Raw genomic sequence first — 72,089 nt, 5'->3', positions numbered from 1 at the left:
ATATAAGTGATGATACATGGCAACCTTGTCTGGTTCCAGTTGTAAGTGGGAATGTTTTCAATTTTTCCTCATTCAGTATGATGTTGGCTGTGGGCTTGTCATATATGGTTTATATCATTTTTTAGGTAAGTCTGATCTATGCCTATTTTGTTAAGCCTTCTTATCATAAAATGATGCTTAATTTTGTCAAATGCTTTTTATGTGTTTATTAAGAGGATCATATCATCTTTGTTTTTGCTTGTATGTATGTGGTGAATTACAGTTGTAGATTTGCATATGTTGTACCATCCCTGCATCTCTGGAATGGAGCCCACTTTTTCATGATGGATTATTTTTTTGATAAAGAAGTGAATTCTTTTGGCTAGGATTTTGATGAGAATTTTTGCATCTATATTCATAAGGGATATTGGTCTATAGTTTTCTTTTCTTGTTGCGTCTTTTTCTGGTTTCAGTATCAGGGTGGTGTTGGCTTTATAAAACATGTTGGGGAAGATTCCTTTCTTCTTAATGTTGTGGAATAATTTCTGCAGCATAGGAATCAGTTCTTTGTACGTCTGGTAAAATTTGTGTGTGAAACCATCTGGTTCAGGACTTTTCTTTTGAGGAAGGCTTTTTGTTGCTGTTTCAATTTTGGTATTTGATATCTGTCTGTTCATGATTTCTGTTTCTTCCCGATTGAGCCTAGGAAGGCTGTGTGTTTCTGAGAATTTGTCTATTTCCTCCACATTTTCCAGTGTATGATCTAGAGGTTTTTATTGTATTTATAGATGATATTTTGTATTTGTGTGGCATCAGTCATAATTTCTCTTTTTTCATTCCTGATGGAGCTTATTAGAGTCCTTTCTTTTCTGCTTCTCATTAATCTATGCAGAAATGTGTCAGCTTTGTTCTTTTTAAAGGACCATCTTTTGGTTTTATCAATCTTCTCTATAGTTCTTTTGTTATCAATTTCATTTAGTTCTGCCATGATATTATTTCTTTTCTTCTGCTGGGTTTGGGGTCAGTTTACTGATCCCTTTCCATTTATTTGTGAGGATTCATTGAATTGTTTATTTGTGATCTTTCTGTATTTTGGATGTAGACATGTATGGATATAAATTTTCCTCTCAAGACTCCTTTCAGTTTCTTTAGCGATTTTTTTTCCAAGTCTTGGATTTTTTTGTGGTTTCTTTATGTTGGTTATGCATTTTTTCTTGCATATCATTGAGTTTTCTTACAATCAATTTAGTTGATGTCCTTTGCTAGAGAGCTGGTGTTTCTCCTTTGTGTGTGTGGTGTTTGTTTGATTCTTCATATTCCAAAGTTCTTTCACTGATTCCTTCCCATCTGGATCAGCTGTTGCTTCTTACCTTTAGACTTTATTTAGTCTCTGAGCCAGTAGGTGGTGGTTGTGGATGAGATTCAACCACACCCTTTATGGTGAGTCAGTAAATGCGGTGAAAGCATGTGTGCAGAGTGACCTGCCTGTCAGTTTGTGGTACTTGCAGGGAGGAGCAGGGTGCGCTGTTATTTTGGGGTCCAATAACTATCTTTTATTTCTCTGAAGAGGCACTCTAGTACCTAGATGTTGGGTGGGACCCTGGGACTTCCAAGTATGTCCTTACTCTCAACCTCAGTGGTGGTAGGTGGGAGAGTGAGTCTGGGTGTAGCTGGGTTGATGAACCTGCCCTCATGCTCCACAGGTGCTGGTCACAGGAGTCAAAAATCTGTTCTCTGATTCTAGGCAAAGCTGCCAGGGAATGGCAGAAATGGTCCCACTCTGCCAAAAAGTCTGCGTGTGGCCGTGTGGCTGTCTGAGACCTGCACTCTGTCACTCTTTTCCACCCTCCCCTATTCCATTTTCCCCCAGGCCTCTGCCAGTAGGCAGGACCTCAAGCCAGTTGGTGTCCCCTGGTCATGAGGCACACCCAGATGTTCCCTGCCCAGGATCACAGCCTGGGCTGGGTGGACAGCTTTTCTATGGTAGGAGCATTGTGCCTGAAGTACACTGATCTGCCCCTGAAGGCACACACATCTCAGTAAGCTATTCACAAATATCCCTTCTTTGCCTGGGGTATGCAATCATGAGGTCTGGGTGTACGTGATCTCATCTGCAGGCCTGTCCCATGGGCCCTGTAGACCAATCCGTGACACTGCCAGGGAGAGGAGTGCTGATCTGAAGTCACCTATGAGGTGTCCGAGGTGGATCGATGTCTCTGTTTCTTGGGATATGCCCCACTCTCCTGGAGTCCAGGCAAGTGGTACCTGAGAGGGATGGAAGGTAGGAACTCACAGTCTGAATACTCCACAGTCCATTGTAGGGACCCAAAAGGAAAGGTCACATTTCCTGTAGATGCCTGAGATTGATGGCTAAATTGTCCCTCTTGGCAGCTGAAAGTGGTTAAGGGGAAGGGGAGAGGGAACCAATAGGGAGCCTGCCTATTGGCTCAGGTCTATGGGCTGGGAGGTTCCCCAAGTGAGCTAGGAGCCTGGTGCTCTGTCCACAAGAGGCTCATGACTCACTGGCAGTGGTTATCTCTGGGCTGATGTTGGCAGGTCTCTCCAACTGCTCAGGCGCCCACCAGCAGCCCAAGATGCAAGGGAGGTGAAATTTAATTGCTCCGTCTGTCCTTGTTGCGGGTATATAAGCCTCTTGGGCAGCCTTTCTCCTTCCAGTTCTCCCCAACAATTTCTTCCCATGGAGTCTCCTGTAGTTTCAGGCAATCTTCCCTTCGTCCCTTATCTCATCTGTTTGTGTGCTTGTTTGCTTTTGTTCACTTTCTTCCAAAATTTGTCTTTCTAGCAGAGAAACTCTGGCTGGCATGTTATCTCATTCGGTTTCTTGACCCTCTGTCATCTTAAATTTCATTAGACTTTTTACATGTCCTAACAGAAGGCACCATATGTAATTCAAAATATATATTTTGCTGCTTTGACTTGAGAGTTCTGTATTTGTCTGGTAATTTTAATTGCTATATATAATGTTCATGTTTTCAACTTTGTTATCGATCTTTTCTCTGATTCTTGTATTGATTATTGATGGTGGGGCCTTAAACACCAACTATGTTTCTCTGTTATCTTGCTTCACTTCTGCTAGTATTTGTTTAATGTATTTGAAATCCCTGATATTATATATACATGTAATTTATATATTATACAACATCTATTCTATCACATATATATCATGTTATAATTTTTTTTTTTGAAACAAAGTCTCGCTTTGATGCCCAGGGTAGAGTGAGTGTCATGGCATCAGCCTTGGTCACAGCAACCTCAAACTCCTGTGCTCAAGCAATCCTTCTGCCTCAGCCTCCTGAGTAGCTGGAACTCCAGGCATGCACCACCATGCCCGACTAATTTTTTTCTATATATATTAGTTGGCCAATTAATTTCTTTTTATTTATAGTAGAGATGGCGTCTCGCTCTTGCTGAGGCTGGTTTCAAACTCCTGACCTCAAGCAATCCACCCGCCTTGGCATCCCAGATTGCTAGGATTACAGGCCTGAGCCAATGTGCCTGGCCAAATGTTAATACACATTTTATGGACATATTTTTTGTGTTGTAGATTTCTGATAAACGGACACAGTTTATCATTGTGTAATATGAATCTTATATTCTCATGACAGTTTTGACCTAAACCATGTTTTATCTAATGTACTATTGACTATGTATACTGTACCCAATTATAGTTACTATTTGCATGAAATATATTTTTCATATATTTATTTTCAGCCTGTTTGAATCCTTACAGCTAAAATGAATTCTTTGTAGACAAAATGTTGTAGAAACACATGTATTCTTAATCCATTGCGCCATATTATCTTCTTTGCATTAAAGAGTTTAATCCATTTATATTAAAAGTAATTACTGATAGAAATGAAGTTACTCTGACTTTGATTCTTCTGGCTATGTTATCACTCATTTCTTCTCTTACTGCCTTAATATATCCTGTATTGATTTTGTAGTTACTTGGTTTCATTCCTTTTTAATTTTCTTTAGTTTATCTTCTACAGATACTTTCTTTCTGAACACTTTCAGAAATGGAGAGGACAAAAACATCTTAAAGTTATAACAATAACATAAGTAAGAAGGTTCTCTAGTATCATTTCAATGCATAATCCTTAATATTTACTTATCAAAGATTTTTCTGTATGATTATAATGGGTTTTATGAAATATTATTGCCCTATCTGTATGCTAATGTTTCAAAATCTGTGCTCTTCATGGATGTCCAATCATCTTTGAAAATTACAGTTATCTAGAATTCTTGTTCAGTCATATACTATGTTTATTCAGAATTTTATAGATTAATTTTTAAATTTTAATTTATTTTATAGTTCCTTCAATTTTTTTCTATATCATTTTTTAACATAACCCACTTCACATCAGACAATTGTGTTTTCAGTTTTTGTCTGTATATTACTTTTTTGCATGATAATATTCTACTCTGTATACTTTTTAAACATTGTGGAGCAAAAGTAAAACATCAATCAGCCATATGTTTTTTGTGAATATAATTTTGTTTGTGTTTCTTTGCTTATATAAATATTCCTCCTATTTTCTTTATAAGTAGTACATTTTTTTCTTGATGGTAAATGGTTATTTTATTCTGTCGAGGAGAATAGCCATGAAAATTATCTTAAATTCAGTGTATATTGATAAAGGTGTATTATATTTGTGTGAATCATTTGTGTGATTTGAAAGTGATTCTTGAAAAGCTTTTAAACAATTTTTGGTATAATTTGTTGTAAAGCACTTGAAATTTATAATCTTAAATATTTTGATTGTATAGTTTACTTACAGTGAGTATATTAACAATTTTATGGAACATATATCCTTTACAAACACTATTCTATTTTTTCTTTGTAAAAATTAACCCACTTTAAATATTTTTTATAGGTAGATACATAAAGTGTCATTGTCAGGTGGGTAGCTTATTTCATTTAGTATAAAGACATGGGTTATCTTTATTATAAAGTTAGAAGATTTTCTCCTTTTTAAAATTAAATAATTCTCCATGATTTTTATATACAAAATTATATTTATCCATTCAGGCTTATCCATTTAGGTTTTATCAGGCAGATTTGGGTTGTATTTCCATATTGGCTTTTATGAATAATGCTGCAATAAATATGTATGTGCAAATAACTCTCCATTTGACCATGTTCGTGAGGGTTTTATGTCTGTTCTACATTTTGGTTCATTGTTCTAGTTGTCTGACTTTATGCCAGTCGCAAACTGCTTTGATTTCTTTACCTTTGTAACATGTCTTCAAATCATAAAATGGGATGCCTCCAACATTATTTTTTTTTTCAAGATTGTTGTGTTCTTCATGGTACTTTGGCATTCCATATGATTTTTTAACTACTTTTTCTAAAAAATGTTACCTTGAGAATTTTAAAAAGATGGCATTGAAATTATAGGTCACTTTGGGCAGTAGGGACATCTTAAAAATAGTAAGAGCATTTCAAACTTTGAAGAGCATTCTCAAGACTACACCATTTAGGTTCCATTTACTTATGGATATTCTGTCATTCCATCTGTACTTGATTTCTAGTTTTATTTCATTTTAGTCACAGATAAACGTCTGTAATAGTTTAATTTTTAAAAAATATGTAGAGAAATACATTGTGGCCTAACATTTATTCTATCCAGGAGAAGGATTTTTGAGCCATTCATAAGATTTTGTATTCTGTTGTTGCATGGAGTGCTATCTATATGTCTATTAGGCATAATTATTTTATAGTGCTTTCAAATTCTCTGTTTCTTCATTTAATATTGTGTCTTGAATTATTATTCACTACCAAAAGTAGGGGATTGCCGGATCCCATCATTATGACATAGCTATGTATTTCTAGCTTTAATTCTGTCGATGTTTGCTTCACATGTTTGGCAACCTTTATTTTATACACACACACAAATATATGGAAATGTTAAAATAAATCATAGGTTTCCAGTGAATGAAACTTTTTATTATTATTTAGTATCATTCTTTTTCTTTTGTGACAGTTTTGATGTAAACTGTATGAAATAAGTCAAGTTTCGACACAAAATATATTGTGCCCAATTTTGATCCCCGCCACCTTCTTGTTCAATCAACATTTGCATGGAATGTCGTTTTCTGTCTTGCCACTTTTATTCTGCATTTTCTCAGTTGATGGAAGGTGAATCTCTTGTAGACAGTATTTATTTGAATGTTTTTATTAGTATTTTCTTAAATCCGTATCTTTATTCAATATGTCTTTTGATTGTGAAGTTTACTCCATGAAGATTCACATAATTTTCTGAAAGGGAAGGAGTTACTCTTGCTATTTTATCAATCATATTTTTATTGTAGCTGTCTTGCTCCTTTTTCTCTTTCTTTTCTTCTTTCTGTCTCATTGTTTTGTGTAGTAACGTACTTTGACTCCTTTATAATTGTTTTAGTGTATCACAATAGGTATTTTCATTATGGTTATCATGATGACAGCACAGTGCTTCTTATAGTTACAGCAATATATTTTGAAATGTTAACAACTGATTTTAGTGGCATACCAAAATTTTTCCTGATTACATCTGCCATCAACTTTGTTATTGATGTCACCAGTTATATCTTGTTATATTGTATACGCATTAACAGATGTGTAGTGTTATTTTTCTGATTTTGTCTTCAAATTCTAGATGATGAGTAAAAATGTTTTATCCACCGTCATTATGATACTAGAGAATTTTACTTAGATATACTTCCATGTCTTCCCATAGAGTTATTTGGTTTCATATAACTGTGTTGTTGTTTTCTAGCATCATTTTATTTTTAATGCAAGGGGCTCCCTTTGGAATTTCTTGTGGGTAATAAACCTTTTCTGTATGTAATTATGTTGTGAAATATTTAATTTTCTTGATTGTCCTTCTAGGACAGTTTTGAAGGATATAGTTCGCTTTGAAGTTTTCATTTTTTTAGCAATTTGACTATATCACCCAACTGTTTCCTGGCATGCAAGTTTTCTGTTGATAAATATACTAGTAATCTGTAAGAAGCATATTTATATAAATAACATGTATTTTCTCCTGCTGCCTTCAAGATTCCTTTGTTGTGTGTGGCATTCAGAACTTTGCATATATCTGTCCCTTCTGGGTCCTTTGGTGTTTTTCCTAACTGAAGTATGTTGAGCTTGTCAATATGTTTATGTATTTATTCTTTGCTTTGAGAATTTCTCAATCATTTGTTATTGTATGCATCAGCTGAGTAGTGTATGTCTTCTTCTTTGTTTTGTTGTTATTATCATTTTCCTGATTTCATTTAGTGGTCAGTATTGTTCTGATTTCACACATTAAGCAGCCTTCAGATGGTTATTTTTAATTTTTTCAGGTAATTTATAATCTCCAATACTTCATAGTTGATTTCTTATTATTTTGTTTCTTTGATTGGGATATGTTAGCCTGACATTTTTTACATATTGTATTCTTGGTTGAGATATTAGAATTAACAAAATCAGCTTTCAAAAACTTCATTAAGTGACTTTGTCCTGGGGACTCTGCTATCAATTCACTATACTGGAGATTGAAGAAGCCTCAAAAATCTGTTCTGAAGATGTTTCTTTTGTGACAATTTTTGTTTTTTTTCCATTGAAAGTAACTTTCCCAGATTTCTTTGTATGAGCCTGTGATCATATCCAATAACTCTTCTACATCTGTAGTACTGAAATCTCCCTCCTGCTGTAATAATCTTTTACCTTTGGTTTCAGCACACTCTGTCTTTCAAATAATAGAATGATTCTTTTCAGAACTCTGTGTTATGTGAAACAGAAACCAGTCTTTAGAAGGGATCCTAAGAGCTAGAAATATAGCCAACATTTTTGTTCTCTTTTGAGAGAGAAGCTGAGGTTTGGGAATATACTTCTATGTGTACCATGCTGTACTAAGAAGGAGGAATGGCCATGGAGGGTAAATATAACAAATTTTCTTTTTCTTTCCTATTGCTTTTGGTTCGACCTCACCTACTGTTCTGTGAACTCTTCTCTGGTTGTTAGAATTCCCACAAAGGCAATTTGGTAAGTATAATTTTTTATATTTATTTATCTAAAAGAGGATTCGAGCCTGTGTATTGTATCATGCCATCTTGCTAAAGTGCTTCATGTAATTTTACATATTAAGTTTGTAATATTTATTTATCTGATTATTAAAAAAATACACAAGGGGGATAATTTGTTACTTTCAATATTTCTTTCAGCTGTGGCTTCCCATTCTACCCAACACTATTTGCCAGAGCAGCATGTAAAATATTTATTCCCAAAAGTGATACCAAGAAGATATGGAAGCTGTGCCCTTGAGAATGTACAATTAAAGAAAGACTGGGAAACTGTGGGTGAGTGTAAGGAGCAGAAAGAATGCTATAATGAGCATAACCAATGTTTAATGACTACACATCGCAAACTCTTCCAGTGTAATGAATGTTTGAAAGTCTTCAGGAAATCTTCAAATCTAAATAGACATAAGTTGAGACATAGTGTAGAGAAATTTTTGAAATGTAAAGAATGTGGGAAAGCCTCTAACCAATGCTCACACATTTCTGAAAATAAAATAATTTCTAATACAAAGGAAAATTATAAATTGAAAGAATGTGGCAAAGTCTTTAATCAGTGCTTATACATTACTAAACATAAGAGAACTCATCCTGGAGAGAAAAAATACACATGTGAGGAATGTGGCAAAGTTTTTAAGTGGTCCTCACACTTTACTGTACACAAGAGAATTCATACTGGAGAGAAACCGTACAAATGTGAGGAATGTGGCAAAGCTTTTATCTGTTGCTCAAAACTTAAAGGACATAAGAGAATACATAATGGAGAGAAACCATTCAAATGTGAAGAATGTGGCAAAGCATTTAACTGGTCTTCACAACTTAAAAGTCATAACATAATTCATACTGGAGAGAAACCCTACAAATGTGAAGAATGTGGCAAAGTTTTTTACTGGGTATCACACTTTACTGCACATAAGAGAATTCATACTGGCAAAAAACTGTACAAATGTGAAGAATGTGGCAAAACGTTTAACCGGTCCTCATACTTTACTGTACATAAGAGAATTCATACTGGGGAGAAACCGTACAAATGTGAAGAATGTGGCAAAGCATTTACCTATTGCTCACGACTTAAAGCACATAAGAAAATGCATACTGGAGAGAAACCCTACAAATGTGAAGAATGTTGCAAAGCTTTTAGCAGTTGCTCAAAACTTAAAAGACATAAGAGAACACATACTGGAGAGAAACCATACAAATGTGAAGAATGTGGCAAAGCTTTTAGCTGTTGCTCAAAACTTAAAAGACATATGAGAATACATACTGGAGAGAAACCGTTCAAATGTGAAGAATGTGGCAAAGCATTTAAGAGGTCTTCACAACTTAAAGGTCATAACATAATTCATACGGGAGAGAAACCCTACGAATGTGAAGATTGTGGGAAAGCCTTTTACTGGTTGTCACACTTTACTGTACATAAGAGAGTTCATACTGGAGAGAAACCGTACAAATGTGAAGAATGTGGCAAAGCATTTACCTATTCCTCACGACTTAAAGCACATAAGAAAATGCATACTGGAGAGAAACCATACAAATTTGAAGAATGTGGCAAAGCCTTTAACTGGTCCTCACACTTTATTGTATACAAGAGTATACATAATGGAGAGTAACCGTTCAAATGTTAAGAATGTGGCAAAGCATTGAACTGTTTCTCACACTTTATTGCACATAAGAGAATTCATACTGGAGAGAAAATGTACAAATCTGAAGAATGTGGCAAAACCTTTAAACAGTCCTCAAGCCTCATTACACATAGGAGAATTCATACTGGAAAGAAATCATTCAAGTGTCAAGAATGTGGCAAAACACTTAACTGGTCTTCTCAACTTAAAAGTCATAAGATATTTCATACTGGAGAGAAGCCCTACAAATTTTAAGAATATGGCAAAACTTTTAGCTGTTTCTCACAACTTAAAACACATAAAAGAATTTATACTGGAGAGAAACCATACAAAATAAAGAATGTGACAAAGCCTTTTACCTTTGTTCACATCTTAAAATATGTAAGAGAATTCATATTGAAGAGTAACTGTAGAAATGGTAAGAATTTGTAAAAGCCTTTAACGAGTACTCACACCGTTCCATACTGAAGTTAAGTCCTACAGATAAGAACAATGTGGTAAAGCATTTAATCAGTGTTCATATCCTACTAAGCAAAAAGAATTTACACTAGACAGAAACCATGCAAATGTAAATACTGTAGTAAACTTTTGTCTTATGCTCAAAACGGTCTATACATGAGGGAATTCAACCAGTGAAAAAGCTTACAAATGGGAACAATATGGCTAGGTCTGTATCTAGTACTCATACTTTTTTGTATATAAGATAATTCTTATTGGAGAGAAACCCTATACATGTGAAGAATGTGGAAAAATCTTTAACCACTGTTCAAACCTTTATAAGCATACCAGACGGAAACAATATAAAAGTGAAAAATGTGGCAAATACTTTGCATAGTGCTTCTACTTTAGTGTATGTGAGAGAATTCATGCACAAACAAAATCCTACGGATGTAAATAAAGTAGGGTAGCCTTTAATAACTGATTACATATTACTCAACACCAGAGATTCATACTGGGTAACTGATAGAAATGTAGCGAGTGTCCAAACACCTTTCAGAACATAAAAATCTGAGAGTGTGCCAGAGAATTTATACTAAAAAACATTACAAATACAAATAGAGGCACAATACCTTTATCACAGATTGTATTGTGCATAAGTTAATGTATAGTAGGGGGAATCCTCCATTGATTGCTCAAACTTTATTTTAATTAAGAAAATTTTGGTTGGAGAGATACTCTATGAATTTAATGAATTCTGAAAAACCTTTGTTCACTAACACAGCTTTGAAAACATCAGAGGTTATATGAAAAGATACTTTACATATTATATAATTTGAAAAAACTAATTAAAAAGTCATGTCTAGGCTGGGCATGGTGGCTCACGCCTGTAATCCTAGCACTCCGGGAGGCCGAGGCAGGTGGATTGCTCGAGGTCAGGAGTTCGAAACCAGGCCGAGCAAGAGCAAGACCCTGTCTCTACTATAAATAGAAAGGAATTAATTGGCAAACTAATATATATAGAAAAAATGAGCCGGGCATGGTGGTGCATGTCTGTAGTCCCAGCTACTTGGGAGGCTGAGGCAGGAGGATCACTTGAGCCCAGGAGATTGAGGTTGCTGTGAGATGGGCTGATGCCATGGCATTCACTCTAGCCTGGGCAACAAAGTGAGACTCTGTCTCAAAAAAAAAAATAGTCATGTCTAATAACACCAGAAGACTCACAGTAGAAATAACTAAGATGCTAATACTTTCAGAGATTAATGTAGGATTTTGCTTATAGAGAGTGCAAACTTAAATAGTTTAATAATTTATGTGTATGTTTAAAAACAGCAGGAGATTGGGGTTTTTTAGAGTTATAATTACATTTAGAGTATACTTTTTGCATTAAAATTTTATGGTTTTTTTTGAAAATCAAATATCAAGGTAATTCAATTTAAAATTGTTGGACGCTTTGTCATGACTCCTAGAATGAATGTGGTGTGATCATTCTTAAGAATAATGTGGTCATTCTTAAGAAAGAATGTGGTGAATCGTTGCTGCATCAAAGATATGTATGGTCTTTCTAAATTAGGTGGGCATCATTCATGTGCTCTTACAATGAACATTAAAGACACTAAAATGTAAGATGCTTGAATAAAATGAAGAAACTCTTTCTGATTAACTTGTAAGTGCATGGCCATTGATATTGGCAGTAGTTGTACATAATAATATTCTTTATTACAGTTACAGACATTTGAGATATTAGAATTAAATTATTTTTTCAGTTGCATACTTTGGTAATAAAATACATTAGATGTTGAAGCGAGATTTTAAAGACAATATGTGAACTTAATTTTTTAAATAAATTGTGTTTAATGTGTTGAGCATTGTACATTGAATAAAGTGTTATACTGCCACTAACACTACGCTGTCCCACCTTATTCAAAGTTGTAGATAACAGATGGTAACAATATACTATTGGGTATCATCATGTAATAACATTTTTAGTGACCTTTATTCCAATAGGCTTTAAACTTCAAATTTTTTTTTTTTTTTTTTTTTTTTTGAGACAGAGTCTCACTTTTGTTGTCCAGGCTAGAGTGAGTGCCGTGGCGTCAGCCTAGCTCACAGCAACCTCAAACTCCTGGGTTCAAGCGATCCTCCTGCCTCAGCCTCCCAAGTAGCTGGGACTACAGGCATGTGCCACCATGCCCGGCTAATTTTTTGTATATATATTTTTAGTTGGTCAATTAATTTCTTTCTATTTTTAGTACAGACGGGGTCTCGCTCAGGATGGTTTCGAACTCCCAACCTCGAGCAATCCGCCCGCCTCGGCCTCCCAGAGTGCTAGGATTACAGGCGTGAGCCACCGCGCCCGGCCTACTTCAAATATTTTGAAAAATATTTCCATAGGTTATACTTTTATTCTTTGTGTCGCTAAAATGCCATAGAAGTGCATATATTTCTGAATCCTGAATGACAATTTACAAGATTTCATAACACATTTTCCTTTGAACATGTGACCTCTCTGGCCTGTAAAACATAAACATACTTTTCTTTTTTATTTCCAATGAGTCAAATATAGAATTATATCACTCTAAAGATAAATTTTAGTTGTAAGAGGTTTATGGAGAAAGTAACTGTGTTTATGTTACTGTCTATCTATTTTGAGGAGAAAAAAGATGCATTGAAAAAAACAGATAATTCCAAAAGAGTTGATAATCTGCTAGTAATGTAGAAATCTCAAAAATTCTGAAAATAAGTGCATATTCTCCTTTTTGTATTGAATTCCACTCTCTAAATCCTTATGGCTCCTGATTCAGAAAATTCCATACTTTTAATTGTCATTGACTCATGCTAGACCTAAGACATAATTTTTTCATTTAAAAATTCATGAAGTATTCTTTATATGGCATGCTCAGATATTAGAAGAATAAATTTTGAGATATGGTGCTTACAAAATAATTTGAAGAGATGATCAATTCCATAGTGGGTACATTATGTAAAATTGTGTAAATTTTTACATTCCATTTTTCCTCTCAATTGGAGAATCCTCTATGAGCTAATTTTTGTATAGTTATTTATTTCCCTTAGTGTATAGGAATGGACATAACTGAATTGGTAGACTTTGTCAGGGCAATCGGTTTCAGTAAACCTGGGGAAGCTTCATAAGTAATGGTTTGTTTTGATATATAAAGTGGACAAACACAAGACAGCTCTTGGAATGTAAAGGAGTTTTCATAATTAGCAGTAAGTATTCCCAGAGGAATAATAGAGTATTTTATGGCTCCATGTTGGGGGCTGATTCTGCTGTTACACCTTATACTAATCATTCACTATAGTCTGTAATGTACGTGTGTTGTCTGACGCAGCAGTAGTCAGCATTTTCTTGAGACACGGTTGCTGCCTTGTGACTTGATAAGAGGCCTGAGTTGTTGCACATAAGCATATACTCCCAACTCCCACACGGAGGGCCCCCATGGTGGTAGTCTGGAGGCCATGAGAACAAGAACAAGAAGAACTCTCCCAAGAACTGGCCCCCCGATTGATTGTGGGTAGTCAATGAAGGCTAAGACTCCCCATGGAGGGGGTTGACCTAAAACAGGCACAACCGTGGGGACCAGTGAGGAGCCACTACCTGGGATTGAGACCAAGAAGCACTTCAATGGCTGCATTGTTTCATGTTGCCTATCTTGGCCTTGGCTTTTGAGCTCTCTCCGGCACCTGGATTTTAGTAACCGTTTTGAGGTCTGACACCATGTGAAATTGTTCGCTTTTGAAACAGCTCCGGAACTTACTGATATCGCTGTTTGGCTCAGATGCTCACATACAAGGAAGTAACCTTGGGTCTGGAGGGTATAAAAATAAAGCAACTGGTGCATTGGTCACTCGAGTCATTGTCATGTCCATGAGTGTCTGTGTCATTATTTTGTGTTCTGTGTCATCCCCCGTCCTGTAATCTGGCCACATCAAGTGGTGCATTGAGCAGGGTCTTGAACCCTGGAGGATCTTGAATCCTGTACTAGTACTGCATCATTTCAAGCGGTGGGACCAAGAGGATTACCCCTTCTGCTAATGGTAAGTGGCATCTGAAAGGGGACTCTTGGGAATAAGAGAAGGGTCTTGAACCCCATACTGAGCAGGGTCTGGAACCCTGGGGCGTCTTGAACCCAGAACTGAGCCAGGGTCATAAACCCTGGGGGATCTTGAACCCTTGGGGGGTCTTGAACGCTGTATAAAGGACCCTAAAGCAGTTATTTGCTTTAGTGCAAAAACATTGCTATTGGTTTCAATTTCAATTGCAAGTTCAGCTAAATTTACATAGCTGGCAGCAAGTTGTTAAAGCCTTGTGTGTAGTTCATCAGCAGATATTATTTATTTAAAAATTTAGTCAGTTTGTAATACTATTACTCAGGTTCTCTCTCTCTCTCTCTCTCTCTCTCTCTCTCTCTCTCTCTCTCTCTCTCTCTTTCTTCTTCTTCTTCTTCTTCTTCTTCTTCTTCTTCTTCTTCTTCTTCTTCTTCTTCTTCTTCTTCTTCTTCTTCTTCTTCTTCTTCTTCTTCTTCTTCTTCTATGGTCGGACACAGAGAGGGATGATTATAATGAGGAAAATAATAAAAAAACCCCTCTAAGATCTTGACCTCTTTCCCCAAATAAAGATGATGGGGAAGAGTCCTCAGGAGAGGAAAGAGTTAGCCCCTCTTCTGATGTTTCTGCCCCACTCAAGTTACAAGAGCTCATTCAATCTGAAAGGCAAGAGTTAATCCCTTCCTTTACAAAGAGTAAGATGGCTGCAGTGGCAGAGCTGTTTTCTTTTTCTGTCCCAGCCTGCCAGTGCTGCTGGCGATTCTCTGTCTAACAGGAGTGCAGCTACCTAGCTGCTTGACATCCCAGCATGTTGTTGTCTTTACTGCTGCCTGAGACTTGCTCATGATTTTCTTACTATACTCTGGGTGATCCTCTAGGTACTCCAGGGCCAATGGAGGAGGAGCTTACAGGCTCAAAACAATATAAAACCTTAAAGCCTAAGCGAGAGCTAGAGGTGCATCCCTAGCCAACCAAAATAGCTCAACTTGGAAGAGTGTTAGACTAAAGACCTAAAGTTCCCTGGTTTGATCCTGGGGATGCTGCTCTAATACAAACTAAGTCTATTTTAATCCATGCTTGGAGGCACATTGAAACTTCTGGCACTTTGGTACCAGCCTTTTCGAAAACTATGCAAGGGCCTACTGAGCAATATACTGATTTTTTTCTCTCTCCTTAAAGAGGCGGTTCAGAGCAGCATTAGTTCAACAGAGGCTGCTACTATTATACAATCTTTGGCTGTGAAAAATGCTAATCCTGTCAGAAAATTTTGTGCCTGCTAGAGGCCTGTGGTGCTACTCTTGATGAATATGGCAAAGCCTGTGCCAGTGTGGGGGGCATTGCCTACCACGTCACTAAGAGACTTTTAGAAGCACACTATGATCAACTCTTCTCTTCTGACAGTAACTTTGCTAAATTTCAGCCAATAATATCATGCATTGTGATGCTTTATTCAATGCTATACCTCAAACTTTTATTTTTCTCAGAATCCAGGATTGCACAGGATACTTGTATATATGGAAAACAAGCAAGTTTAGATTTTTGGACAGGGAAGTATGTACAAAAACCTATTTTAACAATCCAATGCTCCCATCAAGCAAATGATCATATGTACGATTTGTTCTACCTTATTTCATCTCACTGTTTTTAATGTGCTTCTATAATACAGGTTAATATTAAAAATAATTATTTATGACTTTGTGCAATGTTAAATTTTTTAAAGCTATCAACTTCTTAAAATTCATTCTAAGTTGCATATTATAATGGTCTCAAATGTTATTTTACCTGCCCAACAAATATTTCTTTTCAAGATGATTTCATAAATCATTTGACCTACCTAATTGCTAAATAATATATGGGCGAACTCTTACTGACAGTACTTGTTTTAAAAGTCATACTTATTCAAGGCAATCAAAACATTTTTTTCCACTAAGGTATTTTCTTTCAGGTAGTTTGATAAAGCAGTAAAACTTAATCTATTTTAAGTAATATATGTAAGACTTAAAAATAAATGTTTTATTATTTCTTTTTTGTTGTTGTTGTTTTTTTGTTTTTTTTTTTTTTTTTTTTTTTTTTCTGAGACAGAGTCTCACTTTGTTGCCCAGGCTAGAGTGAGTGCCATGGCATTAGCCTGGCTCACAGCAACCTCAAACTCCAGGGCTCAGAGATCCTACTGCCTCAGCCTCCCGAGTAGCTGGGACTACAGGCATGCACCACCATGCCCGGCTATTTTTTTTTTTGTATATATATTTTTAGTTGGTCAATTAATTTATTTCTATTTTTGGTAGAGACAGGGTCTCGCTCAGGCTGGTTTCGAACTCCTGACCTTGAGCAATCCGCCCGCCTCGGCCTCCCAAAGTGCTAGGATTACAGGCGTGAGCCACCACGCCCGGCCTTATTATTGCTTATATAAAGTGTTAAATTAATTGATACCAGATACCACTTGTAATCTTAAAAAGTGAGAGAGCAAATGGATTATAACAATATAGGAGTATTATATATACACACAAATGTAATATAAATATAGTTTGTGTATATAACTTATATACACATGCACCATACAAATGTATAACATACGTATGTGTGCAATACTATTTGCATATAATTACAATGTATACATATATGTTAATCTATATAAACAAATGTTTATGTATCATATATAATATGATGTATACTATGACTAATTATAATCTATAGTATCCACTATATGCTATATAATATGTATATAAATATATGATCATACATCATATATAAATGTAAAATATAAACAAATGATATATATAATAACATAAAATTGTGTACATTGTGTGATGCATAATTAAAAACACTCAATAACTTTTAAAAGCTCCTTAGAGATATAAATTGGCTGCAACCATCATTAGGCATACCTACTTATGCTTTCCAACATTTATTTGCTACATAAGAGGGAAGCTCAGCTCTCATCAGCCCTCACTCCCCTACCCCAGAAGCGGAGCAAGAGTTACAGCTTGTGGAGAAAGGACTTAGCTCTGGATTTATTACCTTTCTTCGGCCTTCCTGTCCAATTATTCTCTACTTTTTTCATGCATATCATTCTCCTACAGGTTGCCTGGGCCAAGATGCTAGCATCCTTAAATGGCTGTTTTTAGCAAATAATTAAAATAAAAAAACTTAAACTTGCTCATTTAATCACCAGGGGTGATGACGAAGTTGTCAGTTGTCTGGACTAGATCCTGATAAAATAGTTACAAATTTGAGTTCCAAAGATATTCAAACTAACCTAGAGCTTGCTTCTTCCTGGAAAGTAGCTTGTGCTGATTATATTAAAACATTTGATGACCTTTTTATGCTATTGGTTTGGTTCTCCAAGATTTTCTCAAAAATCTTAAAATTGTTAGTGACTCTCAATATGCTCTTTATGTTACCTCCCAATTACCTACTGCCTCATTACCACTTAATCCTTCTACAACCTTGTAGCAGTTGTTTTTACACCTCTCGACTCTTCTTATCAAATGGCATTTTCCTATTTATCTGGTACATATTCGCTCGCATTCCGGACTGCCAGTCCCTTATCACGAGGCAATGCTAACATTGATTCTTTACTTATGGCTTCAATTACAAAAACAAAAAAGGGAGTCAAGGAATCTCCTCATCGACATTTACTCTGTGATCTCTATACCCTTAAATTTTAAAATTTTTGGCAGGACTTGCATGCCTCAGCAGTAGAGCCTCATTTTGCTTTTTCATCTCCTTTGCAAAAAGCCTGGGATACTGCACACGTTGCTGCCTCTACTGGTGGATGGATTAAAAGAACAATTTTACAATGGGGTTGGAGATATGCTTATGTCTCCACAGAGCACGGTTGTGAGTGGGTTTCTGTGCACTGTCTCTGGCGACGGTATCCCCGGCCAGACACCGCTTGAGAAGAGAATGCTGTGCCAAACAGACCAAGAAGCAGGCGGTAACACTAGCAGTCTGGTTGATCCGTAACCTTTTTCTTCTTTTGCTTATTTTTTGCTCCTCTGCTGTTGGACAGACTGATTCTGCTAATGCTGAGTATGTATATTGGGTTTATGTCCCTTATCCTCCCCTTTTTAAGGCAGTGTCTCAGGGAGAGCCTAAAGTCCTCGTCTGTACTAATAATTCAAAATGGATGCCACCTCCATTTCAATATCAGTAACCACATCCTAAGGACAAAGGGAGGGTAGTTTTCAATTATTCTACTTATGATCAAGGTTATCCTATATGTTTTGGAGTGAGAAAACACTGCTTGGCACCTTCTGTGCAAGCATGGGATTTGCAATATAATTTCTCCTCATTTGCTACCCGCACTATATTATTATCCATAAAATATTTTAAGGGGGTAATGTCTAATTTGACTAAAAGACAAAAAAAAACAAAAACATATTTAAAAACTCTCTGCCTCAGGTGGAGACCTTAACTTTTAGATTAAAAATATGTCCTCAAGTCATAATGAAAAAGCTAAAGTAAATCTTCACCACTGCCCTCTAGGTCCTTATTAGAGTGTGTTTCTTTATTTACCTTTTGCTAATGGAAACTATTTATTAAAATCAGTCTACAGAAAAGTTGACTTGCCCCGGTAATTGTGCCCTATTTACTTGTGTAAATTTTACTTCATGGGCTACTTTTAACAAATCTTTACATAGTTTATACATCCTCAAGGCTCATACAGAGATATGGTTGCCTGTTAGCCTTTCATGGCCTTGGTGAGACTCTGTTTTGGTTACTAATTTATTAAATAAAATAACTTCCTTGGCTCTTAAAAAGAGTCATTGGTCTGATAGTCATGGCAGTAGCAGGCTTAACAGCTATTGCTTCCTCAGCCGCTATTGCTGGAGTAGCTTTACATCATTCTGTACAAACTGCTGATATTGTTCAAAAATGGCATACAGATTCTCATAAATTATGGCAACATCAGCAGGAGATTGACTTCTGCCTAGAAGGCAAAGTCATTCAGCTAAAAAGCACTGCAATGATTGGGAGACCAAATTCAGGTGCTGACTACTCAGTCTTTTTTTACATTGTGACTGAAATTCCTCTCGGTTCTGTGTAACTTCCATTCCTTTTAATAGTAGATGACACTGGATGTCATTAAGAAAATTGTTGATTGGAAGTCTAAATATTACTAAAGATATCCAAAGGTTAGAGTGAGAAATCACTTCAACATTTCAAAAAAGATTACCTGATTTTAACAATGATGAATATTTCTCTGGTTTGGCTAATGGACTATCCCAAGTTTATCCCCTTGCTTCACTTAAAACTATGCTTGGTAGTATTGGTGGGAATCTGGTTGTATTTCTGCTGCTGTTGTGTCTCTTATTCTTAATTCATAGGTGCTGGAAGACCAAGCAGAAGACACAGCGCAAAAAGGCAGCGAGATGTCATGGCTGTTTTTCAACATGTTTGTCGTTTTTAATTAAAAAAGGGGGAGATGTTGGGGGCTGATTCTGCTCTTACGCCTTATACTAATCATTCACTATGGTCTGTAATGTACGTGTGCTGTCTGATGCAGCAGTAGTCAGCATTTTCTTCAGACACGGTTGCTGCCTTGTGACTTGATAAGAGGCCTGAGTTGTTGCACATAAGCAAATGCTCCCAACTCCCACATGGAGGGCCCCCATGGTGGGAGTCTGGAGGCCATGAGAACAAAAACGAGAAGAACTCTCCCAAGAACTGGCCCCCGATTGATGGTGGGTAGTCATTGAAGGGTAAGACTCCTCATGGAGGGGGGCGGCCTAAAACAGGCACAACCGTGGGGGCCAGGAGGAAGCTGCCACCTGGGATTGAGACCAAGAAGCACTTCAGATGGCTGCATTGTTTTATGTTGCCTATCTCAGCCTTGGCTTTTGAGCTCTGTCCGGCACTTGAATTTTAGTAACCATTTTGAGGTCTGAGACCGTGGGATATTGTTCCCTTTTGAAACACCTCCAGAATTGTCTGATATTGCTGCTATGCTCAGATGCTCACATACAAGGAACTAACCATGTGTCTGGAGGGTATAAAAACGAAGCGACCGGTGCATTGGTCACTTGAGTGATTGTCATGTCCATGAGTGTCTGTGTCGTTATTTTGTGTTCTGTGTCATCCCTTGTCCTGTAATTGGGCCACATCGGCTCCACATAAAAGATAAAAAATAATCACGTGTAGAAATGGCACTGATTCTTCATGTGCGAAGAGGACACCTTTTCCCAGGCTACACAATGGACCCTGTTTCAACTTTCAAAGAGGAATTCTGTATTTTTAATTTCCTAATTATATCCAGGTCCTTGGTGTCTCTTTATGTTCATCTCCAGCTACAAGTGCATCTCAGCCCTTCTCCTTCTCTTCTTTTCCTGTGTTATGCCTAACAGCTTTCTCACTGTCCTCTCCACCCCATGTAATTTTGCATAGCACATTGTAGGTTGCAATGGAAAGTTTGAATTTTTTTAATGTGGTGAAAAATTATTTTTAACTGGAGAGTTTGAAAGCATTTACGAGGGCTGTCTGGAAAGTATGCAGCCATGTAATATGAAATACGTGAGAAGAAATGGCTTGATACTTTTGAGACAGCCCACATATAAGTTATAAAAGAAACATTCTGATCATTTTCTTGAGATAAGAATGATGTAGTGTCCATTGACTAGAGGGTTAAAACAGACTGTTAATATTGTCTGCCTTTGTGAAGGAAAAATGTTAGAGTACGAACAGCATTAGTAGTGGGCCTTAACCTATTGTAAATAATGTAAAGACACAGATCAGAATATGGAAAGTTCTTAAGATTCAATGTCTCTTTGAAATAAAATCTTCAGGAGAGTCAATAGTAAATTTGGAATTTAGTGTTTTAATGGAATTATTATATCAGAACTTATGTTTCTATGCAGAATATTCTATATTTGAGTGTATATATTAAATGTTTGACAGTAATTGACATATGTGTATATAAAATTTGGAGTGATCTTTTCCAGATTGATATTGCAATCTTGGGGAATTTCTCACTCACATTATTGCTTTATTTTAATGGGAACAGTTTACCATCCACAGTTTTTCTTCTTATTTCCTTAACTGTAGCCAAATTCTGTTTATTCTCTCTAGAAAAATCTCAGGGATTATGGCAGGTTTTGGATTGAAACATTCCTTAAGTGATTTTACATACAAAATTCATTTTAATGTTAACAGAGTGGCCAAACTTGTAGAAAGAAATTAATCTGCCAACTAAAAATATATACAAACAAAAATTAGCCAGGCAAGGTGGCCGTGCCTGTAGTCCCACCTACTCGGGAGGCTGAGGCAGGAGGATCACTTAATCCCAGGAGTTTTGAGTTGCTATGAGCTAGGCTGATGCCACAGCACTCTACTCCAGGCAACACAATGAGACACTGTCTAAAAAAAAAAAAAAAAACAACTAGATGCAGAAAAAGCATTTGAGAAAATTCAACATCCTTTTATGATAAGAACACTTAACACCTTTTGTACGACTCATGAGTTTTCTCATGTTTTGCATGCCATCTGTTGAAGACCACTCATGAGTTTTCTCATGTTTCACGTGCCATCTGTTATAGACCTTAGATGTCAATACACTGTCTTGTCTGTTAAAGAGAGTAGAGGTGTACTGCCAAATTTGCAAATGAAAACATCAAGAATGAAGAAAGGTGACATGATATTTTCCAGAAAAGGCAATATTCTTCTCCTAGAATGGAAAGACAAGCAATTTTCCAAATGATATCAACAATCCATGACACTTCTGTCTTGATAACTGGAAAAAAAAATAGAAAAATGGGAGAAAATATTGTAAAAACCTACCTGCATCAAGGAATACAATGCCCACATGAAAGGCGTTGACTGTGTGGATCAATTCCTTTCATGTTGTTCCATTCTAAGGAAAATGATGAAATGGACAAAAAAAAAGTAGTACTGTACCTTATAAACTGTGGATTTTTCAATTCATTTAGAGTGTACAACGTCCTCAATCCACAAACAAAAATGAAGCATAAACAGTTTCTGCTATTGGTGGTGAGAGACTGGATAATGGATGACAACAATGAAGGCTCTCCAGAACCAGAGACAAATCTGTCCAGCCCTTCCCCTGGGGGTGCAAGGAGAGCACCTCGTAAAGATCCAAAGGGTTGTCAGGTGATATGAAGCTGCATGAACCTACGTGTATTCCTGCAAGTGGAAAGAAAAAATTTCCTACGAGAGTCTGCAGACTTTGTGCCACCCGCGGAAAAATGAGTGAATCTAGATATTTATGTAAATTCTGTTTGGTCTCTCTTCACAGAGGAAAATGTTTTATGCAGTACCGTACATTATAAAAATACTAGGAATGTTACTTGTTTAATTAGTTGTTTAATTGTTTTTGTAAATAAGAATATTATAATTATTGAAAAACAACACTTAAAGTGCATTATGATCTATACTTACAATGATTTAAAAAATGTGCAGCTTGCACGAAAACGTGCGGTCCCTGGCCTAAGTCTTAGAGATCTCTATGCGGTATGAAATGTGTTTAAGAAAATAGGCATAGACCAGACTTACCCCAAAATTTTACAAGGTATATATGACAAATCCACAGCCAGCATCATACTGAATGGGGAAAAATTGAAAGCATTCCTACTAAGTACTGGAACCAGACAAGGTTGCCCTCTATCACTGCTTCTATTCACCATAGTGCTGGTAGCCCTAGCCAGAGACAAGACAAGAGAAGCATCAGACAAGAAAAGCAAATTATGGATATCCAAATGTGAGCAGAAGAGGTCAAACTATCTCTCTTTGATGATGATATGATCTTATATCTGGAAAACCCCAAAGATTCTGCCATGAGACTGCTGGAGTGGATAAAGAATTTGAGCAAAGTCTCAGGTTACAAAGCCAATGTACAGAAATCAGTAACATTGCTATACACCAACAACAGTCAAACTGAGAACCACATCAAAGACTCAAAACCCTTCATGATAGCAACAAAGAAAATAAAGTACCTAGGAATATATGTAACTAAGAAGGTAAAAGTCCTCTACAGGGAGAACTACAAAACACTGAGGAAGGGAATATCAGAGGATGTAAACAGGTGGAAAACCATACCAAGCTCGTGGGTTGGCAGAATAAACATTGTTAAAATGTCTGTACTACCCAAAGTGATCTACAGATTCAATGAAATCCCTATTAAAATACCAACATCATTTTTCACAAACCTAGAAAACATAATTCTATGCTTCATATGGAAAAAGAGAAGACCCTGTATAGCAAAACCAATCTTAAGTAAAAAGAACAAATTGAGAGGCATCAATTTGCCAGACTTCAAGCTATATCACAAGACTATACTAACTAAAACAACATGGAACTGGCATGAGAACAGAGACATAGATCGATGGAGCAAACTGAGAACCCAGGTATAAAACCATCCTCATATGGCCATCTACACTTTGACAAAGCAGACAAAAACATACACTGGGGGAAAGAATCTTTATGCAATAAATGGTGCTGGGAAAACTAGATGGCAACATGTAGAAGACTGAAACAGGATCTGCACCTTTCACTTCTCACAAAAGTGAACTGATGGTGCATAACAGATTTAAACCTAAGGTGCGTAGTAATTATAAGAATTCTAGAAGAAAATGTTGGAAAAACTGTTATAGACCTTGGTCTGGGCAAAGACTTTATGAAGAAGACCCCCAAAGCAATCACAGCAACAAGAAACATAAAGAAATGGGACAGGATCAAATTAAAGAAGCTTCTACACAGCCATGGAAACTACCACAAGAGAAAACAGACAAGCTACAGAATGGGAGAAAGATATTGACATGCTATACATCCAATAAAGGGCTGATAACTATAATCTATATAACTCAGGAAAATCAGCAAGAAAAAAATCAAAGAACCCTATGAAAAAGTGGGCAAAGAACATGAACAGAAACTTTTCAATAGAAGAGAAACTAATGGCCAGGAAACATATGAAGAAATGCTCAACATCTCTAATTATCAGGGAAATGCAAAGAAAAACCACAATGAGATATCACTTCTCTCCAGTGAGAATGGCCTTTATCAAAAGTCCTCAAACAATCAATGTTGGCTTCGTTGGGGAGAGACAGAAGCACCCATACACTGCCGATGGGACTGCAAACTAATACAACCTCTGTGGAAAGCATTATGAAGATACCTCAAAGAGATACAAGTAGTACTACAATTTAATCCAGCAATTCCATTACTGGGCTTCTTCTCAAAGGAAAAAAAATATTCCATAAAAAAAGACACCTTCACTTGAATGTTTATAGCGGCACAATTCAAAAAGGCAAAGATGAGGGATCAACTCAAGTGCCCACTGAGTGGCCATGGAGACAGGCCCAGAGCCCTTTGCGCTCACTGTGATCTCTGAAGCCCTTCTGTCACTCTGTTCCACCTGGCTCAGCCACAGTTCATGACCAGTGCTGCCCACTTAGGAACCCACACAGTGACCTGAGGAAAGCATCCCAGATATTCAGTGAGAGCCACACTCATCCATAAACCTGGCATCAGGCCCAGCCTCTGGAGACCCAACTGTAAGTGCCTGCCCTAAAGATCAAAGTCATGAAGGAAATCCAGTCTGCCCATGAATAAGACAGGATTCACAACTACCCAAGCTTCTGCTAACAGGCCCATACTAAAGGCAGTCCTCACTACATACCCATCAGCACACTTGTGACCCAGCTACAACCCCTTTTATCTCAAAATCCAGAGAAATTCCCATCCTCCTGGGAACCCAAGAAGGGAACATCTTTACCTACTTAAACTAGCTTATTAAAACTGGAAGAAGTGTTTGCTCCTTTAAATACACAACACCAATGAAAACGTATATTATGACCATATTCAATGCTTCCATTTAACATAGTATTGGAAATCCTAGGCAGAACTGTTAGGCAAGAAAATTTTTTAAAATGTATCCAAAAAGAAAAGAAAATTTAAAAAGTAGAATACATGATGTCATATAAAAGAGAACCATAAATAGTAGGCCAAAAACCTGTTAAATTAAAACACACACTCAGTAAATCTGCAGAGTATTAAATGAACATTAAAATATCAGTGTTTCCCTACACTAACAACAAACTATCAAATAGAATAAGGAATAAAATGACCTGATTTATATTAGCACAAAACAATGACTTTTTTAGCAATAAATTTAACAAAGGAGTTAAAATAGGTTTACATTGAAAAAGATATTGATGAGAAAAATTGAAGATGTCACAAATGTAAAAATATCCTGTGTTAGGGTTTAGGCTTAGTTTAGGGTTTAGAGTTAGGGTAGGCATTAGGGTTGAGTGTTAGGGTTAGGGATTATTGTTTAGGTTCAGTTTAGAGGATAGGGTTGAGTGTTAGGTTTAGAGGTTATTGTTTAGGTTAGGGTAGGGGTTAGTGTTTAGGGTTAGGGGTTAGGGTTAAAGGTTACTGGTTAAGGTTTAGGGTTCGCATAGGTATTAGTGGTTAGTGTTAGGGTTTAGTGCTTAGGGTTACAGTTTAGGGCTATGTGTTCGGGTTACATAAGTGTTACGGTTTAGGTTTAGGGTTAGAGATAGTGTTTATGATATGTGTTAGTGGATGGGGATGGGAGCTGTGGCAACCTCATAGGCTGGGTTGGCCTTCCAACCCTCCCCTATATCAGCTCAATCCTCCTCTACATCACCCCAACTCTCCAAGGCATGCTACAGAAAAGTGGCAAAAGCCTACAGCACCTGGTATTCCCAGGTGGTCTCCCATCCGAGTACTAACCGGCCTTACCCTGCTTAGCTTTCAAGATCAGATCAGATTGGTCACATCCAGGGTGGTATGGTGGTAGATGGTGGTGAGTATTGTTGGATGCCTCAAGAAACCTTGTTGCTAGGCATCCCTGCCAACCCAGTGGCCCATAACCCCCCCTGCCTCCTAGCACTAACCCTGGGTCTCAGTAGTGTCTGCTTGTTCATGTTTGTGACATTACGGCATGAGCAGCAGACTTTGGAACTCAGGCTGATGGCCAGGGCATAGCAGGCAGCAGCTGAGGATGTCAGTTCTGCCTTGAAGCATGAGGTCTGACCTGCCAAGTCTCAAATGGGCAAAGTACTGGCTTCCTGTCTCACCACCAGAGTGCTGCCAGCAGATAGCAATTATAGAAATGGGTATAATTATCTTTATTCAGACAGTCAAGCTGAAAGACAAGACTCTTATTGCCAGGGGGTTGAAGTCCCAGACTTTGATGCATCCCTTCCTGCTCATTTCCTGTGTCTTGTGGGGTTGCTGATGTTCACTGTGGTTGAGGGTGTTGATCTGGTGAGCATGCTGGGAGATTCCACTCCAAAGAGGGACAGAGGGAACTGGCTGCATCTCACCCCTTGTATTAAAGTGGAAGGAATATGTAGGTTTCCACGCAGCAATTCCTGCCAGGTTTGGCAGTACAGTGTAAGCACGCAACAAAAGAGTATACTATAAAGTGAGTTTGAAAAATCAAAATACAATCAGTAACAAATTGAATGGGAAATGTGGAGCCTATATAAACAAAATACAAGAGCATTCTTGAAATATATGAACAAAGACTTAAACACATAGAGAGTTCTATCTTGTTCTTGTAGGGATACAAAATGAATACTATAAAGAGGTCCTTTGTCCTTTGTGCCTTCAACATGGCATTGGATCTCATAATAGATTCTGTCAGCTTTTTAAAACCTAGCAATGATTTTGCAAAAGGCACATGGAAGAACAAGCTTATAAGTATAGCCAAAATTCCAGTGGGAAGCACACAATGAGGTTTTCTTCTCCCATAAGAAGTTAAAACACTTGAAAATAAATGTTCTGTACTTAAAGCAGTGTAGTGTTGATGAAAGTAGACAGATCAGGACAGCAGAAAACCCCCACACCTACCAAAGTGCATCAGAAACATTAAGCAGTAAAATAATACCACCTTTACCAAATCTGAAATGTTAAAATGTTTGTCATTGTACAGTTTCCAATTTTGAATATGATATACGTTATTCATAAATGAAGATAACGTTTATTTTTCCTTTTTTCTGAGACAGAGTCTCACTTTGTGGCCTGGGCTAGAGTGCTGTGGCATCAGCCTCACTCGCAGCAGCCTCCAACATCTGGGCTCAAGGGATCCTCCTGCCTCAGCTTCCTGAGTAGCTGGGAGTACAGGCATTCACCTCTATGCCTGGCTAATTTTTTTGTATGTATTTTTATTTGTCCGACTAATTTCTTTCTATTTTTTTAGTAGAAACAGGGTCTCACTCTTGCTCAGCCTTCCCTTAAACTCCTGTCCTTGAGCAATCCTCCTGCTTCAGCTTCCCAGGGTGCTGGGATGACATGTGTGAGTCACCGCGTCCAACATGGATATAACCTACCACGTTTCCCCAAAAATCAGACAGGATCTTTTATTTTTTTTCCCTCAAGAAGACAACCGAGGGATTATTTTCAGGGTATGTGTTTTTTTTTAAGCACGGTACAACCATCTCCATGGATTCAAATAGAGTGAAGTCGTCTTCTTCTAGAACATCCTCCTCACTCTCCAAACCCCGGATCCCATCCTGAATGTCTTCTGACTCTGTTTCCTTTAGAACCATCCAGAACCCATGTCTCCTGTCTAGCCACAGAGCTTTAAGGGGGCAGATGAGAAGGGCTGCTCTTCCTCTGTCCGCCCCCCAGAGACACGCATGGGTTTTGCAGATGTGCTGCGTAGCCACACCCATCACTAGGGCTGATTTTCGGGGTGGGGCGTCTATGGTGCCTGTGCTTACACATCCTGCAGGTGCTTATTGTATGGGGTCGGCTGACTTTCGAGGAAACACAGTATATACCAGGTTAAATGGGAACATCCTCCGGGAAGCACCAGAGAGAAAGCCCTGGTTGCCGCCATTAGTGGGTGGGATCCCATTATATGTCAGTCAGGGCTCCGAGGGGTGTGGCCTGGAGCTCTACCCAATCAGAAATCTTGGTGCGGGAACTGTCCAATCAGGCACGCAGTCGGAGGGCGAGACTTCCGGGACCTGGCCCGGTCTTTTTCTCCTTCGAGTCCTCCAAGTTCCGGTTTGTCGTCTGTGTGTTCAGTTCTTCTTTGCTTTGCAGAACTCAGGTGACCCTCTGCTTCTGCCGCCCTCTGACCTGTGGATTCATCTGCAGGAAGGATCCCTGGGCACCACGGAAGTGAGAAAATGGTGAGTGTGCATGGCGGCTGTGCTAGGGGGTTTGGAACTCATCAGAACTGGCTGGGGCAGGTCCCCGGTTTCCCGCCGGTCCAGAGTCTGCAGACATGAGGATGCACCAACCCAGCTTTGCCCTCAGGCCATGCGGCTGAGAGCTGGGTTCCTCCGGGTGGTTCCAAGGTGCAGCCCTGTGTCTCCCCTAGCTTGTGCAGGGACTATGGCAGGGTCAACAGGGAAGGATTTCGACTGGGGTGCGGGGTTCATGCGTGGGAGGAGCTGTAGGCCCTGTGGTCCCCATCCCTCCCCTCTGGTGTTAAAATTACTCTAAGGCACCCCTTGAAGACACGATATAGGCCCGGCACAGAGGTTCACGCCTGTCATCTCAGCCCTCTGGGAGGCCCAGGAGGGAGAAGCACTGGAGGTGGGGAGTTTGAGACCAGCCTGAGCAAGAGCGAGACCCTGTGTCTACTAAAAATAGAAAAAAATTAGCTGGAAAATTAAACATGTATGTATATACACACACATATATATATACGTATATATGTATGTATATATATATATATATATATATATATATATATAATATTAGCCAGGTGTGATGGCACATGCCTGTACTCCCAACTACTTGAGAGGCTGAGGCAGGAGGATCGCTTGAGTCCAGGAGTTGGAGGTTGCTGTGAGTGAGGCTGACACCACAGCACTCTAGCCCTGGGTGACAGAGCGAGACTCTGTCTAAAAAAAAAAAAAAAAAAGGACATGATAGAGTTTATTAGACCAAAGAGAGATTTATGGATCAGAGAGCAATCTTCCATGGTTTGTTTCTGGGGTCCACCAGGGGGGCTTGAAGCAAAGACTTTCAGATAGATAAGGACAAAAGACTATTTGTTTTGAGGCCTTAAGTGTATTCCTCTGCATTTAGCAGTTGCTGCACAAGTTACAAGACAGTAAATATAAAGACAATGGAAAAATCCCTGCAAACTACAGTCCACTTTTCCTTTGTCTATCTGTTCCATCTGATTATATTTAGCTTTTATTCTGTACCATTTTCTTTCTTATTTATTTATTTATTTGGAACAGAGTCTTGCTCTGTCACCCAGGCTAGGGTGCCATGGCATCAGCCTAGCTCACAGAAACCTCTACCTCCTGGGCTCAAGCTATCCTCCTGCCTCAGCCTCCCTAGTTGCTGGCACTACAGGCATGGGCCACCGTGCCTGGCCAATTTTTCCTATATAGTTTTAGTGGACCAATTAATTTCTTTCTATTTTAGTAGAGCCGGCGTCTCACTCTTACTCAGGCTGGTCTCGAACTCCTGACCTCGAACGATCCGCCTGCCTCAGCCTCCCAGAGTACTAGTGCTAGGTGAGCCACCATGCCCGGCCTTACATTTTTCTTTTAAAATCATGATAGTTAAAAGAACGAGGTGGGCCAGGTGTGGCAGCTCAGGCCTGTAATCCCAGCACTCTGGGAAGCTGAGGCAGACGGATTGCTGAAGGTCAAGAGTTGAAAACCAGCATGAGCAAGAGTGACCTCGTCTATACTATGAATATAAAGGAATTAATTGGTTAACGAAAAATGTGTATAGAGAAAATTAGCTGAGGATGGTGTGCATGCCTGAGGTCCCAGGTACTCAGGAGGCTGAGTCAGGAGGATCGCTTGATCCCAGGAGTTGGAGGTTGCTGTGAGTGAGGCTGATGCCATAGCACTCTAGCCTGGGTGACAGAGCAAGACACTGTGAGAAAGAAAGAAAGAAAGAAAGAGAGAGAGAGAGAGAGAGAGAGAGAGAGAGAGAGAGAGAGAGAGAGAGAAGGAAGGAAGGAAGGAAGGAAGGAAGGAAGGAAGGAAGGAAGGAAGGAAGGAGAGAAAGAGAGAGAGAAAGAAAGAAAGAAAGAAAGAGAAAGAAAGAAAGAAAGAAAGAAAGAAAGAAAGAAAGAAAGAAAGAAAGAAAGAAAGAAAGAAAGAAAGAAAGAAAAAAAGAAAGAAAGAAAAATAAAAGAAACAGGGTGGGCCCATCACCTAAATTCTGGAAATTATGGGGACTTTAGTATTCACCTCCCAGGGGAGGGAGGGAGGGAGGGAGGGAAGGAAGGAAGCAAGGAAGGAAGGAAGGAAGGAAGGAAGGAAGGAAGGAAGGAAGGAAGGAAGGAAGGAAGGAAGGAAAAATAAAGGAAACAGGGTGGGCCCATCACCTAAATTCTGGAAATTATGGGGACTTTAGTATTCACCTCCCAGGGTATTATGAGAATTAACTCCCAAACTTGGAACTTTCCAGCACTGTAGCACAGTGATCCACCAGTTATGGCGAGTTGTAGAATTATTTTATTATGTGTTACAATGTAGTAATCTGAAATTCACAAAAAAATGCAATGTAATTGAATCATCCCCAAACCATACTCCAACTCCCCAGTGTGGGGGAAAATTGTCTTCCTTGAAAATGGTCCCAGGTACCTGTAATAAGGTTGGGGACCACTGATGCAACATACTTGGGAACACATCCTACATGCTCAGGAAATGTAGCATTAAGGCATGGCTCATGTTGTTTTCGAAATGCAGACTTACTCAGACACCGCCGTTTTCTCTAGCCTCTGTAATCTTTTAATAGAATGCCATGTTTCAGGATGGCAATTGGTGGTCTTCACTTTGGACCAAAAGTATTTTTGTCATAAGAGTGTTGGGTGTGATGCTCTCTATGTGCTGTTCTTGCTGTCTATAGTTGAGTGCTTCTCATAAGTGGGTCTAGGAGAAGCAACGTCAGCATTCACAGGGGACTTTTTCAGGAAGCCAATTCATGGACCCCTTGGATGAATTCCTTGGCTCTAGGATCACATTACTTAGAGTGGACTCCAGATTACCAAATGATTTGTAGGCACATTCTAAGAGATTCTCCCTCCAGGCACCATCACCTGTGCCCTCTCCTACAGAGTGTCCATTGGTCTAGGTGGGACCATGGATGTGATTTTAATGAAGTGCCCACATGGTGCTAAGTTGCAGCTAGGGGAAAATACAAGGGCTCTGAGATATATCCACGAGACTTGAATTCACACATTGTTCCAAAGGAAGGCCACAGGCCCTGCTCTGCTTGTATTTTATAAGGACAGGTCTGTGTGGTCCATATATCCACTCCTGTGCAAAAATTGCTGATGACTGTGGGAGGGAAGGGGAGCTGAGAGTAGGAAAGAAAAGACTCAAATTTTGATATTTACGTAGGAGTTTGACGCTCCTTACTCTCTCTTGTAATAAAGGACAAGGCAGTGTCAATTTTTTCTGCACTTCATGGTCTTTTTGCTCTGGGTGTGGAAGTATCAGGGGGAAGGGTTGTGCTGACACCTTTAGATGCATACTCTCAAGATGCAAGGGTGAATTTTCCAGATAATCTTAACACAGAAGGAATTTCAGAGAAGGAAGCAGACAAAGAAATGGCTGGTTCTCAGGTGAATGTGTCCCAGGTCAGGGGCTGTATTCACTTTTCCTCTCGGAATGTCATGTTCAGACTTTGCAAACTTGAATTTTTCTCCTTTGATTTCTGTACCTAATCTGTTCATCTCAACTGCTTTTTTCCCCTTTTTCTTAAAGATAGTCAAGAATCTCTGAAAAATTCTTTTTGTCTATATACTAGAGCCTTCTTTCCATCCAGGCTTCTTGTAGGCCATCTATAATTGTCACCATACATTTATAACCTCCAATATTAAAAATATTCCCTTTGTAGCTGTTGAACATCTTGGAAGCAGAATCTTGGATGCCCAAGATTACTGTTAGAGATGAGTTCAGTCCCTAGGATATCAGTGAAGACGGGTAACATGTACCATTTAGGTTTTATCTACATGCTCTGTCAGTTCGGTGTAAAATAAGATTAATAGAATACACATTAATTGTTCAGAATATCTCAGAACATTCTGAGAAAAAGAATAATTAGAAGAGATTTCCTCTGTAGGATACTAAAGAAAGACTATTTAAATACATCGTTAGAGATTACAGAACAAAATAGATATCAGTAGCTTGAACTTTGCATAAAACTGATGTTCAGGATTAGATTCAGACTATAATTTACTTTTTTCCTTTGGCTAAAAATATCAAAATATCACAGCAGTGGTGGTATGTCTGTGTGCATTGACACCTGATACTAATTTGTTGTATTATAGTTGACATTAATTTTATTCACTTGGCTAACGTGTTTTCTATCATTTTTCTAGTATTGAGTTAATTATTTTTTTTCTTAATTATTAAATACCTTGGGTAGTTTTACCTAATCATGGGCATAAACCATCACATTTTATCTGGAAGCTCCCATTTTCTTTTTAGATTCTCTTTGCATATAACCTGCTTTGGAAAATAAAGGCTCTCATCTTTCTTTCCTGGTTAGATGTACTGAGATAAAGGTAGGCTCTGCTGCTTTCCAATTGTTTGAAAAATATTCCCTTTTGGCCAGAAGTGTTGATGTCACTGCTGAGCTTGTTAGAAATTCAGCAACTCAACTTCGCCCCAGATATTTGAAATGAAAATCTATTTTAATAGGATTTATAGTTCATTGTTGTACATATTGAAATCTTTGTAACACTGAAGAAGTATTAATACCATGTAATTGAACATGACTTTTCTATCTGAAAAATATACATGACTTGTGCTGTATGATATAAATATAGTACTCAAAAATATAAATGCCTGTGTCGGTAACTTGAATTTTATACCTTATCTGTCAAAAAACTATAATATCTACACGAGTTTTGTGGACCTTATGTCATTGTCTCTCCCCAGAGTCAGATAACACATTAGAGAATATTTCTGTGTTAAAAATTGTCGTTTTGAATAATTCCAGTTACTCATATGAGTCAGAACCATTTCTCTTTAATCTGTTATTTCACCAACAGTGAAATCTCCACATGACCACTTGGTAAATATGTGTTTCATTTTGTTTTGTTTTTCAGGGACTGTTGACATTCAGGGATGTGGCCATAGAATTCTCTCTGGAGGAGTGGGCATGTCTTGACAATGCTCAGCGGAATTTCTATAGGGATGTGATGTTAGAGAACTACAGAAATTTGGTGTTTGTGGGTAAAGATAATCTCAATACATAATTTTTATTCCCCACTAAGAATTTTATATTCTACTTATGCAGAATTTTTCTGGGATTTTCTGCTTTGCATGAGTGAAGTTCAGATGTTTGTTTCCAAGGAAAAATTGAAATTTCTTGGTATAGGAAAGAAAATCTTCAATCTTTTTTATCTTGACATTAATCTTTCTCTTTCTTGAACTGATCAGTATCTTTCACTCTTCGTTAGTGATAATTCCAAAAATTTGGTGGCATAAGATTTTGTTGCTCACAGTTTACAATCCAATTTCCACCACCAATATTTGATTCCACAAGTATTGGGTAATGGAGCTAAGGACCCCCAAATTTTAAGTACTTTCTAAATATTATAAAGTATCTGTCAGGCATTAGTGTTTTGGGATTAATTTTGTTTTAGGGTCTTCTGTACTGTTCCCGTTTCTCTACTGAGCACAGTACACCATTGGTAATGGAAGAATCTCAAAAATGTCATGTCACTTTTCTTCAAATAAAACAGGTCTTGTTGCCTCTAAGCCAGACCTGATCACCTGTCTGGAGCAAAGAACAGAGCCCTGGAAAGTGAAGACAAATGAGACAGTCGCCAAACACCCAGGTAGGTGGCAGTGAATGAAGCAGGTGACGGACAGGAGAGAGGTCCAAAGGTCAAGAAGAAAGCCAGACCTTGAAAAGTGGTCTGCAAAACTCTGCTTCCATGGTTCTGGCAAGCCTGAGTTTCCTTATCTTAATCTTTGATACAGGCTTCCCTGTCCCTTACCGTTAAATTATCTAAGGACTTTATTTCTCTTCAGTGTAGTTAATTTAAGGTTAGAGTGAGAACAAAAGCCCTGCTCATGGTTTATAAGGGACTGCAGGTACTGACTGCTTTCCATTCCATTGCAGACATGGAAATATGTGTGTATATTTAATAAAATCTATGGTAAAGAATTTTTTTTTTTGAGACAGAGTGTCACTCTGTCAACCTGAGTAGAGTGCAATGGCATCTCGGAAGCTCACTGCAGCCTCAAAGTCTTGGGCTCAAGTGATCCTCCTGCCTCAGCCTCCCAAGTAGCTAGAACTATAGGCATGTTCCACAGTCTCTGGCTAATTTTTCTATTTTCAGTAGAGACGGGGTCTTGCTCTTGCTCAGACTGTTCTTGAACTCCTGAGCTCAAGCGATCCTGCCCCCTTGGCCTCCCAGAGTGCTAGGATTACAGGTGTGAGGCATCACACCTGTCTACAAACCATTTTTTAATTTCTCTGCATTTATTGCATCACGTCTGAAATGTGTGAGTGTCGTGGTGATATTGGTATTTGGGACAGAAATCCCAGGATGACCACAAGCAGATGTCGTATGTTTTCTGCTTTATGATTTGTTATCCTTTGTGAAAGGATTAAATGTTGTTTCTACAGAAATTCATACTTATTATCAGAACACTTAGTATCGCCCTAAATCCAGGGAAATACACTGTTATTTTACTTCAAAATTGTGTTTTTACTGTGAATATTGTGAATTTAAATGTGTTTCTACAGAAATTCATACTTATTATCAGAACACTTAGTATCTCCCTAAATCTAGGGTAATATATTGTTATTTTACTTCAAAATTGTGTTTTTATTGTGAATATTGTGAATTTAAATGTGTTTCTATAGAAATTCTTACTTATTATGAGAACACTTAGCATTTTTATTGTTACTTCATTTCAAAATTGTGTTTTTATTGTGAACTCTGATTAATGATTTAACTCTATGTGCCCAAATTTCTCACTTTTAATATAGTTTAATGTATCTACTCCCTACATTTCTTAAAAATGTTTGGGGCTCTTAGAACAGTGCTGAACGTGCATTAAACTTCTGGTTTGTACTTTTACTCACTCTGATTCTATCATTTTCTCTTCTTTAGTCTGATGCTTACTGGGGCTGTGTCATTCACAGGTTTATATGTGTGTATATATGTGTTTGTGTGTGTCATGAATTTTCTTCACAAATAAGAATAGCGTAACTAATTATTATGGATAATGTAAGGATTTGATGTGTTTATATGTTTTGAAATGATTAACATAACCAAGTTAGTGAAAATATATATGACCTCACAGTTACTTATTCTTTTTTGTATGTGTTGTCAGAATACTTATGGTCTATACTCAGCAAATTTTCAGATGCAAAACATTATTATCTATAGACACCATGGTGTAGATTAGGTCTATGACACTTTTGGATCTTGTAACTTAATGTTTGTGCCCTTGAAAAACATCTATGCTTTTTTTTTGAGACAGAGTCTCCCTTTGTTGCCCAGGCTAGATTGAGTGACTTGGCATCAGCCCAGCTCACAGCAACCTCAATCTCCTGGGCTCAAGCAATCCTCCTGCCTCAGCCTCCCAAGTAGCTGGGACCACAGTCATGCACCACCATGCCTGGCTAATTTTTTGTATATATATTTTTAGTTGGTTTATTAGTTACTTTTGATTTTTTTAGTAGAGTTGGGATCTCGCTCAGGCAGGTTTCAAACTCCTGACCTCAAGCAATCCACCCACCTCGGCCTCCCAGAATGCCAGGATTACAGGCGTGATCCACCGCACCCGGCCTAGGGTAGTTTCCTTGACGTCAGTTTATTGTGTGTTTGATTTCACCTAGGTATTATAATTTTATATGACATTACAACTCTCTGCATACACTTTAAGTCAATATGTGGTTCAATGAAAACAGGCGTCCTCAAACTACGGCCCGCGGGCCATGTGTGGGTGTTTTTGCCCATTTTTTTTTTTTATTTCAAAATAAGATATGTGCAGTGTGCATAGCAATTTGTTCATAGTTTTTTTAAAACTATAGTCCTGCCCTCCAATAGTCTGAGGGACAGTGAACTGGTCCCCTGTTTTTTTTTATTAATTAATTAATTTAACTAATTTATTTTGTTTTAGCATATTATGGTGGTACAATTGGTAAGGTTACGTATACAGCCCACGCCCTGTCTCCCCCCTCAAATCAGAGCCTAAAGCGTGACCATCCCCAAAACGTTGCACATCTCACTCATTGTGTTTGTATATGCCCATCCCGTCTTCCCCCCTTCCATCTGCCCGACACCCGATAAATGTTATTCCTATATGTCCACTGAATTGTTGATCCGTTAATACCAATTTGCTGGTGAGTACCTGTGGTGCTTCCTTTCCCATTCTTGAGTTACTTCACTTAGTAGAATGGGTTTCAGCTCAACCCAGGATAATACAAGAGGTGCTATATCACCATTGTTTCTTAAAGCTGAGTAGTACTCCATGGTATACATATACCGCCATTTTATTAATCCACTCATGAATTGGTTGTTTCCACAACTTTGCAATTGTGAATTGTGCTGCTATAAACATTCGAGTGCAGGTGTCTTTTTTCATAAAGTGACTTTTGATCTTTTGGGTAGATGCCCAGTAGTGGAATTGCTGGATCAAATGGTAAATCTACTTGTATCACTTTGAGGTATCTCCATATTGCTTTCCACAGAGGTTGAACTAGTTTGCAGTCCCACCAGCAGTGTAGGAGTGTTCCTCTCTCTCTGCATCCATGCCAGCATTTATTTTTGGGGGACTTTTTGATAAAGGCCATTCTCACTGGAGTTAAGTGATATCTCATTGTGGTTTTGATTTGCATTTCCCTGATAATTAGAGGTGTTGAGCATTTTTTCATATGTTTGTTGGCCATTATTCTGTCTACTTTTGAGAATTTTCTGTTCATGTCCTTTGCCCATTTTTTGATAGGGTTGTTTGATTTTTTTTCTTGCTGATTTTCCTGAGTTGTAAATAGATTCTATTTATCAGCCCTTTATTGGATGTGTAGCTTGCTAAATTTTTCTCCCATTCTGTGGGTTGTCTGTTTGCTCTCTTGACAGTTTATTTGGCTGTGCAGAAGCTTTTTACTTTGATCAGGTCCCATTTATTTATTTTTGTTGCTGCTGTGATTGTCTTTGGAGTCTTCTTCATAAATTCTTTGCCTAGGCCAATGTCTAGAAGAGTATTTCCAATGTTTTCCTGTAGAATTCCAATAGTTTCATACCTAATGATGAACTCTGTTACCCAGCGTGAGTTGATTTTTGTGAGAGGTGAAAGGTGTGGGTCCTGTTTCAGTCTTCTACATGTGTCTATCCAGTTTTCCCAGCACCAGTTATTGAATAAGAATTCTTTTCCCCAATGTATGTTTTTGTCTGCTTTGTCAAAGATTAATTGGCTATATGAGGATGGTTTTATATCTGGGTTCTTTGTTCTGTTGCACTGGTGAATGTCTCTGTTCTTGTGCCAATACCATGCTCTTTTAATGACTATAGCCTTGTAGTGTAATTTGAAATCTGGTAAATTGATACCTCCTATTTTGTTTTTATTGCCTAGGATTGATTTTGCTATACGGGATCTTCTCTGGTTCCATACAAAACGTAAAACTATTTTTTCTATATCTGTGAAAAATGATGATGATGTTTTAATAGGGATTGCATTGGCTCTCTAGGTCACTTTGGGTAGTATTGACATTTTAACAATGTTGATTCTGCCAACCCATGAGCATGGTATTTTCTTCTTTCTACCTGTTTACATCCTCTGCTATTTCTTTCTTCAGTGTTTCATCGTTCTCCCTGTAGAGGTCTTTTACCTCCTTAGTTAAATATATTCCAAGGTACTTCATTTTCTTTGTTGCTATTTGGAATGGAATTGAGTCTTTGATTTGGTTCTCACTTGTACTGTTGTTGGCGTATATGAATGCCTCTGATTTCTGTGTATTGATTTTTTTATCCTAAGACTTTACCAAATTCTTTTATCAGTTCAAGGAGTCTTTTGGTTGAATCCTTGGGGTTTTCTATGTATAATATCATGTCATCAGCAAAGAATGAGAGTTTGATCTCTTCTGCTTCCATTTGGACGCCCTTAATTCTGCTTTCTTATCTGATTGCTGTATCGAGGAATTCCAGCACTATGTTGAAAAGGAGTGGAGATAGTGGGCATCCTTGTCTTGTTCCAGTTATAAGTGGGAATGCTTTCAATTTTTCTCCATTCATTGTGATATTGCCTGTGGGTTTGTCATATATGGCTTGTATCATTTTTAGGTAAGCCTATGCCTATTTTGGTGAGCGTTCTTATCATAAAAGTGTGTGGAATTTTGTCAAATGCTTTTTCTGCATTTATTGAAGGATCATGTCGTCTTTGTTTTTGCTTTTTTTTTACATGGTGAATTACATTTATAGATTTGCGTATGTTGAGCCATCCCTGCATCCCTGGGATGAAGCCCACTTTCTTGTGATGGATTACTTTCTTGACAAGCACCTGGATTACATTGGCTAGGATTTTGTTGAGAATTTTTGTGTCTATATTCATAACGGATATTGGTCTGCAGTTTTCTTTTTGTTGCGTCTTTCCTGGTATTTGTATCAGAGTTATGTTCACTTCATAAAATGTGTTGAGGAGGATTCCATCCTTCTTGATCTTGTGAAATAATTTTTGCAGGATAGGCACCAATTCTTCTTTGTAGGTGTGGTAAAATTTGGCTGTGAAATCATCTGGTCTAGGACTTCTCTTTTTAGGAAGGTTTTTTTTATTGCTGTTTCCATTTCAGTACTTGATATTGGTCTGTTCAGGAATTCTATTTCTTCCTGGTTGAGCCTAGGGAGGCTGTGTGTTTCTAAGAAATTGTCCATTTCCTCCACATTTTCCAGTTTGTGTGCATAGAGGTTTTTGTAGTATTCATAAATGATATCTTGTATCTCCATGGCATCAGTTGTAATTTCTCCTTTATTCCTGATGGAGTTTATTAGAGATTTTTCTTTTCTGCTTTTGGTTTGTCTAGCCAAAGGTGTGTCAATTTTGTTTATTTTTTCAAAGAACCAACTTTTTGGGTTTTTTTCCATATAGCTTCCCTATTGTCAATTTCGTTTAGTTCTGATTTGATCTAATGATTTCACTTCTTCTGCTGATTTTGGGGTCGGTCTGTTCCTTTTTCAGCTCTTTGATACGATGCATTAGGTTATCTGTTTGTGATCTTTTTGACTTTTGAATATAGGCATTTATGGAAATAAACTTTCATCTCAGGACTACCCTAGCTGTGTCCCACAGGTTTTGGTAACTTGTGTCTCCTTTGTCATTTAGTTCAAAGAATCCTTTGATTTCCATCTTGATTTCCCGGTTTATGAAGTGATCATTGAGCAGAAGGTTGTTTAGTTTCCATGACTTTGTGTAGAAATGAGAACTCCTGTGAGGATTGATTTCTACATTTTTTCCATTGTGGTCTGAAAAAATACATGGTATAATTTCTATTTTTTTAAATTGTGGGAGACATGTTTTGTGTCCTAGGATATGGTCACTCTTAGAGAATGGCCTATGAGCTGATGAGAAGAGTGTATATTCTGTGGTTTTGGGGTAGAATGTCCTGTAAATGTCAGTCACGACCATTTGTTCTAGAGTTCTGTTTTAGTCAATTATTTCTCTGTTGATTTTCTGTTTGGAGGATCTGTCCTGTGCTGTCAGTGGGGTGTCAAAGTCTCCGACTATTATGGTGTTGTTGTTTATCCATTTGTTTGGATCAAGTAGAGTTTGCTTTATGAATCTGGGTGCACCAAGGTTGGGTGTATATATATTTAGAGCTGTTATGTCTTCTTGTTGACCTGTACCCTTCAACATTATATAGTGACCTTCTTTCTCTTTTATTACTTTTGTTGAGTTAAAAATAAGTTTTCTGTAATTAGCACCACCACGCCAGCTTTCTTTTGGCTTTTGTTTGCTTGAAATATTGTTCTCCACCCCTTTACCTTTAATCTAACTGCATCCTTGCAGGTTAGATGTGTTTCCTGAATGCAGCAGATACTTGGCTTGTATTTTTTGATCCATTTGGCCAGCCTATGTCTCTTGAGTGGGGAGTTCAAGCTATTTACATTTATTGAGATGACTAATGGGTGGGGGCAGATTTCTGTTCATTATATTGGGTTGAACTTGGTTCCTTTGTTTCCTCTCTTGAGCCATTGTGGTATCTGGGCTTTGGTCTTTAGCTTTGAGTAGATTTACATTCGTGAGTGTTTATTGTGCTGATCCGTGGGTAACACTGTTTTGAGTACTTCTTAAAGGGCTGGTTTTGTCTTGGTGAATTCCCTCAGACTTTGCTTATCTGAGAATGTCTTGATTTCTCCTTCATATACAAAACTTACTTTTACAGGGAATAAGATTCTAGGCTGGGCATTATTCTGTTTCAGAAGAGTGAGAATGGTACCCCAGTCTCTCCTTGCTTGTAAAGTTTCAGAAGAGAAGTCTGGAGTTATTTGGATCACTTTTCCTTTGTATTTTACTTGCTTCTTTCATCTTACAGCTCATAGAAGGGCCTCTGTAGTTGATATTTTGGTCGGTCTGATGACTGCATGTTGTGACGTCTTCCTGTTTGCATTGAATCTCCCAGGGGTCCTCAGAGCTTCTTGAACTTGTATCTGAAGATTTTTAGAAAGGCCTGGGAAATTTTCCTCTATTATATCTTCTAATAGCTTTTCCAACCCTTGAGTGTTGTCTTCGTCCCCTTCTAGTAACCCTGTGACCCTCACATTAGGTTTCTTCACATAATCTCACATCTCTCCTAGGCTTTACTCTTTTGTTTTGTTTCTCTGTTCTATGTCTGTAACTGGTTTATTTACTTAGAAGGTGTCATCTTCAATCTCTGAAATTTCCTTCTGTTTGTTCTACCCTGTTCTTGAGGCTTTCCACTGTGTTTCATAGTTCTCTGAATTGATTCTTCATTTACAGGTGTTTCGTTAGATTTTTCTTCAGTGTTTCTATTTCTTTAGTGAGTTTTTGTTCCCAGTCCTGGAGTCTTTTTGTGTTTTCTTTGTGTTGGTTGTCCCAATGTTCTAGCAAGTCATTGAATTTTCTTACAATCCACATTGGAAATTCTTTTTTTGTCATTTTAGAGGTCTGATTTTGATTATTGCCCATATCTAAGGGTCCGGTGCTCCTCTTTGGGGGTGTGCTTTCCGTTTTGTTCCTCACATTTCCAGAGTTCCTCCACTAATTTCTTCCCATCTGGATCAGTTGTTGCTTCTTGCCTTTAGGTTTTTGTTTGGATACTGACACACCTTGTTTAGTCTCTGAGCCAGTAGGTGGTTTCTGTGGGTGAGATTCAACCACACCGTGTATGATGGATCAGTAGGTGCCATGAAGAGGGTGTGCAGGGTGTCCTCCCTGTCAGCAGGTGGTGCTTGCTTGGAGGAGCAGGCTATACTGTTGTTTTTGGGTGTTGTATCCAGCTCTTGTTCCAATAGAAAGGCACTCCAGTGCCTCAGGTGGTGGGTCGGTCCCTGGGACTTCTGGATGTATCCTCATTCTCCCCCTCAGTGGGGACTGATCTTGGAGTGAGTCTGGGCAGAGCTGGGTTGGGTCAGTCTGCCCTCAGGCACCACCAATGCCATCAACAGGGGTCAAAGTTCTGTTCTCTGCTTCCTGTAAAAGCTGTCAGGGAGGGGCACTCTGGGCTGATGTCGGCAGGTCTCTCCTACCACTGGGGAGCCCACCAGCAGTCTGAGATGCAAGGGAGGGGAAAGTTAACAGTTCAACCTACCCTTGCCGCTGGTCTTTAGGCTACTCAGGAGGTCTCTGCTTCCAGTTCTCCTCCACAACCTCCTCCCATGGGGTCTCTGGTAGTCTCCGGTACCCCTCCTTCCAACCCTCGCCGGCTGTATACTTGTCTGCTTGCTTCTTTCTCTTATTTTTCAGAGTCTGTCTTTTCTGCAGAGACAGTCTGCCTGGCAGTGTTTCTCATCCACCATCTTGCTGATCCCCAAAATTCTAAATGAAGAACTACCGTTTGATCCAGCAATCCCACAATCTGGAATCTACCCAATGTAAAAACGTCATCTTAAAATAAAGATATCTTGACTTGAATGTTTATGGCCTAAAGATTTACAATTGCAAAGATGGGGAAACAACCTCGGTACTTACTAATACATATATATAAATATATGTATAAATACATATAAAAATTAGTGTATGTATACAATGGAGTACTGCTGAGTCTCAAAAAATCAGTGGTTAAATAACGCTTGTATTATCCTGGATTGTGTTGGAGCCCATTCTTTGAATTAAAGTATCACAAAAATGGAAAAGCAAGCACCACGCATACTCATTATCATATTGTTGCCAATTGATCAACACCTACGTTAACAAATGGAAATAAAATTCAGCAGGTATTGGGCAGTAGGAAGTGGGTGTAGGCATTGGGAAAATTGACTCCTAATGGATGTGGTGCACACAATCTATGCATGGGCACAGTTGTAGTCCAATCAGTCAGTGCAAAAGCAATATATGTAATCTAAATGATTTACTCCCATAATATTTCTAAATTAAGAAAAAGAAACAGTTTTGTCAAATGTAAGAAAGTTTTGAAAAACTTCATAACTGTGTATCTCCTTCAGATATAATTTTTATTTTAATTATTGTAAAACCACAAACATGACAACCTGATTTACATTTAATTATTCACATCAGTCTCTTTAAATATATGTCCATCATTATGCAATATATCTCTAGAATATATGTATTGTGTGAAACTAAAATTTAATACACGTGAGAAAACTACCCATTTCCCCCCCTTGCCTAAGTGCTGATAAACTCCATTACATTTTCTGTTTCTCAGGGTGTAACTGGTTTAGAAATATCATACAAGTATAATCATAAAACATCTGATTTATTGTAACTGACATTTCATTAAGCATAATGTCATCAAGGTTTATCTCTACTGTGGACATTATTAGATTATCTGGGTTTTTAAACCTGAGAACTAATCTATTATTTCCAAATTTCTACTTGTATTTGTCCTTTTGTTTAGTAAGGACAGTTTGGGTTGCTTGCATCTACCAGCTTTTGTCAATAATGGTGAAAAAATATATGGGTTTGAAGATACCTCTTTAGTTTACAACATATGCAAGTGTTTATATTTGTGTTTCTCTCTGATTCATTCATGCAAGAGTCTGTCTTTCTGCCAGTGTAAAACTTCATTGACCACTGTAGGATTTTTTTTTAATATGGGGAACTGTGGGTACCTATAGCACTCTTTTTCTTTTTGATGATTGTTCAGATCTTTGCAGTCTCTTGAGATTTCATATTATTTTGGGGATTGCTGTTTCTATTTTTGAAACAAAATAAAATTGAGACTTTGAAAGGAATTGCATTTAACGTGTAGATCACTTTGGACATCTTCACAACATCAGGTCTTCTTCCCTTGAACAAGAACATGTTCAAGAGTGTGTTGTTTATCTTCATATATTTGTGAGTTTTCCTGTGTTTCTTGTGTTATTTATTTACAATTTCATTCAATTCTGGTCAAAATTTAAAGTGTGTGTAAAATTTCAATTTTCTAAAATGGGTTACGACTTGTTTTGTGGCTGAAAAGGTAGTTTTTTAGGAAGAATGATATATGAGCTATCAAGATTGTATATTCTACTATTATTCTATAGAGTGTTCTCTGTGAATCTGTGAGGAGTCATTGCTCTAGAGTGTTTTCTAATCTTCTGTTTTCTTATTAATAATTTGACTGGCTTTATTATTATTGAAAGTGGAATATCAAAGTATCCTATTATTTTGCAGTTCATATCTTCAATTATGTCAATGCTTTTTTTTACATATCTTTGAGAAACTTGATGTGAGGTAAAAATAGATGTCATATATATGTATTATTTTCATAGGTTCTCAGTGAATGACCTCTTTTTATAGTAAATGTCCTTATTTGTCTCTTGTGGCAGTTTTGACTTAAAGTATATTTTATAAACCATAACATTTTCACTTCAAATGTAATGTGCTGAATATAATTTTGAATTCCACTGCTCTTATATGCTTAAGGTTTTCATGGTATATCTTATGTCCTGCCAGTGTTAGTATATTGTTTTCACCAGGCATGAAGTCAAGTCTCTTTAGAGAGATTATAGTTGGGCTATTTAATCCCTTTATTTAACTTTGTCTTCTGACCAGAGATACTAGTACATAAATATTTCCATAATTTACTCAAAGGGAAGGGCTTACAATTACCCTAATGTTAATTATTTTATATACCTATTGTCACTATTTTTTCTTTCTTTCCTCTCCATTTGTCCTGCATTGTGCCTCACTGATTTTTAATGACATATCTTTTTTCTTTGCTCATCTTCCTTTGTGTATTTCTAAGAACATTTTCCTGATGTTCACTATGAGAATTTCCTAAAATGTTTTGAAGTCACAACATATGTTAAACTAGTAACTACTTCACTTCAGTTGCATACAAAATTTTTAACCTTTACATTTGCCCCCAACTTTACAATATCGATGTCAGTACTTATGTATTTTCATATTGTATAAAAATTAACATGCAGTAATGATGGCTTTTATTTTCTCTTTCAAATTTTATAGCATAATTAAATGCTTTTACACTATGATTATAATACTGCAGAATTGTATTTTTGATATGTGAATATCTTTCCTTGAGGGTGAGGTAGTTGTCATGGAAGATAGAAGCCAGCCTTTGGAAAGGCCATCAAAAAAGAGATCTGTGGACACATGTGTCAATAGTTATATTCTCTTTTCACAGGGAATCCAAGAGATGGGATTTTACTACTAAAGTGATGGCTCTATATCAGAGGGGAGGAAGGGCTTTGGTGGGTAAATGTCACAAGCTTTCCTTCCACTTCCATATGGTTGTTGATGTTATTCTCAACTAGGGTGTTATGAATTCATAGCCGTTATGATTTCTCAAAAAGTCATGTTTGCAAGTATATTTTTAAGGTCATACCTCTGATGGAAGTGAGATCATGGTATTCTGTTGTGCTTTCTTGCTAATGTGCTTGGTATAGTCATATATATTCAAATTGTGAAGTATATTCACTTGAGTCTAGTTAGTGAGATATTTTGTTATTTTTCTTTCTTTCAGAACTGTCTTCCCATTGCACCCAAGACCTATTGCCAGGGCAGAGCATAAAAGATTCATCTCAGAAATCAATAATGAGACTATATGGAACCTGTAGCCCTGAAAATGTACACTTAAGAAAAGCCAGGGAGTGTGTGGGTGAGTGTAAGAGGCAGAAAGTATGTTACAATGGTCTTACCCAGTGTTTGTCCAATACCCATAGGAAAAAGGTCAAATGTTATAAATGCATAAAAGTCGTTACCAAATCTTCAAATCTCAATATACATAAGATAGAACATACTGGTGAGAAAAGATTCAAATGTAATGAATTTGGCAAGATGATAAACCACAGCTCAGAACCTTCTGGACATAGGAAAATTCATACCGGAGAGAAACCTTACAAGTGTGAAGAATGTGGAAAAGACTTTAAGTGTTCCTCCAAACTTACTATACATAAGAGAATTCACACTGGAGAGAAACCCTACCAATGTGAAGAATGTGGGAAGGCCTTTACCCAGCTTGATGGAGTCAATCGACATAAAAAAATTCATAGAGGAGAGAAACCATACAAATGTGAGGAATGTGGCAAAGCCTTTATCAGGCTAAGTGACCTCACTGGACATAAAAGAATTCATAGAGGAGAGAAACCATACAAATGTGAGGAATGTGGGAAAGCCTTTACCTGGCTCAACAAGCTCACTCAACATAAAATAATTCACACTGGAGAGAAACCATACAAATGTGAGAAATGTGGCAAAGCCTTTATCTGGCTAAGTAACCTCACTGTGCATAAAAGAATTCATACTGGAGAGAAACCATACAAATGTGATGAATGTGGGAAAGCCTTTACCTGGTACACACACTTTACTCAACATAAAAGAATTCATACTGGAGAGAAACCATACAAATGTGAGGAATGTGGCAAAACCTTTATCTGGCTTAAAGACCTCACTGGACATAAAAGAATTCACACTGGAGAGAAACCATACAAATGTGAGGAATGTGGGAAAGCCTTTACCTGGTGCACACAGCTTAATGAACATAAAATAATTCATAGCGGAGAGAAACCTTACAAATGTGAAGAATGTGGCAAAGCCTTTACCAGGTGCACATACCTTACTCTACATAAAAGAATTCATACAGGAGAGAAACCCTACAAATGTGAGGAATGTGGCAAAGCCTTTATCTGGCTTAATGACCTCACTGGACATAAAAGAATTCACACTGGAGAGAAACCATACAAATGTGAGGAATGTGGGAAAGCCTTTACCTGGTGCACACAGCTTAATGAACATAAAATAATTCACAGCGGAGAGAAACCTTACAAATGTGAAGAATGTGGCAAAACCTTTACCAGGTGCGTATACCTTACTCAACATAAAAGAATTCATACAGGAGAGAAACCCTACAAATGTGAGGAATGTGGCAAAGCCTTTACCTGGTGCACACACCTTACTCAACATAAAAGAATTCACACAGGAGAGAAACCCTACAAATGTGAGGAATGTGGCAAACGCTTTACCCAGTTCTCAACCCTTACTCAACATAAAAGAATTCATACTAGAGGGAAACCCTAAACATGTGTAGAATGTGGCAAAGCCTTTATTCGCCTCAGAGACCTCACTCTACATAAATGAATCCATACAGGAGAGAAACCATACAAATGTGAGGAATGTGGCAAAGCATTTTCCCAGTGCTCACCCCTTAATCTACATAAAAGAATTCATATCAGAGAAAAATTCTACAAATATGAAAATTGTGGCAAAGTCTTTAATAACTGCTCACATCTTATTCCACATCAAAGAAATCATACTAGATAAAAACGAGATAATATAATGAGTATGTAAGTGCTTTACCAAAGTATTAGCCTTAAAATGCACAACAGTACTTATACTTAAAGTAAAAAAAATAATGTAGACTGCTGAGAATACCTTTAGTTATAACAGAGATCTTACTGGACATGGGAGAACTTACACTGAAAGAAATGCTCCAATATCTTCTCAAATATTGCTCAACATCACCAAAATTTTAAGAGATAGAAATCCTACAAATATAATGAATGTGAAAAAATATTTATGCAAAAGATATACCTTTAAGAAAAACAAACAATTGCTACTTAAAACTACCTTAATACATTTCAGAATGCAATTACTGAAGAATCAAGTCAAAACATATATCAGAGGACTCACAGTGCAATACACTAAAGCACTAACACGTTCACACATTTTTTTAAACCAGATTGTTGATTATAGAGAACAACCCAGTTAAAATAGTTGATTTATTTGTATGTCAGCTTTAAAAAAGACAGAGATTTTGTGAGAGTTATAATTACATGTAAAATATACTTTGTGGTCAGGATTTGGTGAAAATGTAATAAAGTATATATTTTTTTGCTATTTTTCACAAGCAAATACTGATATTATTCAACTTTAAATACAATTGATGGTATGCTTTCATTCTTAGCATGTATGTGAATGTGTGTGGTTAATGATAGCTGCATCACATCTTTGTTAGAAGTCTTTCTGTATTAAGTAGGCATTATTCATATACTTTTCCATGGAAAATTAAAAACACTGACATGTAAGATTTATGAAATGAAGAGGTACTATGGAGTTATCTTATAAAAAACAGTATTTCAAGTGATGTATGATGTAGGTATATAGAGTAATATTCTCATTATGATCAGACTGAAAAAATTACAATATTAGAAATAACTTGTTTTACTATTGCACATTATGATAATAAAATAGAATGTAATTTGGAATATTTTTAGATTACATGTAAACTTAATTTGTTTCATTAAATTAAAAATGTTTTTACTGTTTCCAATATGTTGTTGATTGAATAAAGTGCTATTTTGCCAACAACATTAACCTATCCTATGTTACTCAAAGTTGGAGGAAATCGATTGTAAAAATGTACTGTCGGGCTACACAATACAAAGACATCATTTTTGATCCTTTTATCAGTTGCTCTACTTTGAAGAATACTGTTCCCAAAGCTTTTTTTCATTACGTTTATAATTACATTGTTACTGTAATGCTTATAATAAATATTTTGCACTTATCAAAAAGCCATACATCTCTGAACACAGAATGAGTAGTTGTTACATTCTATCCTGCATTTTTCTTTCAACATGCAACCTGCCTGGCCAGTGAAACAAAAATAAGCATGTTTTTTATTTATATTGAATCAGATATACAAATACATCATGGTTAAGATGAACTATAGTTGTAGTATATTTACAGAGTAAGTAATTATGTTTGTTTGAATGTGGATGTATGCCTATTTTGAACAGAAAAGAAGAATATTAGAAAAAATGGGTAATTTCAAAAGTGTTGAGAATTTACTAGCAAACTAGAAACTTCAAAGATTCTGAAAGGAAATATTTTGTTCGCTTTATGTTGAATTAATTGTTTAAAACCCTAAAGCTTCTGAATCGGAACCTGCCCATGCCAGTGCTCTGTTCTTATATCCTTATTACTCATGCTAGGTCTACTATGTTATTTTATTATTTCAAAGTTCATTAAATATAGCTTGTATGACCTGATCTGCAATTGCAACAAGGATTGTTATAAAACTTAGTGGTGCTCATAAAATTACCTGAAGGTATGAGTAATTCCGCAGTGTAGTAATTTCATTTTACTTATTACATTCTATATTTTCATTTTAATTTGGGAAGCATATTGAAAGCACCTTTTTGGTTACTGTTTCTTTTACTTTTGGTGATCGAACCAATTGATTTATTGACATTATCAGGCTACTTTGTTCAGGTACACACTAAGAAGGATTTATAAATTATGGAGTTGATTTTATATTTAAATAGAATAAATAAGGACAGAACAGTGTTAGATATGTAACAGATGCTTCATAAATAGCAGTCAATATTTCTGTGGGAGTGAGCTTGTGGCTCCAGAGAAGAGATTGAAAATGTCCAGGGTAAAAAAATCACTGATTATGCATGTGGAGTGAAGGGACCTACAGAACAACCAACTCTCGGAATTTATAAGTGGAAGTTCTGCTGCTTTCATTTCATAATTATTTCTAATTTTAGGCCATTTTTGTCTTCATTCCCTTCTACAACTGTATCTAAGCCATTCTTGTTTCTGCCTGTGCTTGGGCTACAATATTCTCACTGTTGTATTCACCCCCAGCTAGTTCACACAGTACTTTAAAAGTTCTGATGAGAAGTGTAGAGTTTTTTTTAATTTGGAGGAAACAAATTAACTAGAGAGCTTGAGACCATTTATAGGCTATACATACAGCATTCTGATTATTTAATTAAGATTAGAGAAATTCAGCATCCTAAGGTTAAATTTAGAGCCTTAAAGTACAAAGAAAGAAAATCAATTTTTAGTGCCAGAGGATTAAATCCAGAATGCAGTGTTGTTTGCTTTGTAAAAGCAAAATGTTATTACATCCTAACATATAATATCATAAATATGAAAATAATTATAATAAGTAAAGCATTAATTAGTGTGTGATGCATATGGTAAATACTATATACAGAAAAATGAGAATTTGGCATTCTCTTAATAGAGAGTTTAGGTAAATAAATAAGTTTGAATATAATTTTCTGTGAATTACTTATAGTACAACATAGGCATCCATCTAGAATCTACTTATGAGTATGTATTTTCATTGTTAGAATATAATAGAATGATTTCTGTGTATTGAAAATAATTGGAATCTTTATCTGAAATTTGAATCTTAGATAATTTATTTTACATGACTCTATCTTCTTTCATTTTAATGAGTGCAGTGTGCAACACAGAGTTTTCATTTTTAGTCATCTAACTGTGGCCAACAGTTTGGTCACTGACTCTCGGAATCTCAGGGATTATGGCAGTTTTTGATTGAAAATTTCATCAGTGATTTGGGATGCAATCCAAATTCTGTTTTCTGTTCTCACAGTGGCCAGAGGTAGGATAGTCAGCACCACATACCTCTTTAGTGTCTTCTATACCATAATAATCAGCACGAGGAAGTTACAGGCATCTTTATCTTCAAATAAAATCGTCTAAGCCCCTTTCATGTTCTGTGCTGGATTATGAATCTGTTGGTAATTATCAGAGTTTCCTTGCTTATGATTGACAAATGAAATGACAAAAACAGCACTAAAATGTTATATTTTTGATACAGTTCAGCTAAGCTCATGACAAAGATCCAGGCTCAGTATTTGGAACAATGCTATACTTCAAAGATTTTACTGATTTGTTCTTGTAATTGACAGATAACATTATTTGTATTTATCATGTAAAATGTGATGTTTTGAAGTACATACACACACACACAAACACTGTCTAATGCTTAGTCTAGCTAATTAGCAGATGCTTTACTTCCCATATTTATCATGTTTGTGGTGAAGAACACTTATCATTGACTCTCTCAGCATATTTTAAAAATACATCATCATTAAGTATAGTAAGCATGCTGTATACAGTATATCTCTTGAATTTTTTCTTTCTACCCAGCAGAAATAATGTATCCTTTAAAAGACACCCCCCCCATTGTACACTTTCCTAAAACCGCAGTGCTGTGGCCTATTTGCAGGATGGAGGACGAACACAGAACACAGAAGAAAACACAGAGACACATACAAAGATGGTTGACTTGAGTGCTAATACACCGGGTAAGTTATATTTTTATACTCTAAAAAATTGAAGTTACTTCCTTGTACATTACCACCCAGGCATTGCAGCAATGGCCATAAATTCTGGAACACATAGCCTTAAGGACACAGATGTCCCCTGACTCAAGGTTTCCAGGTGGTTGCTCTAGGCACCAGGCATAGATCACGCATCAAGATTAGCAAGGATGGGCAAGGCAGCCACAGGGAGCATTTCTCGCCCCCAGTTTCTCTTAGGCTGATCCCCTGCAGCTGTGCCTGGCTTAGGTCACCCCTCCCTTGAGGGGTCTTATCCATCATTGAGTAGCCATCCATTTTTAAGGGGCTTAAGCAGCCTTCAGAGGGACAATGTGTTTATCATGTGGCCTCCAGACCCCCACTGCCTTGGGGCTGGGCAGCTCTTGCTTACTTGCAGCTCAGGTCCTTTGTTATGCCTCTAGGCAACACCTTGTTTATCACAGAGACCCTGTCCGGAATACATTACTTTCAAACACTCTGAGTAGAGCCCGTACATTACTCACTAAATTTAATTCTTAAACTAGGAATATATAATGTCAGTCCCCTACATCTCCCCCGATTTTATTTAATTTTGAAGGTGAACACACTGGAACACGGCCATGACATTTTATTTTTGCTGTTGCTGAGTTGCTTGCCTTTTTTGCCAGCACCTGTAGATTAAGAGCAAAAAACATAATACAAGGAGAACACCCAAATTATTCCCAATACTACTGAGCATCGTTTTTAATGAAGCCAAAGGATAGGCCTGTGACAATCAACTGGCCAGGCCAGAAAAGAACTCCTCATTATTAAAATCTGGCAGATTGTCCTGAAAAGCAGAGGTGATTTCCTGTACTAATTTTTGGAGGTCACCAGTTAGGTTTTGGCCTCCATTTAACAATTTTCATAATAACATCCAATGTTGACTACTATTGAAAGGAATAGGAGTGACACAAAAACAGGAAGAATTCCAATCACAATGGAAAAAATATTGAGTTGTCAAAACCTGAATTTGGTCTCTCAGCCACTGAACTGTATTCTGCATCTGAATAATTTCACCTTCTAGGTGAGTATCAATTTCTTGCTGATATTTCCATAATTTATGTGAAACATCATGCCACTTAGGAACAAAATCAGCTGTTTGCACAGAAAGGTGTAATGCAACCCCAGCAATAGCAACTGAGGAAGCAACAGCTATTAAGCCAACTACTGCCATGATTATCAGACCAATGACTCTTTTTATTCTACAAGCCAGAGGAGTTATTTTATTTAAAAGAGTGGTGACCAGGACTGAATCGCCCCAAGGTCGAGATAGGTTGACAGGCAACCATATCTCCTTACGAGCCTTGAGAAAATACAGACTATGTAAGGATTTGTTAAAAGTAGCCCATGAAGTGAAGTTTATACAAGTAAATAGGGCACAATTACCAGGAAAGTCAGCTTTCCTGCAGACTGATTCCAATAAACAGTTCCCATGAGTAAAAGATAAGGATAAGGAACACATGCCAGTAAAGTTTTAGAATGGCGATGGTGGAGGTGTCTGACAAATGATGATGTCTTAGGAGCCTCCAGGAGAGTTCTCAGAAAATCAGCAATATGACATGTTTAACTTTCCACTGAAAATCCAAATCTAAAACAATGAAACATAGACATGGAAATGGTGGGATTTACCATATGTAGAGAGACATATTCATATGCATTTAACTATAAAGCCAGATATTTTGGGGAACAGATAATAGACACAAAGAAGTGATCCTCTCTTGAAAGTTGATATGTAAATTGGTCATTTTCTTCCTTTATTTTCATTTCTGTATCTTTACTCCAATATAAAATATTTGGAATGTGGCTTATTTGTGTATTACATCAAATACCCATTTTTTATTCCTGTGCAATCATCTTATTTGGTCATTGTTATTTATTTTGCTATGTTTTTGTTTTAATTCACAAATAATTGTATATGAATATGTTAGACACAGTGTGATGATTTTATCTAGGCATACTTTGGGAAAGATATGATAAAACTAATTGACATTTCTCAAAACAGAGAAATCAATGTTCAACAGATATATGTGAAAATGCTCAACCTATCTAATCATCATGGAAATGAAAGTTAAAGCCACAATGAGCTATTAACTCACACGTGTGAGAATGCCTGTTCTCAATAGAATGAATGCTAAGTGATCGTGAGGATGTGGAGAAAAGAAACACTTGCATATTGTTGCTGTGAATATAAATTAGGACAGACAAATTTATTTGTATTTCAATAAATTTGGGGGGGCTCCAGTCGTGTTTCTGTCTTTGATAAATGTATGAATTATATAGTGTTAAATTGAGGACATTTAGTGCATTATTCATTCAATGAATATAGTTTTCACGCTGTAGATGAGATTTGGTCCCTTAATCCCAATCACCCTCCTCCCTTCTGAGTCTTAAAAATGTATTTTCTCAATACAGCCTTTGTACAAAATAGTATGGTGATTCCTCAACAATGAAAATTGAATTACCATATGATCCATCACTCCCGTTTCTAGATGCATATTCAATTGAAACAAAACCAGCATGTAGAATATATATCTTTCCTTCCATATTCATTACAACATTATTCATTCTAGCCCAGGTATAGAAGCAGTTTAAGTGTCCACCAGCACATGAGTGGATAAAGAAAATGAGCTGCATTTACACAATGAGCTGTCAAACAGAATGAAATTCTGTCATTTGTGACACCATGTTTTGAACTGGAGGACATGATGCTAAGTAAAGGAAGCCAGGCACAGAAAAACAAATACAGTATGATATCACTTATCTGTGGAATCTAAAGAAAGCTGATTTCTTAGTGGGAAGTGTGGTTACCACAAAGAGTGGGATGGGGAAAGAGAAAATCAAAGGGTACAAAGTGTCAGTTTGTTCATTTTTTAAAATTCATAGACCTCTAAATAGAAGAACCCTGGTATTCTTACCTAAATATATCTATTGAATTGTAATAATCTTCTAATGCTGCCATTATGGACAATATAATAATTTATATTTTTAATGTATAATTTATCCTAAATTTGAAATTTCCCCTAAAGTCACCCTAACTCTAACTTCCTGGCATGAGATAACTAAATCAAAATTTATTGATATATTTTTTTTTTTTTGAGACAGAGTCTCACTTTGTTGCCCAGGCTAGAGTGAGTGCCATGGCGTCAGCCTAGCTCACAGCAACCTCAATCTCCGGGGCTCAGCGATCCTACTGCCTCAGCCTCCCGAGTAGCTGGGACTACAGGCATGCGCCGCCATGCCCAGCTAATTTTTTGTATATATATTTTTAGTTGGTCAATTAATTTATTTCTATTTTTGGTAGAGATGGGGTCTTGCTCAGGCTGGTTTCGAACTCCTGACCTTGAGCAATCCACCCGCCTCGGCCTCCCAAAGTGCTAGGATTACAGGCGTGAGCCACCACGCCCGGCTATTGATATATTTTTAATTTTTAAATAATCTTGACATTTTTGCTTAATTTACTTTGCAATCATTACTTGATTGACCTTTATATTTGCTTTGCGACTCAATATTTGGTATTTTTATAAAGTTAAGGAAAGATGTATGGTTTTTATTTTTATATTTTTTATTTCAAAAAAATATGAGAGTACAAACACTTTAGTCACATTTTATATATTTTCCTCTACCTAGCAAGGGTTAGAGGTATGCCCTTACCCTCCATGATGATCAAGGCTTCCCTTAGATGTGGGTCTACCTGCAAACCCCTAAATCCCTCTTTGAACAGCACCACCATTTGTGCACCATAGTTTTAATCTGTCAGTACCAATTAGATGGCGAGTACATGTGGAGCCCTTTCTTCTGATCTTGTGTCACTGCACTTTGCATAATGGGCTCACTCAATCCAGGAAACCATAAGCAGTGCTAGCTCACTGTCATTACTTAAAATTGAATAATATTTCATTGTAAACACATACCAAATATTAATAATCCACTCAAGAATTGAGGAGCTCTTGGATGGTTTTATTATTTTTTTACTTTAAAATTGTAACATGCTCATTAATTTTATTTCACCAGCATTTGTATCTTCGGAGGTGTAGGTTCTTATCAAATAATCAACAGGTGTCCTGGGAATTTTATCAAGGTATAGGAGGCCCCTCTATGAAAGCCCATGAAGGAGGGTGAACTGCAATGCAGATTAAAGCTAATGATGTATTAATCCCTTAGGATCACCTAGATCACTTTGTAAATCTTATTATGCCTTGGCTAGGGAAATGCTAGATTGATAAAGCATTCCCTCCTTCCTCAGGTATACAAGTGGCTCAGGGTTTAATTAAGGATGGAGCAGCACCAAAATGGAATGGCAGCCTTATCCATCTCCCCAGGTGGAGCAATTGCTGGAAACAGCACCCAAACAGGGCACCATTGTCCCGAGAAGAGCCAGAGATCCTAACTATCTGCCTAAGATTGTAAATCCTTTTGAAAGATTTTTAAATATGCTTTTTTTTAAAGAAATGCTTTATCTGAATCTGAGAAACATCTCTTTGAAATGAAATATCAAAGAAGATAGTTCCCTATCCCACAATTTCCATAAGAAGATGGCATGCTAACTTCAGTTAGCACCTACCTTTAATTTGCAAAATTATCTCCTCCTGCATATACTTGACACACTTGTTTTTTATTTGAATGTAATCAATTACCAAAAACATAGAGTCTCCCTATTTACCAAGTAAGTTTATGGTGCACTCTTTATGACAAATAGGGCTGTCTAGTCTTTGTTCTTCTTTCCTCAAAGCCAATTATTATTTATCTAGATTACATGTATGTAAAAGTTAGGATTTGCTTAGTTATGTACAGTAATGACTTTATGTGTGCCTTTGGAATCTCTCAGTGGATTGGCACTCTGCACATCACATTCTGCTTTAATTAATAAAAGGGTTTTCTTTTAATTCTCTTTTAACTTTGGGAGAGGTTTTCTGAGTTGGAGACTCTTTACTTTTAATATTTCCTGAACACTTTCCAGAATTAAAAATGCAACATAAACATAAAATGTGCCCACCACTTCTACATTTGAAGGGCTTTGAACACTAGATTCCTTTTTGAGCTTCCAGTCTGTAACCTGCAAGTCTGTAGCACAGAGCTTCACTGTCCCTGCATCTGCACACAGTAAGTTCTCTAGGTCTCTTTGGTGTCTACTGTCCCTCCAGAGCATACTTAGACCAAATTCCTGTGAATACACTCTCAAAGGATAATAATCAGTAGTTCTATCATTTCTCTAAACTCATCTCACTTCTTTAGATCTGAAACGAATTCAGAAACTATGGGGATCAGACACAAATGGGAACAAGATAATGCAGACTTGGTTGAACACGTGAACTCCCTTTCTGCCTTCTCTTCTTGCCTAAATGCCAGGAAATGTGCAGTGAGTCCTACTGAATTCAAGCCTCCCTAGAAACCTAAATCTGCAGCTCTGAATTCTGAATGCAAAGTCTGAGGTTCCTCAGGATGCATTAGAGCAGTTTCCAAAGAGGAATTTCTCTTCCTGCTTTCCTTCCCTCTCTGTAAATGCAAAAAATAAAAAAGGTCAATCCAAATTAGACCTGGCCTCAACCTGGAATTCAGAAGACAGGGACATACTTTGGATTGAGTATGTATTAAAAACTCAGGGGAGGGGCCGGGCGCGGTGGCTCACGCCTGTAATCCTAGCACTTTGGGAGGCTGAGGCGGGCGGATTGCTCAAGGTCAGGAGTTCGAAACCAGCCTGAGCAAGACCCCGTCTCTACCAAAAATAGAAATAAATTAATTGACCAACTAAAAATATATATACAAAAAAAAAATTAGCCGGGCATGGTGGCACATGCCTGTAGTCCCAGCTAATCGGGAGGCTGAGGCAGAAGGATCGCTGAGCCCCAGAGATTGAGGTTGCTGTGAGCCAGGCTGACGCCACGGCACTCACTCTAGCCTGGGCAAAAAAGTGAGACTCTGTCTCAAAAAAAAAAACAAAACAAAAAACCAAAAACAAAAACAAAACAAAACAAAACTCAGGGGAGATACGTAGTGCAGTGTAAGAGATCAATATGGACTTGTAAGTTGACTTTGAAAGGACCTTATTGGGGTGAGTGTAAACAATTTCTAGATCTTCTCTAGTGTTGTATTATACTAGTATGAGAAGAATAGAAAGGCTGGCACTACATCTAAATTTTCTGTAAATTATTGGACACGTACTAAACTTTTCTGGTATAATAAGGATTAAATCACACAATGTAAAGGCTTCCTCACAGTGCAACAAACCATACTTGTGAGCACATAACACATGCTCAGTAGAAAATGCATTATGCTGGTCTTCACTTTGGAAATTAAGTATTCGTTGTGATGAGTGTTGGGCAAAAGGCAGTATGTATGCTGTGCTTGCTGTCTCTACCTGAGTGCTACTAAGAATGGATCTAGGTTGACCAACAGCAGCAATAAAAGGGGACCTGACAAAGAACCCAATTAATGTACCCCTTCCAAACCAGCAGACCACATATCTTAGAGTGAGGCCCACAGTACCACATGATTGACATTCACATTTATGTTTCAGAGACAATTGTAAGGTAATTACCTCTCAGCCCAGGCTTTCAATTAGGATAACCTGGCTAGATTGAAGAAACACCATCACCTGCCTGTTGGGCTGGATGGGAACATCCATGTGGTTTTAATTGTGCCCCAAATAATTCTAATTTGATAGCAGGGTCAATCATGAGGACTCATGCATACATTCATGAAAATTGAGTTTAGCCTTTGTTCGAGATAGAAGTCACAGTTTCTGCCCTATTGAGTTTGGTAGGACAAATCAGTGTGGTCCATATTCCTACTCCTGTTGCAAAAACTCCTGGCACCTGTAGCAGGGGGAGGTAACAGGAAGAAAAGACAGGAGAACCTCCCATTTTGGTCTCCATGAATGAGCTGATCATAGCTGACTCTTTCCTGTGAACAAGAAAAATTGAGTGTAGCCTTTCTGTGTTTTATGTTCCTCCTGCTTGTCAGTGTTGTGGAAACAAGGGAAGAAATTGTGCTGACTCCTTTCAGGGCAGTCTCAAGATTTAATTCTAATTGTTCTACACAATATCACCTCAAAAGAAATTTCAGAGTAGGAGAAGAGGAGGAAGAAATGGCTGGTTTTCAGGTAAGTGTGTCCCAGATTAGGAGTTGTGTCAACTGTTTGTCCTAAAAGTAATGTAGAACTTCAATTTTTTGAACTTGTAAACCTTTACTTCTTTACTTCTGATGTATATGGCTAATATGTTTTGCAACAACATTTTTTTTTTCTTCTTATGATAGTCAAGGAGCTCTGGAAAGTCCATCCTCCCTATCTAACAGAGCCTGCTCTACATTCTCTCCCATAAGCTTCTTAATACAGTAGCCAATTTGTATAAGAAACGTATGACATGATTGAAAATGTAACCATTGTGACAGATCAAGATAGAATAGTGTGGATGTCTGAGATTCCTGTTGGATATAGTCTTTGAATTTGAGTGAAGAGGGGGAACATGTGCTCTCAAAGTTTTATCTGGCTGCTTGATCAGCTCTATGTAAAATATTATTAGGAGAATTCAGGAAGAGGATAGCATTGATTGCCTAGGATAATCAGAAAATCATGGAAAAAACAGAAAATAGAAGACTTGCTCTGTATGATGCTAAAGTATTTACATACATTATTAAAGATAACAAATGGCAAGAATCTGTATCTGAAATTTGCATAAAATTGATGATTCCTCATGATTATATATTGTTAGCACTACCATGCCAGCAGTGATTTTGTTTCCTCCTCTTTTCAATGGTACCTAACACCAATTTGTCCTGTTAAAATTATGTTAATTTCATTCACTTGCTTAAGATGCTCTCGGACAGATTCCTCCAATATAAAGTTAATTGTTTTTTTCTTTATCATTAAGTGTCCCGTGGAGATTTACTGACTGTTGTGAATGAACCATCACATTTAATCTGGCAGCTCCCCTTTCTTCTTATAGCTTGCTTTAAAAAATGAGGGGTGTCATCTGTTTCTGTTCAGATGAATTGCAATAAATTCAAAGTCTACCATTTACTGCATCCTTACAAAATACTTTCCTTAGGCAAGAAGCATTGATATCAGCAGTTATATCATATGATGCAGCGATTCAGGCCCCATCCCAGATCACCTGAATCAGAATCTGTATTTTAACAAAATCTCTAATTCTTCATTGTACTCGTAAAACTTAGGTGATACCTTCTAACTCTCTATGTTTATTTATGGGGGAAATATGCACAATTTATTAATGTGATGTAAATGTAACACCCATGAATTTATATTACTGTAATAAGGTCTTTAAATTTGTATTCAATAATTTATCATCCAAAGCATAATCATATGTACACAGTTTCATACATCTTTTGTGATCTTCATTCCTGCAGATAAGAGAATGTGTTCAATAACATCAATGTGCTAAAAATTATATTATTGGATAATTCCAGTCACTCATATGTCAGAAGCAGTTCTCATAACTCATTTTCCTTGTAGTCAAATGAATATCTCTCTCTATGGCCACTTGGGAAATATGTGTCTTTTTACAGGAGATGGTGACATTCAGAGATGTGGCTGTAGAATTCTCTCCAGAAGAGTGGGCATGCCTTGACAATGCTCAGCGGAATTTGTATAGGGATGTGATGTTGGAGAACTATGGAAACCTGGTATCCCTTGGTGAGGATCACTTATATACAGAATTCTTATTCCACATTAAGACCATTTTTTTATTGATAGATTTTTAAAAGTTTCTAATTTACATGAATTTTATTTATTTATTTATTTATTTATTTATTTATTTATTTATTTATTTATATTTTAGACTGTTATGGGGTATAAGAGTGAAGGTTACTTATATTCCCCATGCCCCACTCTCCCCTCGAGTAAGAGCTTCAAACATGTCCATCCCCCAAACGTTGCACATCTTACTCATTGTCATTGTATACACCCATCCCCTCCTTCCTCCTCCCACACTCCCAACAATCCATAAATGTTACTCCTACATGTCCACTTAGGTGTTGATCCATTAATACTAATTTGCTGGTGAGTACATGTGGTGCTGGTTTTTTCATTCTTGAGATAATTCACTTAGTAGAATGGGTTCCAGCTGTATCCAGGAATATATGAGAGGTGCTATATCACCATTGTTTCTTAAAACTGAGTAGTATTCCATGGTATACATATACCACATTTTATCAATCCACTCATGAATTGATGGGCACTTGGGTTGTTTCCATAGCTTCACAATTGTGAATTGTGCTGCTATAAACATTCGAGTGCAGGTGTCTTTTTCATAAAGTGACTTTTCATCTTTTGGGTAGATGCCCAGTAGTGGAATTGCTGGATCAAATGGTAGATCTACGTGTATCGCTTTGAAGTATCCCTATATTGCTTTCCACAGAAGCTGAACCAGTTTGCAGCCCCACTAACAGTGTAGGAGTGTTCCTATCTTTCCACATATATGCCAATATTTATTGTTTGGGGACTTTTTACTGGAAGGTCATTCTTACTAGAGATAAATGATATCTTATTGCAGTATGCTCAACATCTCTGATCATCAGGGAAATGCAAATCATTTTATTCTTAATGTATTTTTAATTTTTGATCTCTTCTATATCTATGTTGTATAATATTAGAATCCAAGGTTCGGAATAACATAGCAGCATTTCAATTTCTCTACATTCTCAACATATGTATGTATGTATGTGTATATATGTTTACTTATTTAAAAGTTCTCAATGTAATCAAAATGTTCCCAAACAGCAAATGTTGGTGTGGATGCAGAGAGAGAGGAACACTCCTACACTGCTGGTGGGACTGCAAACTAGTTCAACCTCTGTGGAAAGCAACATGAATGAATTTTATATCCATGCTTTTAAAGAAAATTTGAAGATTTTGGTCCATAAAATAAAATCATTAGATGTCTCATGTTATCTTGAACCTTTCCCTTTGTTGGGATTTCACACTAGATTAGTGGTTACTCTAGAAATCAGTATATATAATTGTTGTCTGCACCTTGGAATAGAATTTCCACCTCTTATTTATTTGGTGCTAATGGGAATTGGTGCTCTAGTCATAAATTAGATCAATTTTTTATCATTCTACAGGGTCTGTGAGAAAGCAATATGTTGCAAAGGAATTTTCTAGAACCTTCTCTAATATTCTCTCTACTAAGGATAGTACTGCATTAGTAATTGGAAAGTCTTCAGCAAGAGTCATGTGAAATTTTTCTAATGAAACAGGTCTTGCCGAGTCAAAGCCAGAGCTGATCACATGCCTGGAGCAGAGGATAGAGCCCTGGATTATGAAGAAAGAGGAAACAACAGCTAAATATCCAGGTAGGTGAGATTCAGTGAAGCAGATTAACAAATGTTAGAGAGCCAAAACTCAAGGAGGAAGGCAGATATTAAAAAGTGGGTTTGAATATTCTGCTCTTTTGGAAATGATTTTTAGAAGCCTGTGTATGTTCTCTTTATCTCACAGAAGGACATCTTCTGTCCCACGCTCTTAAACTCTCTAAGAACTCTACCAATGCAGTGATCTTCCTTAGAATTCAGTGAGAGCCAAACTTGTTGTCATGGCTTATAAGGGAATACATTATCTATCAGCATTTCTATTGCTTAGGAGTTATGGGACTATCTGCATATTTTAAAGACCATGACATTAAACCATCTTTGACAGTATTTCGGTTTTCTGTCCTTTCTGGAGTACAGTGGCTGATCATAGCTCACTGCAACCTCAAACCTATGGGCTCCAGAGATCCTACAACCTCTGTCTTCCAAGTAACTAGATCTATGGGCATGAGCTACCATTTTGTTATTATTATTTTCTTATAAAAATGGAGTCTCCTCATGTTGCTAGGGCTGGTATCAAGATCCTGGCTTCCTTCTTGCTTGGTCTCCCAAAGTGCTGGGATTATCAGGGTGGTCCTCCATGCCCAGGTCCATGTTTTAAGTTCCTTTTGATGCCTCATTTCTGAAATGTGTAAAGGGGAATAGTGAAGATGTTGGGATTTCTTTCTGGAATGCAAGAAACACTAGGGAAAGATATTTATATTTTCTGCATCATGATTTCCAATTCTACGTTTTCAGAGGCAATCCTACAGAAAGTCAGATTCACTAATTTTGTACAAATGCATATCCTTTTCCTAAATGTAAAAATATCTAATGTTATTTGACTTAAAATAATCTTTTTCTAGTATAAAATGAGAGTAAAATTTCAGCTTTATTATATCCAAATACCCAAACTATAATATAGTTTATTTTCTCTGTTCACCTTATATAATTCTTAAATACACTGTCTCATTCAGTGCTTCAAATAACTGAATATATTTATACTCCCAATTGATATATAATACTTTGATAACTTATGTTAAATAATTTCCTCCTATTTAGTAGCATCAGAAATGTGTCACTCATATGTGTGTGTGTGCATATATTTCTGTGTGTGGGGTGCTTAATGGGTGGAAGTCTCCACAACTAATATTTGTATAACTGCATAAATTTATTGTACACACTGTAGTGATCTGATGTGTGTGTGAATGGTAAAACAATATAATTAAGGTAATAAACATATCCATCATCTCACATATTTATCATTTAATTATAGTGAGAACATTTATTAATAGTGATTTCTATGGTCTTAAAAATTTTAAGCGTATAAACATTATTAGTAACTCTAATCATGTTGCCATACCATAGATCTCCAAGATCTATTCATCTTATAACTAAAAGATTTTACCCTTAAAATCTCCTCATTTTTCCTTACTCTACACCCTGGAAACCACTGTTGTACTCTTTACTTTTATAAATTCAACTTTAAAAAAATTATCCATAGCAGTATTTATCTTTCTGGGAATGGCTGATTTTACTTAGCATAATGCCTCCTATGTCCATCCATGTTGTTGAAATGGCAGGATATTTATCATTTTCATGGCTTAGTAATATTATATGGTATGTGTTTGTACAGTCATTTTTTATTTTATTCATCAAAGCAGGCATTTAGTTTGTTTCCATTTTCTTGGCTAATGTGCATAATGCTGCAATATATATGGGGGTGCAGAATCTTCTTCAGATACTGATTTTACATGAGTATACTCATAGGTAGAATTGGTGAATGAAGAGGCAGTTCTATTATTTACATTTTTTAACAAATCTGTATGATGACACTATCCATTTATAATCAATAACAGTCTACAGGGATGGATTTCCTGCACACTCTTGTCCTCATTTATTATGTCTCTTGTTTTGGACATTAGCCATTTTAAAAGTCTACAAATGTGAAGAATGTGGCAAACCCTTTACCAAGTGCACACACCATACTCGACATAGAAGAATCCATTCTAGAGAGAAATCCTACAAATGTGAAGAATGTGGCAAAGCCTTTAATCAGTGCATATACCTTACTCAACATAAAAGAATCCATAGTGGAGAGAAACACTACAAATGTGAAGAATGTGGCAAAACCTTTACTTGGTGCACACACCTTACTCGACATAAAAGAATCCATAATGGAGAGAAACCATACAAATGTGAAGAATGTGGCAAAGCCTTTTCCCAGTCCTCAATCCTTATTCAACATAAAAGAATACATACTGGAGAAAAACCCTACAAATGTGAAGAATGTGGCAAAACCTTTACACAGTGTACACACCTTACTCAACATAAAAGAATCCATAATGGAGAGAAACCCTACAAATGTAAAGAATGTGGCAAAGCCTTTTCCCAGTCCTCAATCCTTATTCAACATAAAAGAATACATACTGTAGAGCAACCCTACAAATGTGAAGAATGTGGCAAAGCCTTTAACCATTCCTCGATCCTTACTCGACATAAAAGAATCCACACTGGAGAGAAACCCTACAAATGTGAGGAATGTGTCAAAGCCTTTACCCAGTGCACAAACCTTACTCGACATAAAAGGATTCATACTGGAGAGAAACCCTACAAATGTGAAGAATGTGTCAAAGCCTTTACCCAGTGCACACACCTTACTAAACATAAAAGAATTCATGCTGGAGAGAAACCCTAGAAAAGTATAGAATCTGGCAAAGCCTTTATCCAGCTAAAAGGACTCACTCTACATAAATGAATCCATAGAGCAGAGAAACCATACAAATGTGAAGAATGTGGCAAAGCATTTTCCCAGTGCTGACATCTTAATCTACATAAAAGAATTCCTATCACTGAAAAATTTTACGAATGTGAGATTTGTGGCAAAGTCTTTAATATTTGTTCACATCTTATTCCACATCAAAGAAATCATACTAGATAAAAGTTAGATAAATGTAATGAGTATGTAAGTGCTTTACCAATGTATTTGCCTTAAAATGCACAACAGTACTGAAACTTAAATAGAATGATGTAGACTGCTGACAATACCTTTAGTTATAACAGATCCTACCGGAAATGGGAGAACTTACACTGAAAGAAATGCTCCAATATATTCTCAAATATTGCTCAACATCAGAAAAATATTAAAGAATAGAAACCTTACAAATATAATGAATGTGAAAAAATATTTATGCAAAAGATATACCTTAGAGAACACAAAAACAGTTGATACTTGAAACTACTTTAATAAATTTCAGAATGCAATTAATCAAGAATCAAGTATAAACATATATCCGATGACTCGCAATGCAATACACTAATGCACTAACACATTCACACATTTCTTTAAACCAGGTTGTTCATTATAAAGAACTACCCAGTTAAAATAGTTAGTTGATTTATTTGTATGTTAGCTTTAAAACGAGAGAGATTTTCTGAGAGTTATAATTACATGTAAAATATACTTTCTTGTCAGTGTGGGGTGAAATTGTAATAAAGTGAAAAAAAGTGATTTTGTTTTGCTATTTGTGACAAGCAAATACTGATATTATTCAACTTTAAATACAATCGATGGTATGCTTTCATTCTTAGCGTGCATGTGAATGTGTGTGGTTAATGATAGCTACATCACATTTTTTAGAGGTCTTTCTCTATTAAGTAGGCATTATTCATGTACTTTTCTATGGAAAATTAAAAACACTGAAATGTAAGATTTACTAAATTGAGAGGCACTATGGAGTTTTCTTATAACAAACAGTATTTTAAGTGATGTATGTTGTAGGCATACAGACTAATATTCTCGTCATAATCAGAATGAAAAAATTACAATATGAAAAATAACTTGTTTTAATATTGCACATTACGATAATAAAATAGAATGAAATTTGGAATGTTTTTAGATTGCATGTGAACTTAATTTGTTTCATTAAATTAAAAATATTTTTAATATGTCAAACATGTTGTAGATAGAATGAAGTGTTATTTTGCACCAACATTAATCTATCCCGTGTTACTCAATGTTGGAGGTAATGGATTATAAAAATGTACTGTTGGGTTACACAGTACAAAGACATCATTTGTGATCCATTTTATTAGTTGCTCTACTTTGAAGAATATTGTTCCCAAAGCTTTTTTTATTATATTTATAATTATATTGTTGCTGTAATGCTTATAATAAAGATTTTGCACTTAATAAAAAGCCATACATTCCTGAACATGGAATGACTAGTTGTTACATTTTATCCTACATTTTTCTTTCAACATGTAACTTGCTTGGCCAGTAAAACAGAAATAAGCATATTTTTTTATTTATATTGAATCAAGTATACAAATACATCATGGTTAACTTGACCTATAGTTGCAGTATATTTACAGAGTGAGTAATTATGTTTGTTTGAATGTGGATATATACTTATTTTGAACAGAAAAGAATAAATATTAGACAAAATGGGTAATTTCAAAAGTGTTGAGAATTTACTAGCAAACTAGAAACTTCAAAGATTCTGAAAGGAAATATTTTGTTCGCTTTATATTGAATTAATTGTTTAAAACCCTTAAGCCTCTGAATGGGAACCTGCCCATGCCAATCCCCTGTTCTTACATGCTTATTACTCATGCTAGGCCTACTATTTTTTTTATTATTTCAAAGTTGATTAAGTATTGGTTATGTGATGTGATCTGCAATTACAGCAAAGATTGTTATAAAACTTACTGGTGCTCATAAAATTACCTGAAGGTATGAATAATTCCATAGTGTAGTAATATCATTTTACTTAGTACATTCTATCTTTTCATTCTAATTTGGGAAGCATATTGAAAGCCCTTTTTGGGTACTGTTTCTTTTACTTTTGGTCATCAAACTAATTGATTTATTGACTTTATCAGGCTACTTGTTCAGGTAAACACTAAGAAGGATTTATAAATTATGGAGTTGATTTTATATTTAAATAGGAGAAAAAAGTACAGGACAGTGTTAGATATGTAATAGATGCTTCATAATTAGCAGTCAATATGTCTGTGGGAGTGAGCTTGTGGCTCCAGAGAAGAGATTGAAAATGTCCAGGATAAAAAAAAGTCATTGATTTTGCATGTGGAGCGAAGGAACAAACAGAACATCCAACTCTTGGAATTTATAAGTGGAAATTCTGCTTCTTTCATTTCATAATTATCTCCAGTTTTTTTGCCATTTTTTATCTTCATTCACTTCTGCAACTGTATCTAAGCCATTCTTGTTTTGGCCTCTGCTTGTGCTACAATATTCTCACCATTGTGCTCACCCCCAGCCAGTTCACACAGTACCTTAAAAGTTCTGATGAGCAGTGTAGAATATTTTTAATTTCATGAAAAAAAATTTAACTAGAGAGCTTGAGACCATTTACAGGCAATACATACAGCATTCTGATTATTTAATTAAGATTAGAGAGTTTCAGTTTCCTAAGGTTAAAGTTAGAGCCTTAAAGTCCAAAGAAAGATGAACAATTCTGAAGGCCTGAGGATTAAATCAGGAACTCAGCATTGTTTGCTTTGTAAAAGCAAACTGTTACTAGATCCTAACATATAATGCCATAAATATGAAAATAATTACAAGAAGTGAAGCATTACAAAGTGTATGATGCATATCTTAAGTACTATATAAAGAAATATGAGAATTTGGCAATCTCTTAATGGGGATTTTAGGTAAATAGGATTGAATTTAATTTTCTTTGAATTACTTATAGTACAATATATGCATCCATCTAGAATCTACTTATGAGTGTGTATTTTCAGGGTTAGAACATAATAGAATGATTTATCTGGATTGAAAATATTTGCAATAATCTTTATGTGATATTTAAATCTTAGATAATTTATTTTACATAACTTCAGCTTCCTTTATTTTAGTAGGTGCAGGGGACAGTACACAGTTTTCATTTTTAGTCATCTACCTTTGGCCAACAATTCAGTTATTCTCTCTAAAGGAATTTCAGGGATCATGGCTACTTTTTCATTGAAAATTTCATTAGTGATTTTGGATGAAATCTTGTTATCTGTGCTCACAGTGGCCAGAGGGGAGACAATAAGCACCACATACCTCTTCATTCCTCTTCCATAACATAATCTTCAGCACCAGGAGGTCAAGGTGTCTTTAGCTTCAAATAAAAGCATTAAAACCCCTTTCATGTTCTATGCTGAATTATGAATCTGTTGGTAAATAACAGAATTCCCTTGCTTATGACAGACAAATGGAATGGCAAAAGCAGCACTCTCACTCTGTGGCCTGGGCTAGAGTGCCATGGCATCAGCCTAGCTACAGTAACCTCAAACTCTTGGACTCAAGCAATCCTTCTGCCTCAGCCTCCCTAGTAGCTGGGACTACAGGCATATGCCACAATGTCCTGATGATTTTTCTATATATTTTTATTTGGCTGATAAATTTATCTCTAGATTTATTAGAGACATGGTCTTGTTCTTGCTCAGGCTTTTTTCAAACTCCTGACCTTGAGTGATCCTCCTGCCTTGGCCTCCAAGAGTGCTAGGATTACAGGTGTGAGCCACTGTGCCTGGACAGCACAGACTCTCTTCACACCAAGAGCTCACTTAAAGAATTGGCTCAAATAGAAAGGTTAATTCCTTAGGATTGGAAATCTCCTGTGCAAACAGTTATATCTCCACCTAATTTTTTACAGTTCACCACTTGATGCAGGACTCAGATGTGTCAGAACCCCTAGCTAAATGAGTCTACAGACCCACCAGTAAAAATGTCTGTCACAAATTATGGGTCCACACCTCTCATCTCTCACAAATATCAACTCACAATGGATGAAAGACTTTATCCTATGGCATAAAACCATAGAATTGTAGAAGAAAATGTTGAAAATACTCTTACATACTTCAGCCTAGACAAAAAATTTAGGAAGATTACCCCAAAATCAATCACACCAACAACAAAAATAAATTAATCAGGCCTCATCATACTAAAAAGTTTCCACACAGCCATTAAAAGTATAACTAGAGCAAACAAACAACCTAGAGAATGGGAGAAAATATTTGCATGCTATATATTCAATATATTGCTAATAGCTAGAATTTATACATAACTCCAGGAACTCAGTAAGATAAAATCAAACAACCTGATTAAAAGTGTGCCAATATATGAACAGAAAGTTTTAAAAAGGACATGTACTATGGCCAAGAAGCATATGAAAAAAGTGTGTACATCTCTATTCATCAAGGAAATGCAAAGGAATACCAAACTGAGATATCCCTTAACTCCAGTGAAAATGACTTTTATCAATAAGCCCAAAATAAGTGTAGGTGTGGATGTAGAGAGGTAGGAACACTTATATACTACTAGTGGGACTGCAAACTGGTACAATCTCTCTGGAAAATTATATGGAGACACAGGAAAGTACTAAATTTAGAACATCCATTTGATCCAGAAATCCCAATACTTGGTATCTAACCAATGTAAAAACGTCATCCTATAATAAATACATCTGCACTTGAATGTTTATAACATCAAAATTTACAATTGCAAAGAGGTAGAAACATCCTTGGTACTTATAGATACATTAATATAAATATATCTATAAATAAATATAAAATGTGATATATGTATACCATGGAGTACTACTGAGCCTCAAATTCAGTGGCTAAATGACACCCTTTTATATTATCCTTGATTGTGCTGGAGGCCTTTCTTTAAAGTAAACTATCACAAGAATGGAAAAACAAGCACCACAAATAGTCCCTATCAAATTGTTACCAATCGATCAACACATATGTGAACAAATGGAAGTAAAATCCAGTGGGTATTGGGCTGTTGCAAGGAGGAGAAGGTGTTGGGAAAATCCACTCCTAATGAGTGTGGTGCACACACTCTGTGGAAGGGCACAGTTGTAGCTCTGATCAGTCAGTGCAAAAGCAATATACATATTCTAAATGATTTATTCCCATAATATTTTGAAATTAAAAAAACAATTTTGTAATATGTAAGAAAGTTTTGAAAAGTTCATCACTGTATCTCTTTAAGATATTCTTTTTATTTTAATTATTGTAAAATCACAAAAATTGAAATCTTAATTACTTTTAGTTGTTAACATCAGTCATGTGAGCTATATTTACATCATCATGTACTATATTGTCTGGAATGTATGTACTAAGTAAATGTGAATTTCAGTACACATGAGAAAACTACCTATTTTGCCCATTGCCTAACTGCTGACGAAAAGCATTATGTTTTCTGTTCCTAGCAGTGTAACAGCTTAGAAATATCCTATACATACAATCAAAATACATCTGTCTTATTGTAACTGAGGTTTCATTAAGCATAATGTCATCGAGGTTTATCTATATTGTGGATGTTATTAGAGAATCTGTTTTTCCTTAAGCTGAGAAATAATCCATTATTTCTACATTTCAAATAGTATTTATCTGTTCATTTGGCAAAGGCAGTTTGGGTTGCTTTCATCTACTGACTTTTGTGAACGATGGTGAAATAAATATGCATATGAATATAACTCTTAATTTTACAATATATGCAAGAGTTTATTTGTGTTTCTTTCTCATTCATTGGTCCAGGTGTCTCTGCCATTAGATAACTTCTTCGACTACTGTATCATTTTTTTTATTTTTCTATTTTTATTTCAGCATATCATGGGGGTAGAAATGTTTAGGTTATGTGTGTTGCCTTCACCCCCGGAGTCAGAGTTTTAAGCATGTCCATGCCCTGGTGGTGCATATCGCACTCCTTATGTTTGTATATACACATCCCCTCCTTCCCCTCCCACCTGCCCGACACCCGATAAATGTTATTCCTATATGTCCACTTAGGTGTTGATCAGTGAAACAAATTTCCTGGTGAGTACATGTGGTGCTTGTTTTTCTGTTCTTGGAGTATTTCACTTAGGATAATGGGGTTCAGCTCTATCCAGGAAATTACAAGAGGTGCATATCAGTGTTGTTTCTTATAGCTGAGTAGTATTCCAAAGTATACATTTTTAATGTTTTAAAATGGGTAAGTGTGGTACATATAGCATTGCTTCTCTTTTTGATGATTGTTCACATCTTTGTGGTCTCTTGAGATTTCATATTATTTTGGGGTTTGCTATTTCTATTTTTGAAAAAATGAAATTGAGAATTTGAAAGGAATTGTATTTAATCTGTAGATCACTTTGGACATTTTCACAACATTAGGTCTTCTTCCCTTGAACAAGAACATGTTCAAGAGTGTGTTTATTTTCCTATACTTTTGAATTTCTCTGTGTTTTTTGTGTCACTTATCTACAGTTTCATTCCATTCTGGTGAAAAATTAAACTGTGTAAAATTTCAATTTTCGAAACTTGGTTAAGACATGTTTTCTGTCTGAACAGGTAGATTTGTAGGAAGAATTTTTATGAGCTATCAAGAATATTGTATATTCTATTATATTCTATATATGTGTGAGAACTTATTGTTCTCTAGTGATTTCAACTCTCCTGTTTTCTTATTAGTAATTTGACTGACCTTATTAGTATTGAAAGTGGAATACCATGCTATCCAATTATTTTTATGTTCATTTCTGGCTTCAATGTTGTCAATACTTTTTATATATTTGAGAACCTTTATGTGAGGCATAGATAGATATCAGATATATCAATTATATTTAAAGAGTTATCAGTGAATTGACCTCCATTTATATTAAATGTCCTTGTTTGTCTCTTGTGGCACTTTAGACTTAAAGTATATTTTATAAACTAGAACATTTTGCACTTCAAAAGTCATGTGCCTAATATAATTTTGAACTCCACTGCTCTTGTATGCTGAACATTTTCGTGGTATGTCTTGTTATTTCCTGTCACTTTTTGTCTCTTGCTTTCACCACGTATGAAGTCAAGTCTCTTTAGAGAGAATAGAGTTGGATTTTTTAATTTCTTTATTTAACTGTGTCTTCTGAGTAGAAATACTAGTACATAAATATTTGCATAATTTTCTAAAAAGGATGGATTCAAAATTGCACTAATATTAATTATTTATATAACTTTTGTCACTATTTATCTTTATTTCCACTCCTTTTTCCTCATTCCACCTCACTGATTTTTATTGATATATTTTGTTTCTGTGGCCATCTTTGTGTACCTCTTTAAACATTTTCCTGCTGTTTCCTGTGAGAATTACCTAAAAATCTTTTGAAGCTGCAACTTATGTTAAACTGATAACTACTTAACTTCAATTGTACATAAAAATTCAAAATATTTATATCTGCCCTCAACTTCATGATATAGATGTCAGTAATTATATCTCTTTACATTATGTCAATTAACATGTGTGAATGATCATTTTTATTTTGTCTTTCAAATTTGATAGCATAATTAAATGTTTTTGCACCATCAATATAACACTGCAGAATTTTATTTTTGATATGTGCATATCTTTCCCAGAATGTTATGTAGTTGTCTTGGAAGATAGAAACCAGACATTCAAAGGCCATCAAAAACCAGATGTATGGACACATGTGCCATTGGTTTGAGTCTCTTTTGAAAGGGAATCCAGGAAATGGAATTTTACTGCTAAAGTGAGAACTCTGTATCAGTGGGGAGGAAGAGTTTTGCTGGGTAAATGTAACAAATGTTCCTTCCCCTTCCATATGGTTCTTGGTGTCATACTCATCTGGGGTGCCATGAAATATTACCACTTATGATTTCTCAATGAATCATGTTTGCAAATATATTTTGAATGTCATACATCTATGATGGAAGTAAGACTATGGTAGTCTATTGCACTTTCTTGCTAATGTGCTCAGTATAGTTTTGTATATTCAAATTATGAAGTATATTTACCTAAGTATAATTAGTGAGATACTTTGTTATTTTCATTTCTTTCAGAATTCTCTTCCCATTGCACTGAAGACCCAATGCCAGAGCAGGGCATAAAACATTCATTACAGAAATCAATAATAAGACTATACGGAAGC

General features: G+C 36.6%; 3 protein-coding genes and 2 pseudogenes across 3 annotated transcripts; 4 read left to right on the top strand and 1 right to left on the bottom strand.

Annotated features, from left to right (window-relative positions):
* The first annotated feature begins 8,035 nt into the window (after window positions 1–8,035).
* LOC142866393 (uncharacterized) lies at window positions 8,036–9,850 on the top strand. The gene has a single exon (XM_075999762.1). The coding sequence runs from the start codon at window positions 8,373–8,375 to the stop codon at window positions 9,648–9,650; it is 1,278 nt and encodes a 425-aa protein (XP_075855877.1). The 5' UTR covers window positions 8,036–8,372; the 3' UTR covers window positions 9,651–9,850.
* Window positions 9,851–25,828: 15,978 nt separating this feature from the next.
* LOC142866402 (uncharacterized) lies at window positions 25,829–25,946 on the bottom strand (annotated as a pseudogene).
* A 2,297-nt stretch (window positions 25,947–28,243) lies between these two features.
* LOC142866379 (KRAB domain-containing protein 5-like) lies at window positions 28,244–45,437 on the top strand. Its single transcript, XM_075999750.1, has 5 exons — window positions 28,244–28,291; window positions 33,199–33,325; window positions 33,838–33,933; window positions 45,210–45,344; window positions 45,409–45,437. The coding sequence occupies exons 1-5, from the start codon at window positions 28,289–28,291 to the stop codon at window positions 45,435–45,437; spliced, it is 390 nt and encodes a 129-aa protein (XP_075855865.1). The 5' UTR covers window positions 28,244–28,288.
* Window positions 45,438–45,454: 17 nt separating this feature from the next.
* On the top strand, window positions 45,455–47,006 carry LOC142866388 (uncharacterized). The gene has a single exon (XM_075999756.1). The coding sequence runs from the start codon at window positions 45,524–45,526 to the stop codon at window positions 46,760–46,762; it is 1,239 nt and encodes a 412-aa protein (XP_075855871.1). The 5' UTR covers window positions 45,455–45,523; the 3' UTR covers window positions 46,763–47,006.
* Window positions 47,007–50,789: 3,783 nt separating this feature from the next.
* LOC142866378 (uncharacterized) lies at window positions 50,790–63,979 on the top strand (annotated as a pseudogene).
* The last annotated feature ends 8,110 nt before the right edge of the window (window positions 63,980–72,089 follow it).

This window comes from Microcebus murinus, unplaced genomic scaffold (genome assembly GCF_040939455.1).
Source record: "Microcebus murinus isolate Inina unplaced genomic scaffold, M.murinus_Inina_mat1.0 scaf004_hap2_Mmur4.0, whole genome shotgun sequence".
Taxonomy (NCBI): Eukaryota; Metazoa; Chordata; class Mammalia; order Primates; family Cheirogaleidae; genus Microcebus; species Microcebus murinus.
The sequence above is the reverse complement of the archived record's forward strand: the minus strand, read 5'-3'. Positions and strand labels throughout refer to the sequence as shown.

Bases quoted from the DNA above. Each gene is read 5' to 3' on its own strand.
- LOC142866388 (XM_075999756.1), top strand. From the start codon at position 45,524: ATGATAAACCACAGCTCAGAACCTTCTGGACATAGGAAAATTCATACC.
- LOC142866393 (XM_075999762.1), top strand. From the start codon at position 8,373: ATGACTACACATCGCAAACTCTTCCAGTGTAATGAATGTTTGAAAGTC.
- LOC142866379 (XM_075999750.1), top strand. The intron at 33,326-33,837 runs GTAAAGATAATC...CAAATAAAACAG, and splicing joins CAGAAATTTGGTGTTTGTGG to GTCTTGTTGCCTCTAAGCCA. The intron at 45,345-45,408 runs GTGAGTGTAAGA...CAATACCCATAG, and splicing joins AAAAGCCAGGGAGTGTGTGG to GAAAAAGGTCAAATGTTATA.